Consider the following 72,089-nt stretch of genomic DNA (forward strand, 5'->3'; position numbering starts at 1 on the left):
TAAATAATACTTAATTACGCAAATGTATAGCAAATATGAACAATAAAGCCTTGGTCACACGCACCGAGCAGCGGAAGCGTGTACAACGCTTCCCAAAAACCCATCCGCTTAACCAATTTGTATGAAAGGGACCGAGGTAAATTGCGTCCCTGTAATTGACACAGATAAATTTTTATCCCGGAAAATCAAACAGATCCCACGGGATCTTTAAAAACCTAAATCCACGCGGATTAAGTCGCGGGCATCCTCTAGTTTGCTATAATCCGCTGAAAAAAGTAAAACTGTATGGTACAACACGCGTTTTATTTACCCAGACCTGAGCCAGACTTTTACGTATAACAGAATATATGCTTTTTCGTATTTATTTAAATATTATTTAAACAGATTGTTACCAAAAATATGTGCGCATTGAATGGGTAATAAACTTTTGTCTTTTTTTGGTATAAAAGGCGAATTAGAAAAGATATGTCATATTTTACTGCCGGACCCGAATCTGTAACCCACACCATGAAGACCTTCTTGGCGGATTCCTTAGCACTCCTGGTGAGAAGTGATTTTTTTCTATAACTATCTTCCTACTCTGGGTTCCGTAATTGAAAGGTGCCAACGGGCCCCTATTACTAAGCCTCCGCTGTCCATCCGTCCGTCCATCTGTCCGTCTGTCGGTCAGCGGCTGTATCTCTTGAACCGTTTATTTTTATTTATTTTCATTTGTAATCCCCGACCCAAAAAGAGGGAGGGGTGTTATAAGTTTGACGTGTGTATCTGTGTGTCTGTGTATCTGTCTGCTCCTAAACTAATGAACCGATTTTAATTATTTTTTTGTTTGAAAGGTGGCTTGATCGAGAGTGTTCTTAGCTATAATCCAAGAAAATCGGTTCAACCGTTTGAAAGTTATCAGCTCTTTTCTAGTTACTGTAACCGTCACTAAATGTCGGGGGTGTTATAAATTTTTAATTTACACTTGTTCATGTAGCAAAATTGTAGTTTCACAAAGTTATAGTTTAATAAATTAAGTTACATTGGAAATGCTTATCTCTAAACAGAGATTTCTTCCAGCTTCCCATTCAAGGTTGTGAGTAAGGCGCATTAATACGTGGAATAAATAGGTCTTACGAGACTAGAATTATTATAAAATGAATAATACAAGAGTCCTTAGTTAACGATTATATTTTATAGCTAGAGAGTTGAAACTTTCACACAAAGTGTATTTTTGTTGCCGCTATAACAAAAAATAGTAAAAATTTCAAAATGGCCGCCATGAAAATCTCTACATAGTATAAAATAAAACCGACTTCAAAAACCACAAACACTAAAATGTTAAAATAATTTTGTGTAGGTACACGTGTAATGTACCTAGGTATGAAAACCATGCCCGCGACTTCGTCCGCGTGGATTTAGTATTTAAAGATCCGTGGGAACTGTTTGATTTTCCGGGATAAGAGTTGCCATTGTCAATTATAGGGACGCAAGCTACCTCAGTACCAAATTTCATACTAATCGGTTTTTTTTTCTCTCTCGTCTGGCTTTACAAAGATTAGCCATTGTAGTTATTTGTAACAAGTTAGTTAAACTATGTATGGACCCCGTCTGTGCCGGCGCTCGCCGACACACGCACGGCACCCCCTTAGAGCGCTTTCCAGTCAGTTTTAACAAAAAAACACTCCAAAAAGGCAAAGCACGCCCGCCAGCTAACACCAACACAGACGAAGTCCTACTAATCAGTTAAACAGATGGGTCTTTAGGAATCCTGCGGGAACTCTTTGATTTTTCGGAATAAAAAGTAGCCTATGCCCATCCTCGGGATATAAGCTAACTCTATACCGAATTTCGTCAGAATCGGTTAAACTGTTGGGCAGTGAAAAGGGAGCAGACAGACAGACAGACACAATTTCGCATTTATAATATTAGTATGGATCAAGTAGATAAGTAGGTATTATTGTTTACAGAAAATTTAATAACATGGTTGTTTTTTTTTTGATTACAGAGCATTTTGGCCGCAGAGGCGAATCCATGTAAGTTTAACAATTATTATGTACAACCTAGATATAAATAGGTACCTAATATTTTTATAACCAACTGATTTGTTTTTTTTTCAGTACTGGGGCTCGGTGGTTCACCCAAAGGTAAATATCTATCTACTCAATACTTAAAATCTGTAGATTTATAATTCTGCCATCTTCTTTCTTTCTTTCTTTCTTTCTAAAAATAAAAATTCGGCGTATTACAATCTTAAGAACTTGTTTAACTTTAAACTGGTATTGTAATTTGCAGATTGCGACAAAAAGGAAACAGGAACTGGTGGAATTGGCGGTCTTCTTGGCGGTCTTCTTGGCGGCAAAGGCGGCGGTCTTCTTGGTGGTGTGGTTAACAAAGCTACCGGTCTTACTGGTGGTCATGGCGGTGGAAAATCTGGCAAAGGCGGCGGTCTTATTAATGGAGTGGTCAACAAAGCTACCGATCTTACTGGTGGTGTTGTTGGTGGAGTGTTAAATAAAGCTACTGGTCTTGCTGGTGGTCTTGGTGGTGGAAAAGGTGGCAAAAGCGGTGGTCTTATTAATGGAGTGGTCAACAAAACTACCGGTCTTACTGGTGGACTTGGCGGTGGAAAAGCTGGCAAAGGCGGTGATCTTATTAATGGAGTGGTCAACAAAGGTACTGGTGTTGCTGGTGGTCTTGGTGGTGTAAAAGCTGGCAAAGATGGCGGTCTTGTTGGTGGAGTGATAAATAAAGTAACTGGTCTCGTCGGTGGGAAAACTGGCAAATGTGACAAATGTTCCAAAGCGGGTAATGATGGTGGTCTTAGCGGAGTCAACGCTGGCAAAAATGGCGGTCTTTTTAATGGAGTGATTGACAAAGCTACTAGCGTCGCTGGCAAAGATGGCGGTCTTGTTGATGGAGTGGTTAACAAAGCTACTGGCGTTGCTGGTGGTCTTGGCGGTGGAAAAGCTGGCAAAGAGGGCGGCCTTGTTGGTGGAGTGGTTAATACCGTTACAAGTCTCGTTAGTGATCTTGTCGGTGGAAAAACTGGCAAAGGCGGTGGCAAATGTAACAAATGTGCTAAAGCTGGCAGTGTTGCTGGCAAAGATGGCGGTCTTGTTAATGGAGTGATTAGCAAAGCCACTGGCGTTGCTGGTGGTCTTACCGGTGAAAAGGCTGGCAAAGGCGCTGGTCTTGCTGGTCAAGATGGCGATGATATTGTTGATGAAGAAATTGGACAAGGCACTGGGCATGTAAATCAAGATGGCGATGCTGAAGTAACTGGTCAAGACACCGGTCTTGCTGGTCAAGATGGTGATATTGTTGGTGACGAAATTGACCAACCTTGGTCTGGCACTGAAGATATTGGTGGCAATGATGAAGAAATTCTTGATGGCCAGTCTGATGGGCCTATTGAGACAGATGAAAGCAATTATCCATTACAAGATGAAGAAATCGGCAATGGTGTCAATTCTGCACCTACTAAGTGTGCTTTTTCCAAATAGATTTACCTAAGGCCGCAATCACACCTGTAAGTTTTACTCACGTAAGTAGCTTACATGATTAACTCACGACAAAACTAATATGTAAACACCCTTATAAGTGTCATTTACCTTAGTGAATTTGTTGTCAACTATATTATTTAGATATAATAAGTAATATACGCTTTAGTTTTAAGTTTTTGGTACAAAATAAATAAAATTAACCCAAAAAGTTCAATAAAATTACCAGGCTTTTTTTTATTTTTCACTCTTCTGCTTTTGTTTTTTTTTTGGATAATTACTTCTTAAATATAAATAAAATTCTTTTTATGTACCTATACCTACTGCACTTGTTTTATTTAAAAAAAACCCTCTTCTTCTTTGACATAATATCTTCTACATTGCAACTGGAAAAAAAATCAAAAGAAAAATAAAACCGACTTCAAAAACCACAAGCACTAAGAAGTAATAAATAATTATTGTTTAGTTACACGTGTAATGTACCTAGGTATGAAGTCGAGCGAGCATAATATAACAAAATTAGAAATCCAAATGTGAAGCTCGGCCGAATTCATTACCTAGGTACATTACACGTGTAACTAAACAAAATTTTTTTATTACTTTTTAGTGCTTGTGGTTTTTGAAGTCGGTTTTATTTTTCTTTTGAAAATTTTTTATTTCACAATTTTTAGTGGCTCCACTGTAATATAATATGCTATGTCCAGTTAAAACCCTACTGTTTACTAAGCTATTACACTGATCGCGAGCAATTTGCTCTTATCCATTGAGGAGTTCTGTTCTCCATCTCCGAAGACATTCATCAGATCTTCACCAAATTTATACGGGACCACCTGCACAGTATACCCTTTCAAACAAAAAAAAAAATTGGTTGCCTGTAAAGTCGGCTTACTGACGATAGTTGAACGTGACAACAAAGGCCGATTGTGCTTCTTTGTCGCTCGTTCCGCGCTCTCGCTTGCACTTCAAGCCTTACATGGAACGCCTCAGAGCGAGGTAACGCCGCATGAGTCATGTTTTTTCGTGCGTGCAGCCGGCTCTATCGAATTATAAGACGTTGTCACGTCAAAAAACATTTTCCAAATCGGGCCAGGGGTCTTTGAGTAATCGGGGAACGACGAATTGAAGACCTCTTCCTTTTTTGAAGTCGGTTAAAACCCTTCTCAATCTGAGAGGAGACCCGTTCTCTGTAGTGGGCCGTGATGATGACGATGAAGGATATGGAACAGGGATAGTATAGGCATCATGCATAACTGAGTGAGAAGGCTCCTGCGGTAGTGGAGCGGTGCGGGAGGGTGACGTCCCAAGTTGACGAATCACTGTACCCTCAATACGATATTTTTTTTTTTTTTTTTTTTAATTCGAATATTTTTAAGGGGGGGTTTTTTTTTCTTTAAATCTGGCTTTACTCTGATTAGCCAATGTCAAAGTGATATTTTCAAGTTATTGAATTTATACGCCCGCCGACATACACGCGGCGCCCCTTTGGAGCGCTTCCCAGTCAGTTCCACCACCAAAAAACACCAACTAACACAAAAACCAGCCACTCTTAACAAAAAAAAACACTCCAAACAAGCACAGCACGCGCGCCAGCAAACGCCATCACAGACGAAGTCCGGGGCTTTTATAGGTACGATATTTTACTTCTCACCAATTTTGATAGTATTCGAGAGTCGAAACAAAATAACATCAAAATAAAATAAACCTAACGGCCCTTGATTTAAAGTCAAAAGTTCAGTACCATTGATTATAATTTCGCAACGTTTCCGCTTGGAGCGCTGGCTATAAATGTGCAAACTTGAGCATTAAAACAAGGTGATTAAGGACCATTTTACTTTAACGCTAAAGTGTTTCGTCTCTCAAATACTCTCGCGTGACGTCATCACACCCCTCCCGCAAGAACCTACTCAGTTATGCGTTATACATATACAATATAAATTGTAAATAAAGACTAGATTCAAATCAATTTTAAACAAGTTTATTTTTTCCTTTTTAGAAATAAATAAATCACGTCATTTTTATTTTCCGAAAAGTCCTCCGGACCTGCCACCTATGGACAAAAAAAGAAAAATTAAAACAATGTATTTAACTTTAAAACAAGTGTAAATCAAAAATTTATAACACCCCCGACAAGTGAAGGTTACAGTAACTAGAAAAAAGCTGATAACTTTTAAACGGTTGAACCGATTTTTTTGGATTATAGCTAAGAACACTCTCGATCAAGCCACTTTTCAAACAAAAAAAAACTAAATTAAAATTGGTTCATTCGTTTAAGCGCTACGATGCCACAGATAGATACACAGATACACACATCAAACTTATAACACCCCTCTTTTTGAGTCGGGGGTTAAAAATATGTTGGTATAAAGCATGACTTCTTTATAGGTATATGTTTTATATATAATCTAACAAAATTTCGCAATAAATTATGGACTTGCCTTTACACAGGTTCAAAAAATCTATTAAAACTATGCTCCTGAGAAAAGCATATTATACTATCGAAGATTATGAAAATGATAAAACAGCGTGGATTTGACCTGCAATTCGCTCCAGCAATACGCGGGACTAACATACATAGTTTCCCTAACTGTAAATAACTACAAACTTGACATTGGCTTATCTTTTTAAAGCCAGACGAGAAAAAAAAACCAGCTAAGTGCGAGTCAGACTCGCGCACTGAGGGTTCCGTACTCGGGTATTTTCCCAACATTTTGCACGATAAATCAAAAACTGTTACACATAAAAATAAATAGAAATCTGTTTTAGGATGTACAGGTAAATCCCTTTCGTATTATGATACCCTACTCGGTATAGTTATCTTATTTTGAAAATTGAAACACATTTTAATTTTTTTTTAAATGATGTAACCACAAATTCGCGGTTTTCAGATTTATTCCTGTACTTGTGCTATAAGACCTACCTACCTACCAAATTTCATGATTCTAGGTCAACGGGAAGTACCCTATAGGTTTCTTGACAGACAGACAGGCAGACAGACAACAAAGTGATCCTATAAGGGTTCCGTATTTTCTTTTGAGGTACCTACCTAAAAAAAACATGACATCTGAACAGTTCACACGTGGTAGGTAGATGTAGAATGGTTTTTTCTCGTTGTCACGCTGACCCAGTGCGGATTGGCAGACTTCACACAACTTTGAGAACATTATGGAGAACTCGATACATGACTCTCACGATGTTTTCTTTGACCGTTCTAGCAAGTGATATTTATTACAAGTGTAAATTAAAAAATTTATGACACCCCCGACAAGTGAAGGTTACAGTAACTAGAAAAGAGCTGATAACTTTCAAACGGCTGAACCGATTTTCTTGGATTATAGCTAAGAACACTCTCGATTAAGCCATCTTTCAAAGAAAAAAAAACTAAATTAAAATCGGTTCATTAGTTTAGGACCTACGAGGCCACAGACAGATACACAGATACACACGTCAAACTTATAACACCCCCCTTTTTGGGTCGGGGGTTAAAAACGCACAACTCTGAAAAGCTAGAGATGCGTGCCCGGGATAAAACCCCCCGTCTACTGAATAGAAGGTCAACGTATTAACAACTAGACTGTCACCAGTCTGCTAAAAATAGTCATGAAAAAAAAATTCAAAAGAAAATAAAATCGACTTCAAAAATCTAATAGGTACATATAGCGTATAAACTCATAGAGCATAATAAAAAAAAAATTAGAAATCCAAGATTGAAGCTCGCCCGACTTCATACCACGTAACATTACACGTGTAGCTAAACAAAAATTATTTTTACTTTTTAGTGTTTGTGGTTTTTGAAGTTGGGTTTTTTTTTTTTTTTATTTTACAATTTTTAGTGTCCCCAATGTAATATGCTATGCCCAGTTAAAACCCTACTGTTTACTAAGCTATTACACTGATCGCGAGCAATTTACTCTTATCCATTGAAGAGTTCTGTTCTCCATCTCGGAAGATATTCATCAGATCTTTACCAAATTTATATGGGACCACCCTTTCAAACAAAAAAATAATTCTAAATCGGTCCAGGAGTCTTCGAGTAATCAGGGAACATACATTAAAAAAAAAAAGATTCCGACGAATTGAGAACCTTCTCGTTTTTTGAAGTCGGTTAAAAATGAAAAAAAAATTCTTACCAAAGCTTCCGAACATATTTCCAAAAGGAAAGCCGTTGGCTTGAGAAGCACCACCGGTTCCAGCTGAGGCTCCGTAACCTCCGTTGGCAAGGCGACCAAAACTGTTGGCAGCAGCACCAAGAACATCAGAAGTCGCACCGAGCGTAGCACCAGTAATACCAGCAGCAGTACCGATCGCACCTCTAGTGATACCACCAACAGTACCAAGCGCACCACCAGCAAGATTAGTGGCAGTATTGAAAAGGCCACCCACGAGACCAGTTATAGGGTCGGCTATATTATTGGCTGCAGCAGCACCGGGTAAACCATTGGTTACCACACCGGCACCGGGTAAACCATTGGTTACCCCACCGGTACCGGGTAAACCGTTAGTTACCCCAGCAGCACCGGGTAAACCGTTAGTTACCCCAGCAGCACCGGGCAAATTGTTAGTTACCCCAGCAGCACCGGGTAAACCGTTAGTTACACCAGCAGCACCGGGTAAACCTTTAGTTACACCAGCAGCACCGGGTAAACCGTTAGTTACCCCAGCAGCACCGGGTAAACCATTAGTTACACCAGTAGCACCGGGTAAACTGTTAGTTACCCCAGCAGCACCGGGTAAACTATTAGTTACCCCAGCAGCACCGGGTAAACCACTGGCGGAACCAGTAACAGCCGGTGCTATTCCTCCAAGCGCACCATCATTTGCTGAAAAAAATCCCAGAAGTTTTAAAATTATCCTAGAGTATTTAAAACTATCTATTAAATTTATTATTTTATGAAATTGTGGCCGCACTTTGGATGTATTTTTACCCGACTGCGGCAAAGCCAAAAGGAAGGGTAGTGATTTTAGCAGTCTATGTATGTATGTATGTGTGTGTGTACATATACGATACATATTCTGTGTATGTTTTTATCTTCTTCCACTTTTTATCCCGGAAAATCAAAGAGTTCTTACGGGATTTCATAAATTCGAACTCCACGCGAGCGAAGCCGCGGGCATCCTCTAGTACACACTAACTCTATCCCACACTTTTTGTTTCTCAGAAAATAAGGAAGGTCTGGTGGCCGAGGGATCTTGCTCTGTCGTACAAACACGTATGAATTTGCACAAATAATCCCAACCTCCCGAATAACACGCGAGCACGCAGATCGGATGCTACCTAGTTTGTCATCAGAAACACAGAATTATCTTAAGCCGGCTCCACACTCCAACGTGAAGTCGCGCCGTAATTTCACGCCGTGAATTTGCCGTGAATGTATGCCGTGATCCACGCGTGAACTGTGTCCCTCCACACTCGCAAATCTTCACAGTCTTGTTCGTGACTATGAACGGAACCCTTTGTCGCGGACCAAAAACCGACACTGATCGGGAAAGGGGAACGCGAAGGCGTGAACAACATCTACACTCGTGTTTCGCAGTTGTTGCGGGCTTTCGCGGCCGTTCGCGCCGCGATTGTAGAGCCCACTTTAGGAATATCACTAAAATTTCATCGTGTTTATTATTAACAGGCCTCTATCCGTCACTCGTTTCATACAATCGTAGTTCCAATTTCATTTGAATACTAAGCAACCAAAGTCCATGAAATTTTGCAGACATATTCTAGAAACTAATATCTATGTCTGTGGTTTTCCAGATTTCTGTTAAAATATTCGGTTTCAAAGTTACGCGGTCTTAAAAATTTACATACAAATCTTTGAGCCCCTGTAATTTTAAAACTACATATTTTTAGAAAAGTCTAAAACACCACAGACACAGATATTACTTTCTGGAATACGTCTGCAAAATTTCATGGACTTTGGTTGCTTAGTATTCAAATGAAATTGGAACTACGATTGTATGAAACGAGTGGAAACGAGTGACGGAGAGAGCCCTCTTAGGTGATGTAACTTACGTCGCGGATATGCCTCTGTCACCGTAAGGCTCTGAAAAAAACATTTACTTTATTATTACAGCAAAAAAATATCCATACTAATACTCTGACTAATTTCTTAAACTAGACACTTTCAAGTTAAGATTTTTACATGAATCTGGAGATGATAGGCATTGGTGCCATTAGAATGTCACAAGCCTACTTTGTTGTTATTAGCTTTGAAATTGCAAAAAACCAATTTAAGCCTTCTACTTCATGAAGCCCTCGGCAACCTGGGCGGTCTACTCGGCTTCTGGAGCGAGCTTGGATGGCTGGAGTGAAGACTTCGGCGGCGAGGGGCAACGCACGCACAACAGGCGGAAACGTTTAAGTGCGGAAACCAGCCCAGAGAGAAGAAAGAAAGAAAGAAAACCAAATTAAATTTGAATTTCGCGGGCAGACCCGTTGCTTGCACCTTAAGTGCGGAAATCAGAGAAAAAATTGGTTGTCTGTAAAGTCGGTTTACTGACGATAGTTGAACGTGACAACAAAGGCCCATTGTGCTTCTTTGTCGCTCGTTCCGCGCTCTCGCTTGCACTTCAAGCCTTACATGGAACGCCTCAGAGCGAGGTAACGCCGCATGAGTCATGTTTTTTCGTGCGTGCAGCCGGCTCTATCGTTCTATAAGACGTTGTCACGTCAAAAAGAAGATCATTATTTCTTACCAAGAGCGTCAAGCAAGCAGCCAGTAGGAACTTCATGTTGCTGTTGTGGGTATTACTGTAATAATTCGTTAGTAATGACGTTTTTTTATTCGATTTCCATATTTATACTGAACAATAACAATAGTTTGGAACAATCTGTTTAAATATTGCTGTTTAAACATTAAACAGTGGAGGATCGTACGTAGTCTTGTTATTAGGACACGGTCGCACTAGGTCGCATTGGAATGCGGCGCCAGGTAACCTGTCAGTGTGCCTGGGTGCTGCTGGTCCTTTTTGGAGTTGTAGCGGTCGCCACATTCGCAAGAAGACGTCGCTTCTAAACTCAATCAGTCAACAACGCTCGATACACAAACCCCAGCTGATAACTCACGACCCACGGCCTAGATGACAGCACGGGTAATTGGAAACTCAAGGAGAAACACGCAACAATTGCAACAACAGCGTATTTCTTATCCTTGATTGACGGCATTCCCAATAATTTTATTTATCTACCAAATTAGAATATTTTCTTTTTGCTGTCGACAACGCACGACCACGGCATTTGTATTGAATCTTACTCAAAACGATGAAGACGATGATAGCACTAAGCACCTATCTTGTTTCTTTCTTTTTAGTTTATTTTACTTGTACCAAGTCAGGTTCAAGTTGTCTCATTTTTCCGTAGTCGGGTTATAGTTTTTTCGACTTTTTTTTATTTGAAACTTCTCCGTTGTCTATGATGCGACGACTAACCGAGGTCTCGTGAATGGCCAATAAGTAGCGCTGTATCACATCACACTATTACACTAATATTATAAAGGCGAAAGTTTGTATGCGTGTGAGTGTGTGTGTGTGTGTGTGTGTGTATGTATGTTTGTTACTCCTTCACGCAAAAACTACTGGACGGATTTGGCTGAAATTTGGAGTGGAGATAGATAATATCCTGGATTAGCACATAGGCTACTTTTTATCCCGGAAAATCAAAGAGTTCCCACGGGATTTCGATAAACCTAAATCCAGGCGGACGAAGTCGCGGGCGTCATCTAGTACCTAATATGTGATGAAACTTACATCGCGGATATATGCCTCTGTGACCATAAGGCTCTGAAAAAAAAAAAACTGAAAATATGTCTTGGGTTCGATTCCTGGTTTTTCCAAGGATTGAAAAAAATATTGAGTACTAGAGGATGCCCGCGACTTCGTCCGCGTGGATTTAGATTTTTATAGATCCCATGGGAACTGTTTGATTTTCCGAGATAAAAAGGTGCCTATTGCGATTACAGGGATGCAAGCTACTTCGGTACCAAATTTCATACAAATCGGTTAAGTGGACGGGTCTTTAGGAATCCCGCGGGAACTCTTTGATTTTCCGGGATAAAAAGTAGCCTATGTCCGTCCCCGGGATATAAGCTAACCCTGTACCAAATTTCGTCAGAATCGGTTACACTGTTGGGCCGTGAAAAGGTAGCAGACAGACAGATAGACAGACAGACCCATTTTCGCATTTATAATATTAGTATGGATAGCAAAAGATCCATAGATAAACCAAGTACTCAGCATAGTCGCTCGCGCGAGAATCGGCGTGCGACATGCGAGTAACGCGTCCACACTACGTCTCTGCCTCCGTTCCTCGCTCCTTCCCATGCCACACGGGCAGTGTGTGGACGCGGGGTAAGAGATTGAATTAGCGGATGTCTACGTCTTAAATAGCTATCTGTATGCCCATTCCGATCCGTCCAGTAGTTTGTGGTGTGTGTGGAGGTGTTTGAAATCTGTGTGCAATTGCTTGTATACAGTATGGCATAATATTGTAAATTGAATATGTACTTGAAAAGAGCAACCGCCGAGTTTCTTGCTGGTTCGTCTCGGTAGGAACGGCATTCCGAACCAGTGGTAAATTTATTTGACGATTCAAAATCACTTGTAAAAGTTTAATTGAATAAAAACATTTTGAATTTTTTGAATTTTGTGTAGTCAACGCGGATGAAGATGCGGACTTAAGCTAGTTTACAAATATGTAGATTCATTACTAGCTGATGCCCGCGACTTCGTTCGCGTGGATGTAGGTTTTTTAAAATTCCCGTGGGAACTCTTTGATTTTCCGGGATAAAAAGTAGCCTATGTGCTAATCCAGGGTAAGTATAATCTATCTTCACTCTAAATTTCAGCCCAATCCGTCCAGTAGTTTTTGCGTAAAGGAGTAACAAACATACACACACACACACACACAAACATACAAACTTTCTCCTTTATAATATTAGTGTGATTTCTCACCGTGAATGCTAAACAAGCTGTCAGTAGGAATTTTCATGTTGTTAGCATTTGTATTACATTAATGACGTTTTTTTATTCGATTTCCATATTTATACTGAGCAATAACAATAGTTTGGAACAATCTGTTTAAATATTACTGTTTAAACACTGAACAGTGAAGATAAAGGTTAGTAGTATCCTAGGTACGAGTTAGAAACGTGGAGGCAAATCGCTTCGTACGTGTCCGTCGAATTTCGACGACGTACGAAATCACAAGTGTAAATTAATAATTTATAACACCCCCGACAAGTGAAGGTTACTGTAACTAGAAAAGAACTGATAACTTTCAAACGGTTGAATCGATTGTCTTCGATTATAGCTAAGAACACTCTCGATCAAGCCATCTTTTAAACAAAAACAAACTAAATTAAAATCGGTTCATTAGTTTAGGAGCTACGATGCCACAGATAGATACACACGTCAAACTTATAACATCCTTCTTTTTCATCCTTCCTCATCCAGCCACTTCCCGGCAGCCGCTTTATATCGTCGGTCCATCGTGCTGGAGGGCGTCCCACACTACGCTTGCTTATACGCGGTCTCCACTCAAGGACTTTCCGGCTCCAACGGCCATCGCCTCTACGACAGGCATGGCCTGCCCACTGCCACTTCAGCTTGCTAATAGTATGGGCTATGTCAGTGACCTTGGTTCTCCTGCGGATCTCCTTATTTCAGATCTTATCCCTCAGGGAAACTCCTAACATAGCCCGCTCCTTAGCATGTCACAGGATAGGTAAAGGTGAAATAAGTAGTTTTCGAAAAAATAGTCTTTATTTTAGACATTCGATATTTACCTAAAACTAAGTAGGTATAATGAAAAACTGTGTAAATAAACAACAATCCACTTGAATTTTTTTTATTTTCCACGAATATTGTTGGATTCTCCCAAACTGCCCCCTACAAAAGAAAAAAGATTTGTAAATACAAAAAAAAAAAATATTTAGTGCGCTCCAGGGGGATGGCGAAAAGGAATTAAAGATCAACTTTTTAAGAGGGGGTCTCTCCGTCACTTACAAACGTAGTTCGTCTCTCAACCAATCATACTTACTCTTAGTTATTAATAATAATTGGTTTATTGAAAACTGCCATACCCCTTCCAGGTTAGCCCGCTTCAATCTTAGACTGCATCATCACTTACCACCAGGCGAGACTGCAGTCAAGGGCTAACTTGTATCTGAGTTAATCAAAGGGATTCCTTTTTAAACCCCGACCCAAAAAGAGGGGTGTTATAAGTTTGACGTGTGTATCTGTGTATAAATAAATAAATAAATAAATATACTTTTATTCGGGACTATAAGCTAGGCGCAAACACAGTACATGGAATGAAAATAGATAAAACATAAATACTAATAAATTAAACTTAAAAACCTAAATATTTATCTAAAACATAACTTACTGAGCTTTCCATGCATTTCGGCCGAGACGACCACCGCTATTTCGTAGTTCTAATAAATAATAGACTTGTACTGCAAAGGCACGGTGATCCTCTGAGCCGAATTGCATGGAATTTCAACGAATCTTATGTATCTGTCTGTGGCATCGTAGCGCCTAAACGAATGAACCGATTTTAATTTAGTTTTTTTTTTGTTTGAAAGGTGGCTTGATCGAGAGTGTTCTTAGCTATCATCCAATAAAATCGGTTCAGCCGTTTGAAAGTTATCAGCTCTTTTCAAGTTACTGTAACCTTCACTTGTCGGGGGTGTTATAAATTTTTAATTTACACTTGTTTCTCTAGAACTAGGGGATATTAAGAAAAACTCACCAAGTCCCAAACTTACCAGCAATATTAGTAGGACTCCCAAGAACGTCACTAACGACACCTTCAACAGCATTAGTCAGGCCACCAACAGCACTAGTGATACTACCCAAAGTAACAACAACACCATTAGTGGCTCCAGCAGCAACACTTGCAGTGGCACTAGTGAGACCACCAACATCACTAGCAAGAGTATAATTGGTCAGGCCACCAATATCACTAGTAACGCGACCCACAAGATTATCAGCACCATAGGTAAGGCCACTAATAGAATTACCAAGAGTAGCACCAGCGTTGCCAACTGTTGAATAGAAGCAGCCATTATACTTTATGAAAGTTTTTTGAACATTATAGGACTGCGGCAAAGCCAAAATGATGGGTTATGATTTTAGCAGTCTATGTATGTATGTATGTATGTTTGTAATACCACTAAAAGAATTACCGAGAGCATAACGCTGGTTGTTATCAACGATTGAATATGGAGAAACTTAATTCTTTTTATTTCTTTGTTGTGTTAGTTATGAAAGAAATAAGGGCATAAGAAAGAATGTGTCTCACTTACGTTGAGGGTAAGCCATGGCTGCCATAAGGCTCTGTAAAAAAAAACCATTAAAATGAAACATTATAACTCAAAATTTAAAAAACCCCCGATACAAAAACCTCTATAAGAAAACTAGAAAAGAGCTGATAACTTTCAAACGGCTGAACCGATTTTCTTGGATTATAGCTAAGAACACTCTCGATCAAGCCACCTATCAAACAAAAGAAGCTAAATTAAAATCGGTTCATTAGTTTAGGAGCTACGTGCCACAGACAGATACACACATCAAATTTATAACACCCCTCTTTTTGGAAGGTGACTGACTGACTGATCTAACAACGCACAGCTCAAACTACTGGACAGAGCAGATTGAAATAGGTATAGCTATTATCACGTAGCTACATCCGCTAAGAAAGGATTTTTTTGAACTCAACCCCTAAGGGGGTAAAGTAGGGGTTCGAAAGTGTTGTCCGCTTGGACGAAGTGAAAAAAATTAAAATATGTTTCAATTTTCAAAGTAAGATAACTATACCAATAGTGGGGTTATCATATGAAAGGGTTTTACCTGTACATTCTAAAACAGATTTTTATTTATAGTTTTTGATTTATCGTGCAAAATGTTGGAAAAAATACCCGAGTACGGAACCCTCAGTGCGCGAGTCTGACTCGCACTTGGCCGGTTTTTTTATTCAGATACAAGTTAGCCTTTGACTGCAATCTCACCTGGTGGCAAGTGATGATACAGTCTAAGATGGAAGCGGGCTAACCTGGACGGGGTATGACAGTTTTTATTAAACCCATACCTTTGGTTTCTACACGGCATCGTACCGGAGAGCTTAAACGCTTGGCGGCACGGCTTTGCCCGTAGGGTGGTAACTAGCCACGGCCGAAGCCTCCACAAGACAACAAGTGTAAATTAAAAATTTATAACACCCCCGACAAGTGAAGGTTACAGTAATAACTAGAAAAGAGCTGATAACTTTCAAACGGCTGAACCGATTTTCTTGAATTATAGCTAAGAACACTCTCGATCAAGCCACCTTTCAAACAAAAAAAACTAAATTAAAATCGGTTCATTAGTTTAGGAGCTACGATGCCACAGACAGATACACAGATACACACGTCAAACTTATAACACTCATAACTTTTTGGGTCGGGGGTTAATAAAATGATATCTCACCAAAAGTGTTATACAAGCTGTCAGGAAGCACTTCATGTTGTTATTTCAATAATATGTTACTTTATTGACGTGTTTCATTTTATTTCCGCTTTTATACTAAAGTTAACAAAAGCTTGAAACAATCTGTTTAAATATTAGTAAACCTTGGATAACCAACCATCCATGCAACCATCGATGTACGCAACACGCTGAGTCCCGCGATTTCGTCCGCGTGGACTCCCTCGGGATCTCTTTAATTTTCCGGGATAAAAAGTAGCCTATGTCACCCTCCACCAGGTCTCCACCTAGATATCCATGTAAAAAAACCGGCCAAGTGCGAGTCAGACTCGCGCGCTGAGGGTTCCGTGCTCTGGTATTTTTTCCAACATTTTGCACGATAAATCAAAAACTATTACATTAAAATAAAATATAAAAATCTGTTTTAGAATGTACCGGTAAAGCCCTTTCATATGATACCCCACTTGGTATAGTTATCTCACTTTAAAAATTGAAACACATTTTAATTTTTTTTAATGATGTAACCACAAATTCGCGGTTTTCAGATTTATTCCTGTACTTGTGCTGTATAAGACCTACCTACCTGCCAAATTTCATGATTTTAGGTCAACGGGAAGTACCCTATAGGTTTCTTGACAGACACGACGGATGGACGGACGGACGGACGGACGAACGGATAAATGGATTTACCTATGTCAATATCCGGGATGCAAGCTACTTCTGCACCATTCAAATAAATCGGTTAAACGGATGGGCCTTCAAGAACCCCATGGGAACACTTTGATTTTTTAATTTTCTGCGATAAAAACCAGGATGTAAGTTAAAATCGGTTAAGCTACTGGGCTGTGAAAAACTAGCAGACAGACAGACAGACACACTTTCTTATTTATAATTCTATATTCTTATTTATAATATTAGTATGGATGTGAATTATCAACATTTTGCTCTTCAGTATGACCTTGTAGATATTATAGGTATGACCCAAAATTAATGCTTGATTAAATTATAGTAGTGTCCTGTTGTACTGGGATCGGTCGGTTATCAGTTATCACTGACAGGTATATTGTAGCCAATAGACCTGATATAGTGCTAGTTGACCGGTCAGCGTGTCGAGCAATGATATCCATACTAATATTATAAATACCAAAGTGTGTCTGTCTGTCTGTCTGCTACCTTTTCACGGCCCAACAGCGACGTATGGTACAGAGTTAGCTTATGTCCCGGGGACGGACATAGGCTATTTTTTATCCCGGAAAATCAAAGAGTTCCCATGGGATTCTCAAAAACCCATCCGTTTAACTGATTTGTATGAAAGGTACTGAGGTAGCTTGCGTCTCTGTAATTGACATAGGCAACTTTTTATCCCGGAAATCCAACAGTTCCCACGGGATCTTTAAAAACCTAAATCCATGCGGACGAAGTCGCGGGCATCCTCTAGTAGTAAATAAAGTGTCACATGTGACCAAATATAGGTCTCCCACTCAGCATAATTCTGCAGCAACCTGCAGGGCTGGTTTTCAGTAGGACTTAAAAAGTGAAATCACAGACTACGAGGTAGGTACTTATACTAATCCATATCCATATTAATATTATAAACTAGCTGTGCCCGCGACTTCGTTCGCGTGGAATAGTGACTTTTCGGGGCGCGAGGCGTGTAGTACGTACTCTGTACGTTAAAAATGTTCGCCGTGATTCTTTAAATTGACATAACTTTTTTATTTATGAACCGATTGACATGTAATAAACACTAAATGTTAAGTGAAGCTTACTACAATATATTAGTGAAAACCGTATCTAAATCGAATAAGCCGTTTCTTATATTAGCGTGCACAAACACACAGACAAACAGACAAAAAAAATTAATTACAATTGCGGGTTCGGCATCGATAGGTATAATAACAACCCCTGCTACTTTTTTTTTTATATATTTCCATTGTACAGACACCACTTTTCTACAATTTTATTATATGTATAGATAGATGAAAATTGTTATCCTTGGCGAATCCTTGTCACACTGTACATAAATATAAATATGTATAGTACAATATTAAGACAGACATAAATATTAAGGATCAGAATATTAATGTTTCAAGCTTTGGAATTGGATCAACAATTTCTTCAGCGTTTATTAAAGGGTAATAAAGTAAAGTAATTTTTTAATTCAATTTTATTTATTTGCCGATGCAGGTTTACATTCATGACAGTACATTATTGGTGCAGCTGTACCATGCCAGACTGGCATGCAAATACATTTGTCTCAAGCATTCTAAAATATAAAATAACTCAAAATTTAAAAACCCCCGACACAAAAACCACTATAAGAAAACTAGAAAAGAGCTGTTAACTTTCAAGCAGCTGACCGATTTTCTTGGATGATAGCTAAGAACACTCTCGATCAAGCCTCCTTTCAAACAAAAAAAAACTAAATTAAAATCGGTTCATTCATTTAGGAGCTACGATGCCACAGACAGATACACAGATACACACGTCAAACTTATAACACTCCTCTTTTTGGGTCGGGGGTTAGTTACTTAAAAATAAAAGTAATAATTTTCGGTTGATTGAAATTTGGAATTCATACAATTTTGAATAGTCCTAAAAATATTACACAGTAGATTTAAGAGGGTTCATCAGCCCTGAATCAATTTTAAGCAATTTTGACCCTTTATATTTTGTTAATCTAGGGATTAATCTAGGGATTAACAAAATATACTGAAAAACTTATTTATGCTACATTGTAGAAAGTATTCTGTTTTATTAAATTGGAAGACAACATTTTGCAATTTATTGATAGTTTTCTTCTTATTGCCTATGATACCAAAGACGATTATTGAACTTTGGGGTTTCTTATAATCTTTGACGCTCGCCACATCAAAAGTTACTTGTTCAATTTACAAAAAGAGATATATTTATTAAAGTAACAATCCTGAACTACTAAAATAGAAGACAAAAGTTTTTGATTTGGTTTTTTTTTATATGATAAAAATCAAAACGAAAAAGTTAGAATTTAACAAAATTACTGACATATAAAACTGTCATTTTGGTGGATTATATTTCTTCACTTACAAATAAAATTAAGTATTCATAAAAATAGAAGATATTTGCAATATAAAGAAAGAAAAAAATCTAAATTTAATTATTAATTGTTTCAATAAAATATAAGCTTGAAACACACTACAAAAACTGCGCGACCATGGAGTACCAAAAACTAGGAAACTATTACTAGCCGAGGCCTCGCCGAGAAAGGAAATATCGTTTTTTTTTTTTCAGTATAAATAAGTTTTTAACTAAATGCAAGGATTAACAAACTTTAAGGGGTCAAAATTGCAAAATTTTGATTCAGGGCTAATGAATCCTCTTAACACAATTATTGACCAGTTGACCACGTACCTAACCGCGGTTCGTTAGCTTATCTCGAGGCGAGGCGATTACAATATGCCGCCAACGATATAGCCCAAACCACCTAAAAGACCACCACCCACAGTGTTAAGAACACCACCAACCTGAGTAGTAGTTTCATTAATAGAGCCACCCGCAGTGTTTTGGTTGACACCAGTGCCACCAGAATTAGCATTAACAGGGCCACCCGTAGAATTCACAACGCCAATAGTGACATTAGAATCGCCACCTCCAGTGTTTAAAACTACACCACTGGCACCAGAGTTAGCATTAATAGGGCCACCCGTAGAATTTACAACATCAGCAAAGAGATTAAAACCGTCACCCGCAACGTTTTGAACGATACCAGTGGCAGCAGAATTAGCATTAATAGGGCCACCCGTAGAATTTACAACGCCAACAGTGACATTAGAACTGTTACCCGCAGCGTTCTGAACTACAACAGTGGCACCAGAATTAGCATTAATAGGGCCACCCGTAGAATTCACATCGCCAACAGTGACATTAGAACCGTTACCCGCAGCGTTTTGAATGACACTAATGGCACCGGAAGCAGCATTAATAGAGCCACCCGTTGAATTTACAACGCCAACAGTGATATTAGAACCGTTACCCGCAGCGTTTTGAATGCCACTAATGGCAGCAGAAGTAGCATTAATAGGGCCACCCGTAGAATTTACAATGCCAACAGTGACATTAGAACTGTTACCCGCAGCGTTCTGAACTACAACAGTGGCACCAGAATTAGCATTAATAGGGCCACCCGTAGAATTTACATCGCCAACAGTGACATTAGAACTGTTACCCGCAGCGTTCTGAACTACAACAGTGGCACCAGAATTAGCATTAATAGAGCCACCCGTTGAATTTACAACGCCAACAGTGATATTAGAACCGTTACCCGCAGCGTTTTGAATGCCACTAATGGCAGCAGAAGTAGCATTAATAGGGCCACCCGTAGAATTTACAACGCCAACAGTGACATTAGAACTGTTACCCGCAGCGTTCTGAACTACAACAGTGGCACCAGAATTAGCATTAATAGGGCCACCCGTAGAATTTACATCGCCAACAGTGACATTAGAACTGTTACCCGCAGCGTTCTGAACTACAACAGTGGCACCAGAATTAGCATTAATAGGGCCACCCGTAGAATTTACAACGTCAACAATGACATTAGAACCGTTACCCGCAACATTTTGAACGACACCAGTGGCAGTAGAAGTCGCATTAATAGGGCCACCCGTAGAATTTACAACGTCAACAATGACATTAGAACCGTTACCCGCAGCGTTTTGAATGTCACTAATGGCAGCAGAAGTCGCATTAATAGGGCCACCCGTAGAATTTACAACGCCAACAGTGACATTGGAACCGTCACCCGCAGCGTTTTGAATGACACTAGTGGCACCAGAAGCAGCATAAATAGGGCCACCCGTAGAATTTACAACGCCAACAGTGATCGTGTTGACTCCAGCTGTTGAAGAGAAGCAGGTGTGAGTTTGCAAAATTCCTGAAACTACTGTAAGAAGATAAATGATTTTAAGCTTATTTCGTGCGAAACATACGGCGACCCGATGAGAGATGGACAATGCAGTGAATAGGGAAGACGGTCATTTCTAACACTCGGTACCTTTCATACAAATCAGTTGAGCGGATGGGTTTTTTGGAATTCCTTGGGAACTCTTTGATTTTCCGGGATAAAAAGTAGCCTATGTCCGTCCCGGGATATAAGCTAACTAAGTACCAAACGTCAGAATCGGTTAAACTGTTGGGCCGTGAAAAGGTAGCAGACAGACAGACAGACAGACAGACACACTTTCGCATTTATAATATTAGTATGGAGAATTTAAGATCAGAAACGTTTGAAGCGGGGAAATAATTTTTAATATTTTTTAATACAATATTTAAACATGAAGTTCAGTGCGTACTTACCTTGAGGATAAGCTTTGACCCCGATAAGGCTCTGTAAAATAAAATAAAAAATATTTTTTACTTTTTAGTGTTTGTGCTTTTTGAAGTCAGTTTTATTTTTCTTTTGAAAATTTTGACTTTAATGCTCAAGTATTAGAGGCGCCGGGGTAACCTAACCCGAAGGTATAACTGGTAATGTGTGGCACAGCTTTCAAAAATAAACGTTATTTCTTCGCGTTTCTTTTCCTATATGACTTACGTTGTGGCCCATGATCCCAGTGTCGCCTAACGTTATAGAGAGAGAGTCAACGAGGGCCAGACTTCGTTATTTTATAAAAAACCAAAAACACTAAAAAGTAGAAAATAATTTTTGTTTAGTTACACGTGTAATGTACCTAGGTATGAAGTCGGGCGAGCATAATAAAACAAAATTAGAAATCCAAGTGTGAAGCACCCCCGATTTCATACATAGTTACATTACACGTAACAAAAAATATTTTTTACTTTTTAGTGTTTGTGGTTTTTAAAGTCGGTTTTATTTTTCTTTTGAAAATTTTTTATTTCACAATTTTTAGTGGCCCCACTGTACTACATAATGCTATGCCCAGTTAAACCCTACTGTTTACTAAGCTATTACACTGATCGCGAGCAATTTGCTCTTATCCATTGAGGAGTTAATGTTCTCCATCTCGGAAGATATTCATCAGATCTTCACCAAATTTATATGGGACCACCTGCACAGTATACCCTTTCAAACAAAAAAATAATTCCAAATCAGTCCAGGAGTCTTTGAGTAATCGGTGAACATACATTAAAAATAAAAAAAAGATCCCGACGAATTGAGAACCTCCTCCTTTTTTGGAAGTCGGTTAAAAAGCTGAAAGTTTCTCTGCGTATTGCCCCAACACAGGGAGGAACGATCAGCGACTATAAAGTTTGGATCATGGTGGCTTTGAGAGATAACAGGTAAAAAACCAGCCGAGTGCCAGTTAGACTCGCGCACCGATGGTTCCGTACGTATTATTTCCAACATTTTGCACGATAAATCAAAAACGATTATGCACAAAAATAAATAAAATTTGGTTTTAGAATGTAGAGGTAAATATATACATATCTATGGGTAAATATGATGACCCTTTCATATGATGCCCCACTTGGTATAGTTATCTTACTTAATTTACTTGCTTTAAAAATTGACAATAAATTCAAAATTCAAAACATTATTTGTTCAATTAGACTTTTACAAGTTCTTTTGAATCGTCAAAAGCATCTACCATAAGTACTTTATTTATTCATGAACACATTTTAATTTTTTTTTTTTTTGTGATGCTTTGTGTGATGATTTGTGGTTTTCGGATTTTTTCCTTTACTTGGGCTACTAGACTTACCACCTACCTGCCAAATTTCATGATTCTAGGTCTACGGGAAGTACCCTATAGGTTATCTTGACAGACGACGGACGGACGAACAGACAGACAGACAGACAGACAACAAAGTGATCCTATTAGGGTTCCGTTTTTCCTTATGCAAAAGTGTATCGTTTTCGAGTCATTAATTTTTCTTTTTTTCTTTATTTCTAGCTAAAAAATTTGTAAAAGAAAGAAACAATGTATTTCATCATATTTTTTAACCCCCCACCCAAAAAGAGGGGTGTTATAAGTTGGACGTGTGTATCTGTGTATCTGTCTGTGGCATCGTAGCTCCTAAACTAATGAAACGATTTTAATTTAGCTTCTTTTGTTTGAAAGGTGGCTTGATCGAGAGTGTTCTTAGCTATAATCAAAGAAAATCAGTTCAGCCGTTTGAAAGTTATCAGCTCTTTTCTAGTTACTGTAACCTTCACTTGTCGGGGGTGTTATAAATTTTTAATTTACACTTGTTATTACCTACATATAGTAAACAAGAACCAACTTCAGTTCAGGTTCCAAGGAATATTTGATTTGTTGAAAACTAGAGGATGCCCGCGACTTCGTCCGCGTGGATTTAGATTTTTATTTTTTATAGATCCCGTGGGAACTGTTTGATTTTCCGGGATAAAAATTATAAATTTTTAATTGGCACACAGTAATTCTCACCAGTACTAAACAAGTTGCCTGAAGAAAGTCCATGGTATTGTAATTTGTATTACCTACTGCAATTGCGATAATTTTTTTCCGCTTTTATATTGGACATGATAAAAGTTTTACCAACTCTAATTAGGTACAATTAAAAATTATCCAGTTTCAAATTTTAATTTATTTTTTGTGATGCAACCACAAATTTACGGTTTTCGGATTTTTTCCATTTTTTGTTCTATAAAACCTACCTATCTGCCAAATTTCATGATTCTAGGTCAATGGGAAGTACCCTATAGGTTTTCTTGACAGACACGACGGACGGACAGATGATACGGACGGACACACGGACAGACAGACAACAATGTGATCCCATGAGGGTTCCGTTTTTCCTTTTAACGAAGTCGCGGGTATCAGCTAGTCTATACTAAAATTATAACGAGGTAAAGTTTGTAAGTTTGTTTGTAGGCGCTAATCTCAGAAACTACGGAACCGATTTTGAAAATTCTTTCACCAGTAGAAAGCTACATTATTCCCGAGAGACAATAAGTTAAAATTTTCAAAAAAATTAGAGATCCCTATGAAAATTGTAACTAACTACCCGTGCGAAGCTGGGGCGGGTGGCTAATAAAGTAATTACAGAAATTCTGAATTACTCTTTTGAAATGATTTACATCACTTGTTTTCCCTTTAAACAAAGTTAAAAAATAACAAGTGTAAATTAAAATTTAAAACACCCCCGAAAAGTGAAGGTTACAGTAACTAGAAAAGAGCTGATAACTTTCAAACGGCTGAACCGATTTTCTTGGACTATTCCGCGCCTACGATCCAAAGTATCTGAGTTTTCCAAAACATCATTTCAAATAAATAATTATGTCCATCTCGATAGCTTGATATTTATTTATTTATGAACCTAACGGTTAGTTAAGAAAACTAGAAAAGAGCTGATAACTTTTAAACGGCTGAACCGATTTTTTGGATTATTAAGAACACTCTCGATCAAGCCAAGCCATCTTTCAAACAAAAAAAAACTAAATTAAAATCGGTTCATTCGTTTAGGGGCTACGATGCCGCAGACAGATACACAGATACACACGTCAAACTTATTACACCCCTCTTTTTGAGTCGGGGGCTAATAACATACAGGCAAAATATATTCCGAATTGGTTTGGGACTGGTGCGTTCACCCCACGCAGCTATCACTCCAATATCTTCAAAGGTGTACGAAATAATCCTGTCCTGTTAACAAAACCTGTTATTGTTTTCTAATTAGCTTGAGTTAAGCCAATCTTATCGTTTAACCTCTACAGAGGTAACCCAATTGGCAGGGTTAACCCTTGCAGCGGTTAACCGTAAAGTTGCCGTCAAACTACGGAAATATAATCCATACTAATATTATGAATGCGAATGTGTGTCTGTCTGTCTGTCTGTCTGTCCGTCTGGTACGCTTTCACGGGTCAACCGCTGAACCGATTTTAATGAAAATTTGTACAGGCTTAGGATACATTCCGGGGAAGGAAATAGGCTACTTTTTATCCCGGAAAAACAAACAGTTCCCATGGGATTTCCAAAAACCCATCCGCTTAACCGATTTGTATGAAATTTGGTACCGAGGTAGGTTGCGTACCTGTAATTGACATAGGCAACTTTTTATCCCGGAAAATCAAACAGTTCTCACGGGAACTTTAAAAACCTAAATCCACGCGAACGAAGTCGCGGGCATCCTCTAGTATAATGTAATATAATATTACATCTAAGTGTGAACAGTGACATCTAAAAGTAGGGTGAGCGATATTTATGTATTATACTAGCCGATACCCGCGACTTCGCCCGCGTGGATTTAGGTTTTTTGAAATCCCGTGGGAACTCTTTGATTTTCCGGGATTAAAAGTAGCCTATGTGCTAAATCAGGATATTATCTATCTCCATTCCAAATTTCAGTCAAATCCGTCCAGTAGTTTTTGCGTGAAGGAGTAACAAATATATATACACACACACACACACACACACACACACACACACACACACACACACACACACACACACACACACACACACACACACACACACACATACAAACTTTCGCCTTTATAATATTAGTGTGATTATATTTCCGTAGTTTGAAGGCAACTTGACAAAGGTTAACCCAAATATAGTAGGTAGGTATTTTAGAAATACTATCGAAAACCCCTGTCAAGGGGTAACCAGAGCAGTGCATGCTTTAATCAGAACATGTTTTTTTAAGGAATATTAGTCGTGCTAATCATTACTAGTACTCCCCTTTCCCCTCCAATTAAGCGTAAAGCTTGTGCCAGGAGTGAGTACGACGACAGTGCAACGGGTGGGGTTGAACCGCCGACCTTTCGGAATTCAGTCCGCTCCTCAACCGTTGAGCTATCGAGGCTCTATCTTGAAAAGTTAGACACAGTTTTACGAACTGTATGTTAAAACTGTGAGTTAAAGGTGCGTGTATGGATCGAACTCCCAACCCTTCTAGCATCAGTTTTCCCCTCCACTTTAATATATTATGAGTAGGTAGGTTTAACCTTTAACTCAATCAAGGCAACCCCGGTCCATCGTGGGAACCGCCGGTTAAATAACCCTTCCGAGCTCGGTTAGGTAAAACGGCTGTTTAAGGGCTGCAAACCTTGGTTAGGTGATCGTGAAGTTTTAAAAGACGGCGAACTCTACCCCCTTAAAAAAAAAACTCTACCACCATCACTTGCCAGCTGGTCTGATTGCAACTAGTCAATAAATCCATAGTAATATTATGAATGCGAAAGTGTGTCTGTCTGTCTGTCTGTCTGACTGTCTGCTACCTTTTCACGGTCCAAAAAATTCAACGATTCTGACGAAATTCGGTACAGGGTTAGCTTATATCCTGGGGACGGACATAGGCTACTTTTTATCCTGGAAAATCAAAGAGCTCCCACGGGATTCCCAAAAACCAACCCGCTTAAGCGATTTGTATGAAATTTGGTACCGAGGTAACTTACGTCCCTGTAATTGACATAGGCAACTTTTTATCCCGGAAAATCAAACAGTTCCCACGGGATCTTTGAAAACCTAAATCCACGCGGACGAAGTCGCGGGCATCCTCTAGTTGAAAATAAACAACTTGGCTATTACCACGGCCTTTGTTCGTGTGATATTTTTCTGTCCTGAATTCTGTGGCTAGGACGGTTAAGGTGAAATAAATAGTTTTAGAAGAAATAGTTTTTATTTCAGGCATTAAGAAACAAAGCTGCTTATAATAAATTGTTATAAAAAAAATTACTGTGATATTAAAAACATTCCACATAATCTATGTTAGAACTTTAAAAGCCAGCTTAAATGACCTTCCATTAGGGTTCCGTAACCGAAGGATGCCAACGGGATCCTATTTCTAAGCCTCCGCTATCCATCCGTCCGTCTGTCAACGGGCTGTATCTCGTGAACTGTAATGTAGAGAGTTGAAATCACAGAATGTCTATTTCTATTGCAGCTATAACAACAATAATAAAAAATTCAAAATGGCTGCTACAAAAAAAATGAAAAGTAATATATTTTCTTATACGATGGTACGGAACCCTTTGTATGCGAGTCCGACTCGCGCTTGACCGATTGTTTATTTTCCAAGATCGGCTCCTCCCAAACCTATGAATTAAAGAAAAAACATTACAGCGTTGTATATAGGTACACTTTAAAGGTTATACATATATTTAAATTCCTTTTGATGCAAGCTTCCCTCTGAATTACATCCATACTTAATATTATAAATGCGAAAGTGTGTCTTTTGGTCTGTCTGTCTGTCGCTCTGTCGGTCTGTCTGTCTGCTACCTTTTCACGGCCCAACAGTTTAACCGATTCTGACGAAATTTTTTACAGGGTTAGCTTAGGTATATCCTGGGGACGGACATAGGATAGGACTATTCATCCCGGAAAATCAAAGAGTTCCCGCGGGATTCCTAAAGACCAATCCACTTAACCGATTTGTATGAAATTTGGTACCGCAGTAGATTGCGTCCCTGTAATTAACATAAGCAACTTTTTATCCCGGAAAATCAAACAGTTCCCACGGGATCCTTAAAAACCTAAATCCACGCAGACGAAGTCGCGGGCATCCTCTAGTTTTCTATAATTCCTCGCATATTCACGATTATGGGAGGAATTAATTAAAAAAACATAAAGCGTTCTGGGCACCCTGCCTCGTTACAATGATTTGGATGACATATTTCTTGTTTTGTAATTTTTGTATTTAAGCATTTATAGTATTTGTGAATATAATGTGATTAGTACATATAGAGTGGTTATAATATGTACTTAAATGGAGTGAGCATTCTGTACTTAGAACTTTTAAATATCGTAATGTTAAGGGCCGGCGCACATATGGCGGAGCGCAGCGCAGAGCATGCCCGCGAAGTTTTCTAATAGCGTGACACGTCATTACGTGAATTTCTACCAGAGAATGTGCGAGCACGCGCGGGACTGTGCGCGGATGCGCGAGTATCCGTACGGATGCACAATTGATTTTAGATATTATTTATAGATGATATTTAGAGGACAATGTCGATAATATTTTGAATGTGAAAAATGCTCTGCGCTGCGTTCCGCCATACTATGTGCGCCGGCCCTTAGAGTGCAACTACCGTTGTTGTAGAAAAAAAACATAGAAATAAAAAGAATTAAAACATCTTTACCAGTTTCGCCAGCAACATTAGTAGCATCGTTGACGATTGTAGGGATTCCACTGCTTATTCCAGTAATCGGTTCAAGAGTGTCAGTAACAAGGTTAAGAGCGCCGCCAACTACACCGTTAGTAGCAATGTTGACCGCGCTACCAGCGATACCAGTAGTAGCATCAACAACGCCACCCCCAGTAGCAACAACATCATTGACTGCGGTGCCAACAGACTGAACAGTGCGGTCCACGAGCCCACCGGCAGTACTCAAAACTCCATTAGTGACCAGAGTACCAGCACCAACAAGAACGCCGTTAGCAAGACGATTGACACTAGCGAGATTGTTGGCAGCGAGCTTGTTAACACCGTTGACGAGACCACTAGCCACACCAGTGGTCTGACCGATGAAACCTGTTGAATATAACAAGATACAGTTAAAAACTTAAACCCGACTGCGATCATCTTAATAAAAGCTGAAATATTAGAGTAAATTTTTTTTCTGTCGCTAATGTTGTTATACGTTTATATTCATGAAGTCAGAATTTTCTCTTCTTTCACGTAAAACGTGGACGTATGCGTAACCCGGTGCGTTAGGGATTTACACGCGTCACTACGTGTCACGTGTAAGAAATTGGTGTGAATCGGCCGTAACAGGGCTCTCTCCGTCACTCGTTTCATACAATCGTAGTTCCAATTTCATTTGAATATTAAGCAACCAAAGTCCATGAAATTTTGCAGACATATTCTAGACACTAATATCTGTGCCTGTGGTGTTTTAGATTTTTCTAAAAATATGTAGTTTTAAAATTACAGGGGCTCAAAGATTTGTATGTGAATTTTTAAGACCGCGTAACTTTGAAACCGAATATTTTAACAGAAATCTGGTAAACCACAGACATAGATATTAGTTTCTAGAATATGTCTGCAAAATTTCATGGACTTTGGTTGCTTAATATTCAAATGAAATTGGAACTACGATTGTATGAAACGAGTGACGGAGAGAGCCCTCTTAAGCTGTGGGGACTCGGGGACTATCGATGGTGAATGTAAAATAATATATTACTCTTACCTTGAGGGAAAGCCTCGACCGCCATACTAAGGCTCTGTAAAAAACATTTTATTTTTATTTATTAACTTAAAAAATCAGCCTGGCTGTCCAGCGCGGAAATGCAGCCAGTATTCTTGGCACCATTCCACGCGGGCATGATTTGTATAGTAATTAGATAAGGCTAGCTTTAAGTTTTATTGTAATACCCTATAATGTCTATTGTAATGTATGCCTAGATGATGCCCGCGACTTCGTCCGCGTGGATTTAAGTTTTTTGAAATCCCGTGGGAACTCTTTGATTTTCCGGGATAAAAAGTAGCCTAGGAGCTAATCCTGGATATTATCTATCTCCATTCCAAATTTCAGCCAAATCCGTCCAGTAGTTTTTGCGTGAAGGAGTAACAAACATACACACACACACACACACACACACACATACACAAACTTTCACCTTTATAATATTAAGTGTGATTTTCTCCAAAAAAAAAACTTAAAAAATATACAGAGAGTTTTCGTTACATTCAGCGCCACAAAAACCACAGTTGATTTTACCGGGCACTGAGATAATTTATTACAGTTAACTCATTAAAGTTATATGTAAGTACTACATGATGCCCGCGACTTCGTCCGCGTGGATTTAGTTTTTTTTAAATCCCGTGGGAATTCTTTGCTTTTCCGGGATAAAAAGTTGCCTATGTCAATTTCCCGGACGTAAACTTGCTTTGTACTAAATCCATACTTCCATACTTAATATTATAAATGCGAAAGTATGTCTGTCTGTCTGTCTGCTATCTTTTTACGGCCCAACCGATGATACAGAGTTAGCTTACATCCCGGAGATGGGCATAGGCTACTTTTTATCCCGGAAAATCGAGGAGTTCCTACGGGATTCTGAAAGGCTCATCTGTTTATCCGATTTATATGGAATTTGGTACAGAGGCACTTTTTATCCCGGAAATGCAAAGAGTTCCCACGGGATTTTAAAAACCTAAATCCACGCGGACGAAGTCGCGGGTATCAACTAGTAGGTAATATTTCAATTCTATTGAGTATTTGTGAAAATCATTTGTGAAAATGATGAAGATTATGAAGTATTATAGGTATGAATAACAAATTATGAACTAACTAGATCGATAGGCTAAACTGTTCATGCGGCTAATTGGCACGGGCTCCAAAAATGTTATAATACAGGCTGTTTGGTAATTAACTAATCACACTAATATTATAAAGGAGAAAGTTTGTATGTGTGTGTGTGTGTGTGTGTGTGTGTGTGTGTATGTTTGTTACTCCTTCACGCTAAAACTACTGGACGGATTGGGCTGAAATTTAGAATGGAGATAGATTATACCCTGGATTAGCACATAGGCTACTTTTTATCCCGGAAAATCAAAGAGTTCCCACGGGAATTTTAAAAAAACTACATCCACGCGAACGAAGTCGCGGGTATCAGCTAGTTAGTATATAAAGACGACACGTACCCATGCTACTTTGATCTGATAAATACAATGCTGAAGTATAATGTGCTGATAAGTATAATGACAAAATAAAATTATAAAAAATTTCGTACAAAATTTAAAAAAAATTCATGTCAAAGTTTTCATGACCCTAACGTGCCCTAACTCACTGAGATCGTTAGCCATCTTTAGATAGGCCAAGGCCAACTATCTCAGTGAGTTAGGGCACGTTAGGACCATGAAAACTTGGACATAAATAAAATTAAAATTTTGTATGGAAATTTTTATAATTTTACTAGCTGATGCCCGCGACTTCGTTCGCGTGGATGTAGGTTTTTTAAAATTCCCGTGGGAACTCTTTGATTTTCCGGGATAAAAAGTAGCCTATGTGCTAATCCAGGGTATAATCTATCTCCATTCTAAATTTCAGCCCAATCCGTCCAGTAGTTTTTGCGTGAAGGAGTAACAAACATACACACACACACACACACACACACACACACACACACACACACATACAAACTTTCTCCTTTATAATAGTAGTGTGATATTAGTGTGATTTTGTGATCATACTTCGGCATTGTATTTATCAGATCAAAGTAGCATGCGTACGTTTCGTCATTATGTACTAATTATCAAACACCCTGTATAACTAAATTTACTCTTATATATATTATGTAATAAATATATATTGTTTAACTTCTTTTGAAGTCGGTTTTTTTTTGAAAATTTTATGATGTAAGACATGAATGCAAATAAAGAATAGAGAATATCCAAATTCACAAATTATTATTATACTAGATTCCGCGACCGCGGCTTCGTCCGCGTGGATTTAGGTTTTTTGAAATCCCGTGGGAACTTTTTGATTTTCCGGGATAAAAAGTAGCCTATGTGCTAATCCTGGATATTATCTATCTTCATTCCAAATTTCAGCCAAATCCGTCCAGTAGTTTTTGCGTGAAGGAGTAACAAACATACACACACACACACACACACACACACACACATACAAACTTTCACCTTTATAATATTAGTGTGATTATAATATTTTTATCCATCAATCTTGCGTAAAACATTTTATTTAGAAGGAGATCATAAAGTTTTCACTATATTTGGTGTGTTTTTTAACCCCCGACCCAAAAAGAGGGGTGTTATAAGTTTGACGTGTGTATCTGTGTATCTGTTTGTGGCATCGTAGCTCCTAAACTAATGAACCAATTTTAATTTTTTTTTTTGCATGAAAGGTGGCTTGATCGAGAGTGTTCTTAGCTATAATCCAAGAAAATCGGTTCAGCCCTTTGAAAGTTATGAGCTCTTTTCTAGTTACTGTAACCTTCACTTGTCCGGGGGTGTTATAAATTTTTAATTTACACTTGTTATATAATAATTATAATAAAATCAGTAATTCTCACCAGTACTAAGCAAGCTGCCCGAAGAAAGTCCATGGTTTTGTAATTTGTACCTATTGCCTATTGAAATTACTTTAATTTTTTTCCGCTTTTATATTGAACATGACAAAAGCTTGAAACAACCTGTATAAATATAACTGTTTATACATTAGATCACCGCATACGCAGTTGTGAAATATAGTGTGGGCAAAATAAGTAAATACCAGCCAAGTGCGAGTCAGACTCGCGCACCGAGGGTTCCGTACTCGGGTATTTTTTCCGACATTTTGCACGATAAAGTCGAAAAACGATTATGCATAAAGATAAACAAAAATCTGTTTTGGTATAGTTGTCTTACTTCGAAAATTAATATACTAATTATTTGTTCATGAAACTGCAGTGAACACATTTTTTTTGTGATGAAAATTCACGGTTTGCGGATTTTTTCCTTTAAGACCTACTAACCTGCCAAATTTAATGATTCTAGGTCAACGGGAAGTACCTTATTTTCTTGACTGATACGACAGACGGACAAACAGACAGACAGATGGACGGACAGACAGACAGACAACAAAGTGATCCTATAAGGGATCCGGTATTCCTTTTGAGGTACGGAACCCTAAAAATCCATGGCTATCACCACGACCTTTGTTCGTGTTATATTTTTCTATCTGAATTCTGTGGTTAAAGGTGCCCACGCAATCGAACTGAACTGCAGCGGAGCTGCGCGTCGCGTCAGCGCCCCGCGCGATATTCTCTCCAGCCGCGACGCGCGGCAGAGACGTACACGCGTCGTGGCTGGAGAGAATATCGCGCAGTTCCGCTGCAGTTCAGTTCGAGTGCGTGGGCACCTTAAGGACAGGTGAAGGTGAAATAAATAGTTTTAGAAGAAATAATTTTTATTTCAGGCACTAAGAAACACAGCTGCTTATAATAAATTGTTATAAAAAAATTACTGTGATCGGATCGACTAAATCTTTACGGGATTTCTGAAAACCTAAATCCACGCGGGCGAAGCTGCGGGTATCAGCTATGAAGTTGTATAATATGTTCTGTGGCAACTTTGTACCAATCTCTCTCTCTCTGTTGCTACGTCCGAATAAAAGGCTGTCTGTTTCAGAAAGTTTTACTATATTTAAATATTCTAATAGTTAGTATCTAGTTCTCAATTTCCAAATAGTTTCAGTTTATATCAAAGGTTCTAGTGTTTCCACGAAAACCACCGTTTCTTCCAGTATAAAAAGTGCCAGTAGCAAGGTTAAGAGCGCCACCAACTATACCAGTAGTAGCAAGGTTGACGACGCTACCAGTGATACCAGTAGTAGCATCAACAACGCCACCCCCAGTAGCAACAACATCATTGACTGCGGTGCCAACAGACTGAACAGTGCGGTCCACGAGCCCACCGGCAGTACTCAAAACTCCATTTGTGACCAGAGTACCAGCACCGATAAGAACGCCGTTAGCAAGCCGATTAACACGAAGGAGGTTGGCGTTAGCGAACTGATTAGCGGCGTTGACGGCGCTACCAGCTGCATTGGTGATACCACCGAAGAAACCAGTAGCGTCCCCGACTCCTGTTGAATAAAAGCAGACGTTTTTTAGGTCTCAAAAGGTGTTTTCTTTGGTATCCTTAGTAAAATTAGTTCTTTTTGTTTCTAAAAATAATAATGTGTTCATTTGTATTTGCTTAGTAAAGTAAATACAAGTGTAAATTAAAAATTTATAACACCCCCGACGATCCAAAGTACCTATTTGAGTTTTCCAAAACATCATTTTCAAAATAAATAATTATGTATGTAGGCCAACGTCCATCTTGACAGCTTGACATTTGTCTATTGACATAATATTATGAAACTAACGGTTATCTAACCTTCTTTTCTACAAGAAAACTAGAAAAGAGCTGATAACTCTTAAACGGCTGAACCAATTTTTTTAGATTATAGCTAAGAACACTCTCGATCAAGCCACCTTTCCAACAAAAAAAACTAAATTAAAATCGGTTCATTCGTTTAGGCGCTACGATGCCACAGACAGATACACAGATACACAGATACACACGTCAAACTTATAACACCCCTCTTTTTGGGTCGGGGGTTAAAAATAAAATAAAATAGCCATTTATTCTACTACCTTGTTTCCTAGTCGTCAAAGTATCTAAGGATTTTTTGTTTTATTATTATATGCTTAGTAAAGTAGGTAGGTTTAAATAAATACTAGCTGACGGCCGCGACTTCGTTCGCGTCATAGATATAAAATATATTATTTGGATATATATATATCTGTGGTCCGCGTGTTGATTTCTTGGGATATAAAGTAGCCTATGTGCTAATCCAGGATATCATCTATGAAAAAAAATGAAAAATATCTTTATTTACACTTAACATTGCCTTAAAATAAACAACGATAACAACTGCGTTAGTTAGGTACAAACTGTGTTGCAGTTGTTAACGCCCACCTCCAGATTAACAAAATTAGGTAGTAAAGACAAGATAAATAAATAGATATATATATAACATTAAATATATATATATGTGTAACAATCTTAAAAATCAATGAATATTGTGTTAAGTTAATATGCATGTGTGTGTGTGTGTGTGTGTGTGTGTGTGTGTGTGTGTGTGTGTGTGTGTGTGTGTGCGTGTGTGTGTGTGTGTGTGTGTGTTTGTTTGTATGTGCATGCGAGTGTGAATGGATTATTTCAAAGTTACGATGTCTTCCGTGTCCCTATAAGAGAGTGATTTAAGCCATTGAGATATAAGTATTTTACAGGTTCGTTGATTAGCAGAGTAAATATTTAAGTGATAATTTACTTTGTTGTATATTATTGGGCTAGCATAGCAAAAATGTTTACTTGCTAGTTCAGTTCTGCAAGATTTGATCTGGCATACCTTATCGGATCTTCTTTTACGATGGTCTAACGTAGAATCATAGTGCATTTGTTTGTGTTTTCGTAAAATTACTTGGAGTATGTAGATCTGTCGTACCGTTAGAACATCGCATAAACCATACAACTATCTCCATTCCAAACAGCCAAATCCGTCCTGTAGTTTTTGCGTGAAGGAGTAACAAACATACACACACACACACACTTTCGCCTTTATAATATTAGTGTGATTTAGTACAGTTTTATTATAAGTATAGATAAAAGTGTATGGATAGTTAATGAAAATATAGTAGTAATTGTTATGTACATAATATTAAGAGCGCCACCTCGCCAACAAACTGGCCCACCAGTTTGGCGTGTACAAAAATGTAAGAGCCCTGTAAAATTAATTTGAATTAAAAAAAAGGACAATATGGCAGGGCAAGGGCAGGGCAATTTCGTTGTCTGTCCGTCTTTGTATCTGTCTGTATGTTTGTCTGTATGTTGTCAAGAAAAAGGAATCAAAACCTACATGATTCTAGATACTAGTACCTACTTCCCGTTGACCTAGAATCATGAAATTAGGCAGGTAGCTACTAGCTATACCCCACTTAAGAGGGCTCTCTCCGTCACTCGTTTCATACAATCGTAGTTCCAATTTCATTTGAATACTAGCCGATGCCCGCGACTTCGCCCGCGTGGATTTAGGTTTTTTGAAATCCCGTGGGAACTCTTTGATTTTCCGGGATAAAAAGTAGCCTATGTGCTAATCCAGGATATTATCTATCTCCATTCCAAATTTCAGCCAAATCCGTCCAGTAGTTTTTGCGTGAAGGAGTAACAAACATACACACACACACACACACACACACACATACAAACTTTCGCCTTTATAATATTAGTGTGATTAAGCAACCAAGGTCCATGAAATTTTGCAGACATATTCTAGAAACTAATATCTATGTCTGTGGTTTTACAGATTTCTGTTAAAATATTCGGTTTCAAAGTTACGCGGTCTTAAAAATTTTCATACAAACCTTTGAGCCCCTGTAATTTTAAAACTACATATTTTTAGAAAAATCTAAAACACCACAGACACAGAAATTAGTTTCTAGAATATGTCTGCAAAATTTCATGGACTTTGGTTGCTTAATATTCAAATGAAATTGGAACTACGATTGTATGAAACGAGTGACGGAGAGAGCCCTGTTAAAGAAAGTGTTCAGGTAAGTGCAACATAGTGTAATCAAATGTATTATAGAAGCAGGCGTTGTTTTGCGGAAGTCCATGATATACAAGGATGATATAAAAGCTTAATTTGCTATAATCCGCCAAACCAACGCAATCTGTATGGTACGCAGCACCACACAAATTCCAACACCACTCGACGTTTCGTCCCGACACCGGAGCATCCTCAGGAGATGTAGACCTCACAATGTCTAATTGCAAAGCCCCAGCGTCATACTAATTTTAACAGCTTCTTTCAGCTTAAGCAGCTATAGAGCACGATCTTTCAAATAGCTCTCTATTGGAGATAGTCAGGTTAGCCCGTTTTCACTTTAGACTGCTTCATCACTTACCACCAGGTGAGATTTCAGTCAAGGTCTAACTTGTTATTAATCAAAAAAACGGCCAAGTGCGAGTCAGACTCGCGCACCGAGGGTTCCGTACTCGGGTTTAGTATAAACTGCCATACGACTGTCAGGTTAGCCCGTTTTCACTTTAGACTGCTTCATCACTTACCACCAGGTGAGATTTCAGTCAAGGTCTAACTTGTTATTAATCAAAAAAACGGCCAAGTGCGAGACAGACTCGCGCACCGAGGGTTCCGTACTCGGCTAATTTTTCCGACATTTTGCACGATAAATCAATAACTATTATGCACAAAAATAAAGAAAAATCTGTTTTAGAATGTACAGGTAAAGTCCTTTCATATGATAGGCCACTTGGTATATTAATCTTACTTTGAAATTTAACCACAAATTTACGGTTTTCAGATTTTCCCCTTAGGCACCATAAAGGTTTTTTTGACAGACACAACGGACGGACAGATAGACAGACAGACAACAAAGTGATTCTATAATTGTTACCTTCCCAAATACCCTATTTCATTAGACGAAAGTGCGAGGGTTCCGTACTCGCGTATTTTTCAGACATTTTGCACGATAAATCAAAAACTATTATGCATAAAAATTGATAATAAGAGGGCTCTCTCCGTCACTCGTTTCATACAATCGTAGTTCCAATTTCATTTGAATATTAAGCAACCAAAGTCCATGAAATTTTGCGGACATATTCTAGAAACTAATTTCTGTGTCTGTGGTGTTTTAGATTTTTCTAAAAATATGTAGTTTTAAAATTACAGGGGCTCAAAGATTTGTATGAAAATTTTTAAGACCGCGTAACTTTGAAACCGAATATTTTAACAGAAATCTGGAAAACCACAGACATAGATATTAGTTTCTAGAATATGTCTGCAAAATTTCATAGACTTTGGTTGCCTAATATTCAAATGAAATTGGAACTACGATTGTATGAAACGAGTGACAGAGAGAGCCCTCTTATTATCAATTTTTATGCATAATAGTTTTTGATTTATCGTGCAAAATGTCTGAAAAATACGCGAGTACGGAACCCTCGCACTTTCGTCTAATGAAATAGGGTACAAGTGTAAATTTAAAATTTATAACACCCCCGACAAGTGAAGGTTACAGTAACTAGAAAAAAGCTGATAACTTTCAAACGGCTGAACTGATTTTCTTGGATTATAGCTAAGAACACTCTCGATCAAGCCACTTTGCAAACAAAAAAAACTAAATTAAAATCGATTCATTCGTTTAGGTGCTACGATGCCACAGACAGATACACAGATACACACGTCAAACTTATAACATCCCTCTTTTTGGGTCGGGCGTTAAAAACGGAGCTCTATTAATGTCACTCTGCTTTATGTTTGTCTGTTCGTCCGTCCACAAAAAAAACTTATTAAAAAATAAAAATTCAAAAATATGATCTTGAAATAAGGTCATTTGAAGGTGCATCTTACATTTGTCTCAACATAATATATTTAAACAGCATTATTGATTCAACCACATCCGTATTTTATCACTACAACCCCCCCTGGTCCAGTGGTAAGCGTGTAGAGGCATGCAGCCTCTTTTAAGACCGGCAGCTGCGAAGAAAGCAACACACTTTGCAGCTGTCACTTAGAGAACACAATTTGAATTCGGAACGATTCGAATATCCTGCTGGCCTGGACGAACCCCGGGCGGCGGATTCAACCAATTCACTTCAGATCATCAAGACCGCAACACCTCGGTCTAGCATCAAGCTCCGGCCCTCGTTTTCCTACCACAGTTTTAATTATAACCAAGGCATATATTGTAAACTAGCCGATGCCCGCGACTTCGCCCGCGTGGATTTCGATTTTTTTAGATCCCATGGGAACTCTTTGATTTTCCGGGATAAAAAGTAGCCTATGTCCTTCCCCGGAATGTATTCCAAGTCTGTACCAAATTTCATTAAAATCGGTTCAGCGGTTGGGCCATGAAAACGTAGCAGACAGACAGACAGACAGACACACTTTCGCATTTATAATATTAGTGTGGATAATAATTGTTCATGTAATACAACGTAATAATTGTAGCGGCATTTCATTTATCAGTTATCCTACGCTGCATGGCTGCTACAAGCGCTGTGGTCTTATTAGTGGGAGGTCCCGCGTTCGATTCCCGGTAGGGTTTCGGAATTCCTAAATTTCTGGTCTGGTCTGGTGGCAGGCTTCGGCTGTGGCTAGTTACCACCCTACTAGCAAAGCCGTGCCGCCAAGAAAGAAAAAACGTTTATTTTTGAAAGCTGTGCCACACATTATCAGTTATACCTACGGGTTAGGTTACCTGGCGCCTCTAATACAACATGAGCATTAAGGGTCTTATACGCTAAACATGCTCACGAATTACCATTGTTTAACGTATTAAACAGAAATATTTTGAGAAACAAAAAATAGTGTAGCAAGTTTAAAAGGTTGATCTTCTTTGAGAGCCTTTCGGATTTGACGAAAATACCTTATTTATCCAAAGAAAAATTGAAACACATTGCTAAAATCACGAAAAATCAACCAAAACGCCTTGTAAAGTTCCCGTAAATATGATTTGTCTACTGCAGTAAACACGAAACAAAAATTCTTTTTACAAATGAAAGCAATTGAAGTATTATTGGCCTATCTTATTTTAGACTTTTGTGCTTTCATTATTTAATGAAAAACATTCAAGCGCTCCAAGTATTTCCACAAAAATTCTCCATACAAAATCGTATGGGGATTTGCGATACAAAATCTCACTGATATAACAAGAAGCGCACGAGCCGAATTTTCACTCTGCCGACGGCCTTCGAAGGGGGACTACGCTTCTCGCCGCCAGCTTTACTTTTACGCGGGAATCGTGAACTTCAAATCGTACACGCAAAAACAACAAGTAAAATATAGCAAGTTTAAAAAAAGTAGATTTAAGTCGATTAAATTAATTATTTGCTGAGACATATTTTGGCATTTAGTTATCAGTTGGTTTTTAGGATTCCGTCAAAAAACGGTTTCGTTATCTGTAAAATTTGCTATAATTTTAAAAACCCAAAATGGCCGCCGCTCCAATTTGTCATTTTCACACTATGGGTGTCGTTTTCAGCTTTTTAGGGGTGACAAAGAACGAATAGGTATCATATTATTTTTGAAATCCAAAATGGCCGCCGAAATTTTTTTACATTATGGGCCTCATATTCAAGGTTTTCGGGGTGTCTAAAAACGGATATGCTATTATTCTTTAAATCCAAGATGGTTCTTTAAATCCAAGATGGCTATTGCACTAATTTGTTACTTTCAAAGTCAAAGTCAAAATCATTTATTTAAAGTAGGTACAATTGTACTCCTTTTGATGGTCGAAATTGTTAAATTTGTACGATATAGTGGTGATAATTAATTACGTAACTTAAAACTAAAGCTACGAGGGTTCCAAACGCGCCCAAGTCTGAGAAGAGCCCACAACAAACTCAGCCTTTCGCATTATAGGTTACATTTCAAGGTTATCGGGGTGGTTGAGAACGAATATGGTATTATTTTTGAAATTAACATTAAATTATTAATTTCAAAACAAAATTGAGTTTTATTACAAAATCATCAGCAATATAAAAAACAGAGTGCAATTTACAACAGCACTCGGAGTTCCATGTTGTGAGTCGTGACGATAAAGGTCGTACTATTTTGCTGCCACTTTTTTCTATATATCTTACGTCTTTATTATAGTTAGGTAATTACTATCTATGCTTGCTCACTCCTGATTTTTTTACAAAAAAAAAATTATTATTATACTTATTACTTGCAAAACCTCAAAATTTCGTCCGCGTGGGTTGTATCCATTTGTGTCGGAGTCTCACTGCGCATGACGTAAGCTCGCTAGTGGCTGGATACTTGCCTACTTCGACGTAGATACCTACGACCGAAATCGGCCGGCAGCGAATAGCCCCGTTAAAGTCAAAAGACCTCAAGCAGAAAAAGCGCAGGAATTAACCAAGGAACCAAGCGATTTAGCGTTCCGGTACGCGTATTTCCGTTTCCGTGTTCATTCCCCCTCTCCCCGTCCTCCACTTACCGAGGCGACACGTTATAAACGTTTTACTAATGTCAGTTTATGCAATATTAAAAAATTCCTAAAAAAAAAGTTCCGGCAAAGGGAGTGAGGGGGGATGACTTACCCTCCACCCCCTCCTCCCCCCTCCCCCCACCTACCCCCTATCGAGGCGGCACGTTTCAAAGATTACCCTTTTTTTTTTTTGTTGACGCTGGGGAATGCATTTACGCATCCCCCCCGGAAGCTAGCCAGCCAGCCATAAGGCAGCCAGCCAGCTGAGGGAGGGTATGTGGGACTCGCCGGCCGAGAGGCGACCGGAATACCCACTAAACCCCAGCGGCGCTACTGCGCGTCGCCTGGCGACTGGGTCACGGGAACGCCGAAGCAAACAACCGCGACCCAGCCAGCGACGTCTGCCGAGGCAGACCCTCCACCGGGGACCTGCTCGCTAGGTCACCCCACCGCACCAGTTATACCTACGGGTTAGGTTACCTGGCGCCTCTAATACAACATGAGCATTAATGTCAAAAGACCTCAAGCAGAAAAAGTGCAGGAATTAACCAAGGAACAAAGCGATTAAGCGTTCCGGTACGATGCCCTGTAGAAACCAAAGGGGTACCTATGGGTTTAATAAAAACTCCCATACCCCTTCCAGGCTAGCCCGCTTCCAAGAGACTGCATCATCACTTACCATCCGGTGAGATTGCAGTCAAGTGCTAACGTGTACCTATCAGAAAAAAAATGTAATAATAGCGTATAAGTTTTGCACCGAAATGCGTCAAGGGAAATGTCAATATGTATTTTTAAACAATATACTTATTATTTATGTGAATAAATAATATTCCGTATAATAATGCAATAATTTATGTATTTTCGAATTTTGGACAGTTTTTAATCGACTCAAAAAAAAACGATTTTATTTTTAGAGTTCCGTACCCGAAAGGTACCGACGGAACCCTAATATTAAACCTCTACTGTATCTGTAATGTCAGTAGGCTATATCTCATGGACCGTACCAGAGTGAACTAGTAAGGGAACTTTCGGTTTCGTCCTGAATCGACGATATGTCAAATACAAGTGTAAATTAAACAAGTGTAAATTAAAAATTTATAACACCCCCGACGATCCAAAGTATTTGAGTTTTCCAAAACATCATTTTCAAATAAATAATTATGTATTTAGGCAACGTCCATCTTGACAGCTTGACATTAATTGTCAATTGACATAATATTAAAAACCTAACGGTTATCTAACCTTCTTTTCTACAAGAAAACTAGAAAAGAGCTGATAACTCTTAAACGGCTGAACCAATTTTTTTGGATTATAGCTAAGAACACTCTCGATCAAGCCACCTTTCAAACAAAAAAAACTAAATTAAAATCGGTTCATTCGTTTAGGCGCTACGATGCCACAGACAGATACACAGATACACAGATACACAGATACACAGACACACAGATACACAGATACATACGTCAAACTTATAACACCCCTCTTTTTGGGTCGGGGGTTAAAAATAACACCCCCGACAAGTGAAGGTTACAGTACGGTTACTCCTTAAAATCGGTTCGATTTTAATTAATTTTTTTTTTTGTTTGAAAGGTGGCTTGATCGAGAGTGTTCTTAGTCAAGGGGTGTTATAAATTTTATATTTACACTTGTTAAATCTTTATTTAAAGTGGTTTGAACAAAAACACAAAGAGAACATAATATGTCTCTCCTGTAGAATTATTAAACCGTGTACAAAATTATCTTTAAAATCGTGTAGTCCCGTTGGCCCCATTAGCCGTGTCCCCATTCAAGGGGAATTAAAATTTATTACACCCCCAACAAGTGAAGGTTACAGTAACTAGAAAAGAGCTGATAACTTTCAAACCTGAACCGATTTGCTTGGATTATAGCTAAGAACACTCTCGATCAAGCCACCTTGCAAACAAAAAAACTAAATTAAAATCGGTTCATTAGTTTAGGAGCTACGATGCCACAGACAGATACACAGATACACACGTCAAACTAATAACACCCCTCTTTTTGGGTCGGGGGTTAAAAACCCCTTTGAGTGCGGAACTCTGCTCAACGGAGCAAACAGACCTTCAAAATATGATGCAGCTGGGAACAATCTGTACAAATAATAACCCGTCGTATTTGCATATTTGCATTGTTATACACCATTGTTCAAAATTGGTATAAAATGGGCAGTGCAATGGGTATCACCACAACCGGAACCGCATCGCCCCCGCTGCAACATGAAGTTCTTCTTCGCCACCTCTCTGGCACTTCTGGTAAGCAGTAATCATCTTTTTACACGCAAGTGTAAATTCAAAATTTATAACACCCCCAACAAGTGAAGGTTATAGTTACTAGAAAAGAGCTGATTACTTTCAAACGGCTGAACCGATTGACCGAGCTAAGAACACTCTCGATCAAGCCACCTTTCAAACAAAAAAAAACTAAATTAAAATCGGTTCATTAGTTTAGGACACAGGTTTAGGAGCTACGATGCCACAGACAGATACACAGATACACACGTCAAACTTATAACACCCCTCTTTTTGGGTCGGGGATTAAAAAACCAGCCAAGTGCGAGTCAGACTGGCGCACCGAGGGTTCCGTACTCGGGTAATTTTCCGACATTTTGAACGATAAATCAAAAACTATCATGCATATATAAATAAAAATCTGTTTTAGAATATACAGGTAAAGCCCTTTCATATGATACTCCACTTGGTATACCTAGTTATCTTACTTTGAAAATTTAAAACTAGATCTCGTTCAAACCTATTTTCGGTGGAAGTTTGCATAGTAATGTACATCTTATATATTTTTTAGTTTTATCGTTCTCTTATTTTAGAAGTTATAGGGAGGGGGAGGGGGGCACATTTTACCACTTTGGAAGTGTCTCTCTCGCGCAAACTATTCAGTTTAGAAAAAAATGATAAGAAAAACCTCAATATCATTTTGAAGACCTATCCAAAGATACCCCACCCCACACGTATGGGTTTGATGAAAAAAAATATAATTTAAGTTTCAGTTGTAAGTATGGGGAACCCCCAAAATGTATTGTTTTTTTTTCTATTTTTGTGTGAAAATCTTAATACGGTTCACAGAATACATCTACTTACCAAGTTTTAACAGTATAGTTCTTATAGTTTCGGAAAAAAGTGGCTGTGACATACGACAGACAGACAGACAGACATGACGAATCTATAAGGGTTCAGTTTTTTGCCATTTGGCTACGGAACCCTAATAAAATAAATGGTTGCAACTAGTAACAGTGTAACTCGATGGGAAAAAACCGGTCAAGTGCGAATCAGACACTCGCGCACCGAGGATTCCGTACTCGGGTATTTTTTCCGACATTTTGTACAATAAATTAAAAACTCATATGCATAAAAATAATTAAAATTCTATTTTAGAATGTACAGGTAATATGATACCCCACTTGATAGTTATTTTACTTAAAAAATTGAAAATGCTTATTAAATTATTTTTTTATGAACACATTTTTTTTGTGATGTGACCACAAATTCACGGTTTCGGATTTTTCTTTTACTTGTGTTATTTATAAGACCTACCTACCTGCCAAACTTCATAATTTTAGGTCAACGAGAAGTACCCTATAAGTTTTCTTGACAGACGACTGACGGATAGACGGGCAGGCGGACAAACAGACAGATAGACAGACAGACAGACAGTGACGGATTAAGACTACTTGGTGCCCTAAGCAATCCATGCCTGTGGGCCCCCATATCCGTATGTCAACTAGAATCGGTCTATAAACCTTTACCGCCTAAAACATTAGTTTTTTGTAAAATAAGATGATGAGATGTAACGTACTTTAGAAGTGGAGTAGTTAGGTGCGACAACAATAAAAACCAAAGCATAATTTATTTATTTATTGAAATGCGCCTTGCGGCTTTCGGGGGCATTCGAATTGTCGAATGCACAAGCGGGCAGCGAGTGGGCAAGCGGGAGTGGGGTTATAACTTTAAATCGGACTCTATGTCAACTTAAAACGCGTGAATTTTCAAATTAGTCCTAGAAACTCTTTTTGGTGTGGTTTTTGGTGAGGTGAGTGAGACGTGATGCCCTAAGGGCGGATTTTTTTTGTGCTTCTTCTGGTGCCCCCTCAGACGTGATGCCCTAGGCAATTGCTTAATTTGATTAAGGGTTAATCCGTCACTGCAGACAGATAACAAAGTGATCCTATAAGGGTCCTGTTTTTCCTTTGTTATTTATTTTTCTCATAATAGTTATTGATTTATCGTGCAAAATGTGAAAAAAATAACCGAGTACGGAACCCTCGGTGCGCGAGTCTGACTCGCACTTGGCTGATTTTTTTGTAAGTTTAGTTACGCGATACTACGTGTATGAGTTGCCAGTGTGGGGTTACAAAATATGAGGAGTCTACTCTTCGTATTTCATACCGGTGTGCCAATTAGTACGGCAAAAAATATTATTATACAATTGTAATAGACTAATCACACTAATATTATAAAGGCGAAAGTTTGTATGTGTGTGTGTGTGTGTGTGTGTGTGTGTGTGTGTGTGTATGTTTGTTACTCTTTCACGCAAAAACTACTGAACGGATTTGGCTGAAATTTGGAATGAAGATAATATCCTGGATTAGCACATAGGCTACTTTTTATCCCGGAAAATCAAAGAGTTCGCACGGGATTTCGAAAAACCTAAATCCACGCGGACGAAGTCGCGGGCATCATCTAGTACACAATATATTCAGTACCTAATATTTTTTTTTAACTATAAATAAATAATTAAACCGACTTCAATTACCGTAAACACTTATGGTTATTATTAAGTCGGTTTTTATTTTATTTTTTGGAACTCTTGTATTAAATAATTATGATGTTACTAGCTGATACCCGCGACTTCGTTCGCGTGGATGTAGGTTTTTTGAAATTCCCGTGGGAACTATTTAATTTTCCGGGATAAAAAGTAGCCTATGTGCTAATCCAGGGTATAATCTATCTCCATTCTAAATTTCAGCCCAATCCGTTCAGTAGTTTTTGCGTGAAGGAGTAACAAACATACACACACACACACACACATATTTAAAAACTTTCTCCTTTATAATACTAGTGTGATTATATTTTGTGATGTTATTATTTATTAATTAGGCATATTCTAAATGTTTTTTTCAGAGCCTTATGGCAGCACATGCCTACCCTACATGTAAGTATATCATTTTTAATATAGATTTATAAATGACTAGCTGATACCCGCGACTTCGTTCGCGTGGATGTAGGTTTTTTGAAATTCCCGTGGGAACTTTGATTTTCCGGGATAAAAAGTAGCCTATGTGCTAATCCAGGGTATATAATCTATCTCCATTCTACATTTCAGCCCAATCCGTCCAGTAGTTTTTGCGTGAAGGAGTCACAAACATACACACACACACACATACTCACACATACAAACTTTCGCCTTTATAATATTAGTGTGATTACCTATAAATATGTTTTTATTATGATAATTCATAGTTTTACATAGGGAAATTATACAAGACACATGATTAAATTATATAGAAAAGTACAAAGACTATACTTACAGATCAAAAAAACTGGCCAAGTGCGAGTCATTTGTCTGGTTTAGCGGATTATAGCAAACTAGCTGATGCCCGCGACTTCATCAGCGTGGATTTAGGTTTTTTGAAATCCCGTGGAAACTCTTTGATTTTCCGGGTAAAAAGTAGCCAATGTGCTAATCCAGGATATTATCTATGTCCATTCCACAGACAAATCCGTTCAGTACTATTTGCGTGAAAGAGTAACAAACATACGCACACACACACACATACACATACACACACACACAAACTTTCTGCTTTATAATATTAGTGTGAAGTGTGATTAAGCTTTTGGTTTCTTGTATAAAATACTAGTTAATTTTCGATGTAAGCCCTCAGTCGGCTTGATTTCTCCTGACACCTTGAATACTTATCTTAATACTAAGAAAAAGAAAGAAAGAAAGAAAATTTTTTTTATTTGATCACTACATCACATCACAATACAATATATCTTAAAACTATGAATGAACATCTACATCATCTACTAGAGGATGCCCGCGGCTCCGCCCGCGTGGATTTCGGTTTTATTTAAATCCTGTAGGAACTCTTTGATTTTCCGGGATAAAAAGTAGCATCCTTCCCCGGGATGCACCCCAAGTCTGTACAAAATTTCATTAAAATCGGTTCAGCGGTTGGGCCGTGAAAACGTAGCAGACAGACAGACAGACAGACAGACAGACAGACAGACAGACACACTTTCGCATTTATAATATTAGTATGGATTTTATCAAATTAACACAAAACAATTAGGTATATTAAACTATACATACAAACCTTCCTCTTGTATCACTCTAACTATTGGTGAAAATCCCTTGCGTAGTTTAAGAGATCTACGCGCTCATACATACAGCCAGCGCGACGCGACTTTTTTTAAGAGGGCTCTCTCCGTCACTCGTTTCATACAAACGTAGTTCCAATTTCATTTGAATATTAAGCAACCAAAGTCCATGAAATTTTGCAGACATATTCTAGAAACTAATATCTATGTCTGTGGTTTTCCAGATTTCTGTTAAAATATTCAGTTTCAAAGTTACGCGGTCTTAAAAATTTACATACAAATCTTTGAGCCCCTGTAATTTTAAAACCACATATTTTTAGAAAAATCTAAAACACCATAGACACAGATATTAGTTTCTAGAATATGTCTGCAAAATTTCATGGACGTTGGTTGCTTAATATTCAAATGAAAGTGGAACTACGATTGTATGAAACGAGTGACGGAGAGAGCCCTGTTAACCGACTTCAAAAAAGGAGGAGGTTCTAAATTCGACGGAATCTTTTTTTTTAATTATTATTTGACTAGCGACCCGCCCCGGCTTCGCACGGGTGGACATTTATTTTTTCTATTTTCCGGGATAAAATATAGCCTATACGGATTCGGAAGAATCCCTCTAAGTAATGGTAAAAGAAATTTTGAAATCGGTCCAGTAGTTTTTGAGTCTATTCAATACAAACATACAAAAATACAAAGGTTTCCTCTTTATAATATTAGTATAGGTATGTTCCCCGATTGCTCGAAAAGCTCAGTTTTTATTAATGTGATATTAAATCTGTTTCGTTCTTCTTGCCAATTCGAATCCATAACCGAAAATGTTCTTTCTGTTTTGTTTGTTTGATTAAAAAAAAAAAGAATTGTGAAAATCGTTCCGACGGAGTTATGGAGTAAAATCGATAAAAAGGTTAATTCCCGTATCCCGAAGAATCGCTAATTTTTTCGGGATAAAAACTACCATATATTATAATATCAACCCGGAGTATCAGCTACCACTATACCTTTCATTCAAATCTATTCAGTGGTTTTCGCGTGATGCGCGTACAGACAGACAGACAAACAGACAGACAGACAAAAATTCCAAAAAAATTGCTTTGGGGTCTATATCGATAATAATGTTTTCTCCGATTAAAATTTTCAAAATATATTAAACTAGAGGATGCCCGCGACTCAGTTCGCGTGGATTTAGGTTTTTAAAGATCCCTGATCTATTTTATTTTCCGGGATAAAAAGTTGCCTATGCCATTTACAGGGACGCAAGCTACCTCGGAATACGGCTATCTTACGGCTTATACGGCCCGTGGGAACTCTTTGATTTTCCGGATAAAAAGTAGCCTATGTCCTAGCCTTTGTCCGACCCCGGGACATAAGCTAACCCTGTACCAAATTTCGTTAGAATCGGTTCAACCGTTGGGTCGTGAAAAGGTAGCAGACAGACAGACAGTTCCACTTTCGCATTTATAATATTAGTATGGACTAGCTGATGCCCGCAGCTTCGCCCGCGTGGATTGGTCAGATCCCCTGCAGCATCAGGATTGAGGAGTTGGACTCCAAATTTTTTATGAAACAATGTCGCAAAGTTCCTCTATCGATTAAAAAAAAAAATGACGCAAATCGGTTCAGAAATCTCGGAGATTTCGGTGTACATAGGTAGAAAAACACAACTCCCTTTTTAAAAGTCGGTTAAAAAGTAGCCTATTTTACGCCCTGGTCAATCCTCTACTTGCCTGTGAAAGTCCCGTCAAAATCGGTTCAGCCGTTCCAAAGATTAGCCTTTTCAAACAGACAGACAGACAGACAGACAGACAGACAGACAAAAATTTTAAAAACGTGTGATTCAGTTATGGTATCGTTCAAATAACCATATGAGCTTAATATGAGGTAGTTATTTCGAAATTACAGACAGACACTCCAATTTTATTTATTAGTACAGATTAGTATAGATATGGTATAATAAAGTAGGTATATAAAGTAAATAAAGTAAAAGTATGGATTTAGAGAAATCGTTCAGTTAGTTTTATTATATGTATAAGATTATGTATGTATAGATTTAAGGTGGTTCGCACTTTTGACATGATAGCTGTTGACCCATAAAGTTACAAGTGTAAATTAAAAATTTATAACACCCCCGACAAGTGAAGGTTACAGTAACTAGAAAAGAGCTGATAACTTTCAAACGGCTGAACCGATTTTCTTCGATTATAGCTAAGAACACTCTCGATCAAGCCACCGTTTAAACAAAAAAACTAAATTAAAATCGGTTCATTAGTTTAGGAGCTACGATGCCACAGACATATACACAGATACACACGTCAAACTTATAACACCCCTCTTTTTTGATCGGGGGTTAAAAATGGCGCGTGAGAATTCATTTTGTACGGACATAATAACTTTTACTAATGCTACCTACTACTTAACTCATTGACAGATAAGCAGATAAATTAGATACAGATGGATTGGTATAATCATTAATTTCGGCCGTAAATAGTTTTTTTTACACATTAATAATAATTTATATTAATCCTTTGCAGATGATACCGGCGCTGAAAACAGTATCCCCGAAAACTATGGATACGAAGATACCCCTGCGACCCCTATAACCGGTGGTAGCCCTGCGACCCCTGTAACCGGTGGTAGCCCTGCGACCCCTGTAACCGGTGGTAGCCCTGCGACCCCTGTAACCGGTGGTAGCCCTGCGACCCCTGTAACCGGTGGTAGCCCTGCGACCCCTGTAACCGGTGGTAGCCCTGCGACCCCTGTAACTGGTGGAGCTGGAAATGATGGTGGTCTACTTGGCGCACTTGGCCAAGTACTTGGCGGCGGTAACGGTGGAACGACTGGAAGTGGTGGTTTGATAGGCGGAACTGGCAGTCTAATTAACGGTGGTAGCCCTGCGACCCCTATAACCGGTGGTAGCCCTGCGACCCCTGTAACCGGTGGTAGCCCTGCGACCCCTGTAACCGGTGGTAGCCCTGCGTACCCTGTAACCGGCGGTAGCCCTGCGACACCTGTAACCGGAGGTAACCCTGCGACCCCTGTAACCGGTGGAGCTGGAAATGATGGTGGTCTACTTGGTGCACTTGGCCAAGTACTTGGCGGCGGTAACGGTGGAACGACTGGAAGTGGTGGTTTGATAGGCGGAACTGGCAGTCTAATTAACGGTGGTGACCCTACGACCCCTGTAACCGGTGGAGCTGGAAATGGTGGTGGTCTACTTGGCGCACTTGGCCAAGTACTTGGCGGCGGTAACGGTGGAACGACTGGAAGTGGTGGTTTGATAGGCGGAACTGGCAGTCTAATTAACGGTGGTGACCCTACGACCCCTGTAACCGGTGGAGCTGGAAATGATGGTGGTCTACTTGGTGCACTTGGCCAAATACTTGGCGGCGGTAACGGTGGAACGACTGGAAGTGGTGGTTTGATAGGCGGAACTGGCAGTCTAATTAACGGTGGTGACCCTACGACCCCTGTAACCGGTGGAGCTGGAAATGGTGGTGGTCTACTTGGCGCACTTGGCCAAGTACTTGGCGGCGGTAATGGTGGAACGATTGGAAATGGTGGTTTAACAGGCGGAATTGAAGGCTTACTTGGCTCACTTGGCGGTAACAGAGGAACGACTGGAAGTGGTGGACTACTTGGCGGGCTACTTGGTGGGACACCGAACAGCCGTGCACCATCAGCAGCCACCAGTTGGATACGAGGGTAGTATAAATATATTAAATATATATCTTATAAATCAGGGATGTTACGGAACCGGTAATATCGGAAATTAATTCAGAAGCGGAGAATTTAATTTGATTTGTCGGAATCGGAACCGAAATCGGAGGCGGAGGCGGAAGAAAAATGTTCGAAGAAAATAAAATCAAACACGTCACTAATCATCAGTTATATTCTTCCTATACCATCAGTTCAAAAAATATACAGGTAGGGGGTACTTGGGTATTAAAATTAAAAAAATTATTGAATCTTAAATCTATTTTAAAATCTTAAACAGTACTATTATATACCTTATCCACGGAATGAAGTAAATAGGGCTCTCTCTATTACACAAAAACAGAGAAAGCGTTATAGCAACTTTATTCTGTGTATAAGTTAATATAGCACTCTCTCTATTTATTACGTACCCATACAAATGATAGAGCCTCAATAGCTCAACGGTTGAGGAGCGGACTGAATTCCGAAAGGTCGGCGGTTCAAACCCCACCCGTTGCACTATTGTCGAACCTACACCTAACACAGCTTTGCACTTAGTTGGAGGGGAAAGGGCAATATTAGTCATGATTAGCATGGCTAATAATCTTTAAAAAAAAAAAAACAGAGAGAGCACTACATAAACACTCCACGGACTGTATAAAACTGTGATGGTAGTCAAGTTGAGCTGCATCAGCACCGTTAAAACTTCCGATTAAAAATCGGAACTGAAATCGGAATTGAAGGTGCCAAATCAATCGATAGTTCCAAACTTTCGGAATCGTAACCTCCGTAACATCTCTATTATAAAAACTAGTAAAACTAGTACTATAATCAATAGCAATAGGATTGATTATGGTCATAGTACACATATCAACTCGAAAAAGGATCCTAACCGTATCGCCTTTCGCCTTACCATCAACCAGGCGTCAACCTAATACAAAAGCAGATCAGCAGCTCTGGTACGTCGACTCGGCTATAACGGGTAAGCGACGCCGTGCTTACAGCGCACAAACTCCATACAGGCAAGCGTGGACGAAGAGACGTGTGGAGACGCTTCTCACTCACACCAAGACATCGATCAACAGACCTCAATACGAACCTAAGCCAGTCGCCACTCACGACGCTCTCACACTAGATGGCAGCACCAGTACGTTACAGCTGAAGTACAAAAAGAACACGCAAATCTGAATCGCGCTAACGGAGCGTTTAGGAATCTGCACTATATATAAAAGTTTCAAGATACAACCGTCGTCGGCCCAGCTACGGAATAAAACACCCCTCGATGGGAAACCCTTTGATAAGGTCGAGCTTGCACACCGCTCTCTTACAGACCTATAGAAAGACGCATCTCACCGCGGTTCGTGAGCTTGTCCCGAGGCGAGACGATTACGATACGATTCCGATTAGTATGCGTTGCAGTAAGGAGTTTCATACAAAGAATACTGGATGGCTCGAGTTGACACGATGACGATCCGTTTCCAAGTTGATATGTGTGCTAAGACCTACTCGTAATTCCTACTTGAAGCAAAACCTATCTTCTATCCCACTTCAACTGCCGAGCAAGAGCGAGAGATCACGCCCACTGGGGTCCGATCTCTCGCTCTAATTGGTAAGTCAAAGTGAGAGAGCGATAAGTTGATATTTGTTTCAAGTAAGTATTAGAAGTAATTCTCCATTATATTCTCACCATGAGGGTTTTTTTAAACCTCAGCTAAGAAGAAGGTTATATTGTTTTAACTTTAATACAGCAGTGTTTTGTTATTGTTGTTAATTTTATTTGTTGAATAATTTAAATGGCTTTTGTTGACTTTTGTTGGTTTTTTATATTATATGTAAATAAATGTTTTCCCGTATTCGTTTTCATTTGGTTTTTTTTCTATTATGTAGGTACCTACATTCCCAAATATCTGAAGATAAACCTTAGAAAAAGTACCTATTTTCCGGGATAAAAATTAGCCCATCTCACTCTCCAGCTCTCGCATAAATCAATTGAAGAACAAACCAACAAACTAACACATTTTTGCATACATAAATAGGTAGGCAATAGGTATAGATGCTTAACCACGATCACATCTGATAGGAAGTGATTACTTATGTAGCCTAAGATGAGACGCGTAATATTAGGTGTCTTTATTTGGGCACTCGTGTTTTTAACCCCCGACCCAAAAAGAGGGGTGTTATAAGTTTGACGTGTGTATCTGTGTATCTGTGTGCCTGTGTATCTGTGTATCTGTGTATCTGTGTATCTGTGTATCTGTCTGTGGCATCGTAGCGCCTAAACGAATGAACCGATTTTAATTTACTTTTTTTTGTTTGAAAGGTGGCTTGATCGAGAGTGTTCTTAGCTATAATCCAAAAAAATTGGTTCAACCGTTTAAAAGTTATCAGCTATTTTCTAGTTTTCTTGTAGAAAAGAAGGTTAGATAACCCTTAGGTTCATAATATTTAAGTGTCAATTGACAAATGTCAATCTGTCAAGATGGACGTTGCCTAGATATCATCGATGTATATATATGGATAGGCCCTTTGAAGAAAAAAAATGCGCTCACAAGTTAAAGAGAATTGACAAAAGTCTCTGCAGCACGCATCAGTCGGCCGCACACGCTTTATCGTATCGCACGTGTTTTTGACTGTCGAAAATGCCGTCATGTGCGGTCAAATCTTGCAAAAACCGTACGGAAATCCATCAAAAAAAAGATGGAATAACATTTCACTCGTAAGTATATCGTTTTCTCATTTAATTTAACGTATAAGCTGGGTATATTTTTAATTTTGCTATGATTAAATATTTGCCGCAAAAATATCGTACAATTGGAATACAGAAAGAATGGAGTCGTGTTATTTTTTTTGAAGTAAAACTTTTATTCGCGTATGACAGACTACTTATGACCATTCCATTTTTACCATTTGAGGGAAACCTCAATCTCACGGGAAATCAGCAATTCTACGCAAAGTCCCGGGCAACAGCTAGTTCAATCATCGAAAAAACACGCTAGATATTATGTATTTTTACTCCTGTAATACCTATAAATAAATACATTATATTTTTAAATTTTGTTTTATTTTAATTTAAGTGATTCAATTATGGCAATAGAAATGATTAAAAAAACTGGCCAAGTGCACGCACCGAGGGTTCCGTACTACAGAAGTTTTTTTGGTTATGGTTTATATTATATGGTTATATTATTACATATTATTTGTGAAAATTCTATGTTAGATTCATTACATGCTCATATCTGCACTAATAATATTTTAAACGCAAAAAAAAATTGACGAAATATTGCACAAAACAGCTCCATTCCATCCTTGTTCTTTTTAATAATAGAGAGTTGACGCTCGCGTCAAATTCACTGACGAGTTCAATGACGTAATATTTATTTTTTTATAGGCTCATTTTTGTAAACGGATTTATATGGGAATGACATATCCTTATACATCGATGCTAGATATACATAATTATTTATTTGAAAATGATTTGTCGGGGGTGTTGAAATTTTTTAATTTACACTTGTAAACATACGACGATCATTTCGAAGACCCCCCTAGGCGCAGTGGCAAGTGCTGTGGTGTTATTAGTGGGAGGTCCCGGGTTCGATTCCCGGCAGCGGTTTGGTCTGGCTAGTTACCACCCTACCAGCAAAGCCGTGTCCAAGCGATTAAGGGGTTCGGTTAGAAACCAAAGGGTTTAATAAAAACTGCCATATCCCTTCCAGGTTAGCCCGCTTCCATCTTAGACTGCATCATCACTTACCACCAGGTGAGATTGCAGTCAAGGGGTAACTTGTACCTAACCTACCTTATTCCAAGCTTAGTATGAGGAATGATGGCGCAAAGCGTTTCGTGCGTGTAGATGGAATGTCGACGACATAAAGATGGGAACTGGTCTGGCATTTTGTGGAAAGCAAATTAAAGTCCCGGATACTCTATAAACAGTCTATATTATCAAAAGGCAATTAATTACAATAAAATATAAACGAGTTCAATGGCAGACATTTTGACAGAGAGCAAATCATTGCAATAGAGGCGCCACAGACATAAAAGGGGTTGCCAGTTAATTCTTCAGGTTGAGCCTAGCTTTTCTACACATTTTGTGGTAAAGAGGGGACATTAGTGAAAAGCTCCTAAGCATGCAAGCCGAAATACATCCTGTAAAGCCCTCGATCCCGATAGGCGGAGATTCTGAAGTTTCACCAAAAGTGGTGAATTTTCACATATGAGTAGGCCTGCCATATATTTTACGGGTTACACTGTATTTCAGAGCATGATAGAATAGAATACATTTTATTCAAATAAAGTTTTACAAGTGCTTCTGAATCGTCAAAATAATTCACCACTGGTTCGGAATGCCGTTCCTACCGAGAAGAACCAGCAAGAAACTCGGCGGTTGCTCTTTTCAATTGTTCAATCTATATCTATACTACTAATAAATAAAATTGGAGTGTCTGTCTGTAATTTCGAAATAACTACCACATATTAAGGTCATATGGTTATTTGAACGATACCATAACTGAATCACACGTTTTTAAAATTTTTGTCTGTCTGTCTGTCTGTCTGTCTGTCTGTCTGTCTGTCTGTTTGAAAAGGCTAATCTTCGGAACGGCTGAACCGATTTTAACGGGATTTTCACATACAAGTAGAGGATTGACCAGGGTGTAACATAGGCTACTTTTTTAACCGACTTTCAAGAAGGGAGTTGTGTTTTTCTACCTATATACACCGAAATCTCCGAGATTTCTGAACCGATTTGCGTCATTTCTTTTTTAATCGATAGAGGAACTTTGCGACATTGTTTCATAAAAAATTTGGATTCCAACTCCTCAATCCTGATGCTGCAAGGGATCTGACCAATCCACGCGGGCGAAGCTGCGGGCATCAGCTAGTTTACAATAATATTTCATAGTATGCAAGCAATTGCAGCCCTGCGCATTGCTGGAGTGAGTCAAATCCATGGTTTTTTAGGGTTCCGTACCTCAAAAGGAAAAACGGAACCCTTATAGGATCACTTTGCTGTGTGTCTGTTTGTCTGTCTGTCCATCTGTCCGTCCGTCATGTCTGTCAAGAAAACCTATAGGGTACCCGCTGACCTAGTTTCATGAAATTTGGCAGGTAGTTAAGTCTTATAGCACAAGTACAGGAATAAATCTGAAAACCGCGAATTTGTGGTTACATCATTTAAAATTTTTTTAAATGTGTTTCAATTTTCAAAGTAAGATTACTGTACCAAGTGGGGTATCATATGAAAGGGCTTTACTTGTACATTCTAAAACAGATTTTTATTTACTTTTATGTAATTTTATTTAGTTTTTGATTTATCGTGCAAAATGTCGGAAAAAAGATCCGAGTACGGAACCCTCGGTGCGTGAGTCTGACTTGGCCGGTTTTTTATTTCTAATACATGCTAAAGTTACTGGATAATGATACACTATGATTGATTGATTACACTATTATACAATGAACCTGCAAAAATTGCAAAATTGCAATTAGACATTGTGAGGTCTACATCTCCTGAGGATGCTCCGGTGTCGGGGCGAAACGCGCGTCGAGTGGTGTTGGAATTTGTGTGGTGCTGCGTGCCATACAGATTTCGTTGGTTTGGCGGATTATAGCAAATTAAGCTTTTATATCATCCTTGTATATGACGCTGGGCATCAATTAGGTATGCTGCCGTCCTAACAAAGAGAGCAATAACTAGGTTTCGACTACTTTCGAGATATTCGCGGTTATGATTAGCTACTTACAAATCGTAATATTACATATTGCAGTTTTGATAACCAACAGAACCGAAACTACTGAAGATACAAAAAAGACGTCTAAGGCGAAAACATAGAGCTCATTTTCCTGATTATGGATATGGTCTTAAGTCAATTTGCCCAAAAACTCGACTTATTGCACTCTTTGTTAGGACGGCAGCATGGGGGTTCCTCTCAAAAAGTTCTCAGTAAGTATTTGCCACGATGCAGCCGAAGCTGAAACAGCATTACACTACAGACCTGTAATAGGTTTCAAGGACAGGTCGGACTCACTGCGGGAATATCCACAGGCCTTAACCCGACCTTAGTATATGGATGTTGTATATGGATGTTATTGATATTGGGTAACCACTGCAAGGTGGTTAAGTATTCCAACGAATGTCAGAATACAACCAGAACAGCAGCATTACCTGCCCTCTGTGGTCGTTTTGCTATTAAAGCACATTAGAATCATCTCAGCAAAGGATTCACAAAGCGCCTAAGACCCTAGCTCTCCTCACTTAGGATTCACAAAGCATCAAAGGCATTAGGGTTCTCACTCGCATAAGTTTCTTCCAACGCGCTCTGTTATATGTCAGATAGTTAATACCATCGCAAGCCATCTGAAGCAAAGATCACCGAACATCCGGAGGACACGCGGTTCTCCCCGCCTGAGCAGCCACGTCGTCAACAGTTCAAACATAAATCGCTATTAGACATTAGGAAGTATCGCCCCTATATAACAAATATATCTGTGTAATTAAAGTGTCTTCTATTCGAGTGTTTGCTTAGAAAGTATTCCTTTCCAAGCACCAACTTGGTCCGTGTCTCAAATCAGTATTCTTTCATATAAACTTTATGTATCGCCCCAGCACGAAAGTTAAACAAATTAATTATCTCCGCGCATTACGTCGTTCGCGCAGACACCGCCCGCCGACGCAAATGCACGCAGTCCCGCTCCGCGGGGCATCGGTACGTCGTTCACGTATTGATGTTACGGGCAACGTGATTAATTGGGCATTATTAATAAGGACCAGCCATTATTAATAATGCCCAAGAGCGATGGGCAAAGTGATTAATTTATCACTTTGACCGGCCATTATTAATAATTCCCGACGGCCCGTGGTCCATGTAATAAATCAGTGTTTGAGATAGCTTGAATTTATCACTTGGACCGGGCTGTATGAATAATTCCCTACTTGTAGCCGGGCAATGTGATAAATTGGACCGCGGCCGTTGGCAGGGGCGCGTACGTGCGGGGGGAGGGCCTTAGGTTAGGTTAGCTAAGGTTAGGTTAGCTAAGGTTAGGTTAGGTTAGCTCCTCTTCCATTGGCAGAGGAAGCTCGAGTCACCCACTGCTGGTCATAAGATTATCGAAGCTATCCATCCCATCCTCGAGGATTGGACGAAGAGGAAGCATGGAGCACTCACGTTCCACCTTGTACAGGTTCTTACGGAGCACGGGTGCTTTGGAAGATACCTGTGCAGGGTGGCGCGAAGAGAGCCCACAGAGGAAAGCCACCAGTGCGGTAGTGTCTCAGACACGGCACAACATACGCTGGTAGAGTGCCAGGCGTGGACGAAGCCTCGCCAGTCACTGGTGGATATTATGGGGCAGGAGCTCACATTTCCCGCCGTGATTAAATCCATGGTGGACAGTGACAGAGCCTGGCAAGCGATGGTCTCCTTCAGCGAGGAAGTAATGACGCAGAAGGAGGCAGCGGAGCGGCTGAGAGAGGAAGCCGAAAGCTCTCATCCCATGCGCTGTAAGAGAATCGGGCGCAGGCGAGCTGCACACGACCGTCGCTTGCCCCCTTGAGTAGGGCCTCCGGGTAATAGACACGGGGAGTCTGTTACCCGCGGGAGAGTAGGTCCTCGAGTTGGAAGGCAAGCCCTTGTTTCCAGCGAGCCTTAAACGGTGTTGGAGCCCCTTTTAGTCCCAGAGCTGTGCCTGCCTTGGCGGGCACCGTTAGCCGGGTCGCAGTTCAAAACGCTCGTGTCCCTGTGCCCAGCAACAACGATTGAGACGGTAAGCCGTGGGGTTTTAGTCGTTAAGAGTCCGACATAACCACCTCGCCTCGCCGAGCACGGTGGTATCCATGAGGATTTTCCCACGTATAAAAAAAAAAGCTTAGGTTAGGTTAGGTTCTTTCATTTAATTAACAAAAACACTACAGTTCACCTATTTTATTACTTTGCCCAAGACAGGGTGGGCATTATTCATAATGGCCGGGAAAAGTGATTAATTATGCTGTTTTAATCACATTGCCCAATTAAGTCGGGCATTATTAATACAGACCGGCCCTTATTAATAGTGCCCGGACTTATCAAATTGCCCGTAACATTGATTTTGTCTCTGCTCCGATAGTTACGACGCCCGCGCACACATCGCTCGCCAACGCAATGACCGCAGTCGATCGCGTCGCTGCATCACCAACGTGCCAACCGGTGTTTGCCTCTTTTCGAAGATACGGACGGCCCACAAACGTCTAAAGGAATTAATTTTATGTTCGTATGTATAAGTACATCTCTATTAATATTCACTGACCTGATTTTGATAAATTTGAAGCAAGAATTTTAGTACTATTTTTGTATAATTTTATAACACTTTGGTGAGAATCTAGGGTCGTTACAACTTCTAACCCTCCGTCCACACACTGCTCGCGACGCCGGTCGCCGCCGCACTAGGTCGCTTGCCTTAGCAACGCCATGGACGTCGAAACTGTGGCAGCGTGCGCGCTATTGCATACTTACCGACAAAATAGGGAGCGATGGGCGTGAACGAGGAACAGACTGCGCCATCACTTACCACCGGGTAAGATTGCAGTCAAGGGCTCACTTGTATCTGAATAAAAAAACCGGCCAAGTGCGAGTCAGATTCGCGCACCGAGGGTTCCGTACTCGCGTATTTTTTCAGACATTTTGCACGATAAATCAAAAACTATTTAATTTTATGTTTATTCAGAAAGTAATAATACAGATTTTCACAAATGTTAAAAATACTTAAATATAAAATTTATAAAACAAAAATATCATCCAAATCACTGTAACGAGGCAGGGTGCCCAGGACGCTGGCTGCGTTACCTCGTTGAATGGCCAGACTAATATGCTGACCAAGGTAACTGCCAGATTTCCGGTCACCCGTGGACTCCACAAGACGGGATGACAGGTCCTTAAAAAAGGATCTGGCATCCTCGCCCCACGAACCCATGGTCTCCACTCCAAAAGGCACAAATATGAAATTATTTTCTATATTTTCATATTTGCGCCTTTTGGCCCTTTCTGCCTTAGTGATTAATCAAAAACTATTATGCATAAAAATTGATAATAATAATCTGTTGATGATACTCCACTTGGTATAGTTATCTTATTTTGAAAATTGAAACACATTGTAATTATTTTTCTGTGATTAACCACAAATTCCCGGTTTTCGGACTTATTCCTTTACTTATGCTATAAGACCTATCTACCTGCCAAATTTAATGATTCTCGGTCAACGGGAAGTACCCTATAGGTTTCTTGACAGACAGACAGACAACAAAGTGATCCTATAAGGGTTCCGTTTTTCCCTTTGAGGTACGGAACCCCTAAAAATGTTCTCAAAGGTGTGTTCTGAAGTCTGTCAATCCGCACTTGTCCAGCGTGGTAGACTATACGGCTAAACCCTTTCATATTCTGAGAGTAGACCTGTGCTTAGTAGTGACACGGCGGATTTGGTGTTAATGTCAACTGTACATACTTGCTCAATGAATCATATTGACATTTTCATACTATTTAATCAGGTTGCATCATTTTGTTTTCTTAGTCGAAGAGATGATTGGATTTTTTGAGGTGGTGCTTTTTTATTCAGACTCTTCATTGTGACCACCTGGTGGTAAGTGGTATGGAGTCCAAGATTAACGTGGTTAGTGCCAGCTGCGAAAAAAACCCGGCCAAGTGCGAGTCAGACTCGCGCACCGAGGGTTTCATACTACAATGGTATTTTTTCGAAGGGAAACAGTCCGAAAAAAATTAAAATGTGTTCATGAACAAGTAATATTTGGTAAGTATTTTCAATTTTCCATATAAGATAACTAACTATACCAAGTTGGATATCATATGGAAGGGCTTTTACCCGTACATTCTAAAACAGATTTTTATTTATTTTTATGTATAATAGTTTTTGATTTGTCGTGCAAAATGTCGGAGAAAATACCCGAGTACGGAACCCTCAGTGCGCGAGTCTGACTCGCACTTGGCCGGTTTTTATGGTATCTTATCAGTAATCATCAGTACTATCACCTGTCTTTGTTTGCGCTAGCGTTCTGGTTACACCCTATATTAGGGTTCCGTTGGCAACTTTTCGGGAACGGAACCCGAAAAAGATAATCCGCAAGCTCCCGCACTATTATTTCGGTATATAAAAAGACAATAAATGCCACTTTACATACTATCGGAACCGAGTGTGCAGCATCATGAACATCTTACTTGTAGCTTCTTTAACACTCTTGGTAAGATTATAAATTATTTTCTTTGCATTGTTTTTCATGGTATTTTTAACCGCCGACCCAAAAAGAGGGGTGTTATAAGTTTGACGTGTGTATCTGTGTACTTGTCTGTGGCATCGTAGCTCCTAAACTAATGAACCGATTTTAATTTAGTTTTTTTTTTTGTTTGAAAGGAGCGTTCTTACCTATAATCCAGGAAAATTTGAAAGTTATCAGCTCTTTTCTAGTTACTGTAACCTTCACTTGTCGGGGATATTATAAATTTTTAATTTACACTTGTATTTTCTTCCTTCTAATTCGTAGGTTAGAGGAAATAGGTATTTGGGAAGGTACTAAACATTTTTAGGGTTCCGTACCTGATAAGAAAAAACGGAACCCTTATAGGATCATTTTGTTGTCTGTCTGTCTGTCCGTCTATCTGTCTGTCGTGTCTGTCAAGAAAACCTATAGGGTACTTCCCGTTGACCTAGAATCATGTGGCAGGCAGGAAATATTAAATTATATGGCGTTCCTTAGGGGAGAGTCAAAGGTCCGACAGCTCATATAAACTGTACACATATAAGTTCCTTTGTAACATTTAAATACAGAAACCAGCCCAGAAGAAGAAAGAAGAAACACAGTTCTTTTGTACATTGTGAAAAATCAATAAGGATATTTCCTACTTACTTATGTCAAAATTAAATTATTCCGGGACAAAAAGTAGCCTTTGTTTTTTTTTAAATCCCGTGGGAACTCTTTGATTTTCCGTGACAAAAAGTATCCTTTGTTTTTTCCCTAGGTCGTGAAAACGTGACAGACAGACCGACACACTTTCTTATTACAGCTATTCATAGCCAAAGTTCATGATCTCAAAAACATCGTTAGTGAAAATTCTCAAAAAAAAAAAATGCTTTTTCCTTAAAATAATAATTGATCATTTGTTTTTTTTTACAGAGCTTCATTGCTTCGGAGGCCAATCCATGTAAGTTTATTTGAAACAGAACAAACCTATATCCATACTTAATACTTAATATTATAAATGCGAAAGTGTGTCTGTCTGTCTGTCTGCTACGTTTTCACGGCTCAACCGCTGAACCGATTTTAAGGTACAGAGTTAGTTTACGCCCCGGAACACTTTTTATCCCGGAAAAGAAAAGAGTTCCCAGGTGTTTGTTTGTTGATTTATTAGGTTGCTAGTTTGTCCATCAATCCCGACGTAAAGGTGCCCACGCACTCGAACTGAACTGCAGCGGAACTGCGCGTCGCGTCAGCGCCCCGCACGATATTCTCTCCAGCCGCGCGTCGCGGCTGGAGAGAATATCGTGCGGGGCGCTGACGCGACGCGCAGTTCCGCTGCAGTTCAGTTCGAGTGCGTGGGCACCTTAACAGAGGAATGGAGAGACGTGATTTTTGCATGGGTATAGTTATAGACCCAGAGGCTACTTTTTTTCTTGGAAAATCAAAGAGTTTCCACGGGATTTTTGAAAATCTGGAATCACGCGGGCAAATTCGCGGGCATCGGCTAGTTATTAACAATTATTATTAAACAAATTGTTACAAGTAGGTACAGGTGCAGTGTGTAAAAACTAAAGACACACATTAAGAGGGCTCTCTCCGTCACTCGTTTCATACAATCGTAGTTCTAATTTCATTTGAATATTAAGCAAACAAAGTCCATGAAATTTTGCAGACATATTCTAGAAACTAATATCTATGTCTGTGGTTTTCCAGATTTCTGTTAAAATATTCGGTTTCAAAGTTACGCGGTCTTAAAAACTTTCATACAAATCTTTGAGCCCCTGTAATTTTAAAACTAGGTACATATTTTTAGAAAAATCTAAAACACCACAGACATAAATAGTAGTTTCTAGAATATGTCTGCAAAATTTCATGGACTTTGGTTGCTTAATATTCAAATGAAATTGGAACTACGATTGTATAAAACGAGTGACGGAGAGAGCCCTCTTAAACAACTGTTACAAGTAGGTACAGGTGCAGTGTGTAAAAACTAAAGACACACATTAAGTCAAGGTTATGATATACCAATACAAAATTGCATGAAACAGTTGCCTAGACTACAAGATAGTGTCTGAATTGTTACATTAACAGGGCTCTCTCCGTCACTTACTCCATACAATCGTAGTCCCAATTTCATTTGAATATTAAGCAACCAAAGTCCATGAAATTTTGCAGACATATTCTAGAAACTAATTTCTGTGCCTGTGGTGTTTTAAATTTTTCTAAAAATATGAAACCGAATATTTTAACGGAAATCTGGAAAACCACAGGCATAGATATTAGTTCTTGGAACGTTTCTACAAAATTATGATTGGTTAGTATTCCAATGAGAGACGAACTAGGTTTGTATAGAGCGAGTGACGGAGAGACCACTCTAAATATCTAAATACTAGCTGATGCCCGCAGCTTCGCCCGCGTGGATTGGTCAGATCCCCTGCAGCATCAGGATTGAGGAGTTGGAATCCAAATTTTTTATGAAACAATTTCGCAAAGTTCCTCTATCAGAAATCTCAGAGATTTCGGTGTACATAGGTAGAAAAACACAACTCCCTTTTTAAAAGTCGGTTAAAAAAGTAGCCTATGTTACACCCTGGTCAATCCTCTACTTGTCTGTGAAAATCCCGTCAAAATCCGTTCAGCCGTTCCAAAGATTAGCCTTTTCAAACAGACAGACAGACAGACAGACAGACAGACAAAAATTTTAAAAACGTGTGATTCAGTGTTGGTATCGTTCAAATAACCCTATGAGCTTAATATGAGGTAGTTATTTCGAAATTACAGACAGACACTCCAATTTTATTTATTAGTATAGATTGTATCTTTTTATGATTTGAAAAGAGCAACTGCTGAGTTTCTTGCCGAATCATCGCAGTAGTGTCTGTTTTCCGTCAGTCACGGGCGTAGCATAATATGAGACACTAGTTTCATCCGTGAAAATATGTTCTGAAGTAGTTAGAACTATTTGTATGGCAGCTCACGCACTAGCTCCGACTTCATCCGTGAGAATACCTCGGATGACCATCGGATGCAAATCGGACTTTTAAGTCCTTTAGAAAGGAAGAAAGAAAAAGTGTTTATTTGGTGCCACAGAAAGCACACACGCTTTTTGACCCCCGACCCAAAAAGAGGGGTGTTATAAGTTTGACGCGTGTATCTGTGTATAGCTATTATAGCTAAGAACACTCTCGATCAAGCCACATTCCAGACGAAAAAAAACTAAATCAAAATCGGTTTAGGAGCTACGATGCCACAGAGAAACACACAGATACACACGTCAAACTTATAACACCCCTCTTTTTGGGTCGGGAGTTAATAACCCATAACTGAGTAGGTTCTTGCGGTAGTGGAGTGGTGCGGGAGGGGTGTGATGACGTCACGCGAGAGCTCAGTGATTCGTCAAAAATAATTAGTTCGATCTGTCCCCTCGTCGCGTGTAGGGGGACAGATCGAACTATTTATTCCTATCTGTCCCCTCGGGGGAACAGATCAGGGGGACAGATAGGAACAATTCAACTTGTGACGTCACCCTCCCGCACCGCACCACTACCGCAGGAGCCTACTCAGTTATGCGCTATACCTGTAATAATTAATTGTGACTTTTCTCATTACAGTGCTAGGAATTGGAAGACGTGAGTATTAATTACACTATTTACTGCAAGGAACCAAAAGCTTAGTCAAAGTCAAAAGTCAAAGTCAAAATCATTTATTCAAAGTAGGTACAATTGTACTCCTTTTGATGGTCGAAATTGTTAAACTGATTTGCTATAATCCGCCAACCAACGAAATCTGTATGGTGCAACATGCACCGCCCGCCCTCCCACTGATAAACATGCAGGAAAAGCCAGCCACCAAGCAAGCCACACGCACCACCACCACGCAGCACCACACGAATCCCAACACCACTCGACGCGCGTTTCGCCCCGACACCGAAGCATCCTCAGGAGATGTAGACCTTACAATGCCTAATTGCAAAGTAATGATTGATTGGCTGGCTTTTCCTGCGTGTTTATCAGTGGGAGGGCGGGCGGTGCAGGTCACATGCTGCATGTTGCACCATACAGATTCCGTTGGCATGACCGTACAAAAAAAAAATTACAATTTGCGGCGTTTGAAATAGGTTTTTTAAAGGATTTTTTAATACGTTACAGCTGGTGGACTTCTTGGAACAGGTCTTTTAAGCGGAGGTCATAGCAATGGACGCAACTCTGGTAACGTCGGTCGTATCAATGGCCATGGTTACTATGGTGGCATCCCCAGCACTGCCAGTAGCGACCACCGTGATGTCACCAGTAACAGTCGCTATGTTAACAACAACGGCGTAACTGAAACAAAAGGGAATAATAATGGTGATAGCGCTCGTAACAGCGGATATAGTAGCCAGAGCCAGAATACGCAGAACAAAGGAGATGGTCAAAATAAGCACGGTGTCAACGGTGCTGTTGCTGGAAACAGCAAGAGTGATAAGAGCAGAGATACAACTGGCAATAGTAACAATGGTGTCAGTGACGCTAGTAGTAACGACGCTAATAGTAAAACTAGTAGTAATAGTGAAATTAATCGCAATTTGAACAAGAACAGCGGAGTTGGTCAAAATAGGCGTGGCAACAACGGCGGCGTTGTTGGAAACAATGGCAAGGATAACAAGAGCAGTGGTGCTGCACGTAACACACGCTACAATAGTAACTATGGCGACAGTGAGCATAGTACTCAAGACGCTAGTACTAGTACTGATAGTGAAAGCGATTGGGACAACTACAGCGAAATTGATAACAACGGTAGCGTTGCTGGAAACGATGACAAGAGTAACAAGAACAGTGGTGCTGCACGCAATGACAATAGTAACTATGGCGACAGTGAGCATAGTACTCAAGACGCTAGTACTAGTACTGATAGTGAAAGCGATTGGGACAACTACAGCGAAATTGATAACAACGGTAGCGTTGCTGGAAACGATGACAAGAGTAACAAGAACAGTGGTGCTGCACGCAATGACAATAGTAACTATGGCGACAGTGAGCATAGTACTCAAGACGCTAGTACTAGTACTGATAGTGAAAGCGATTGGGACAACTACAGCGAAATTGATAACAACGGTAGCGTTGCTGGAAACGATGACAAGAGTAACAAGAACAGTGGTGCTGCACGCAATGACAATAGTAACTATGGCGACAGTGAGCATAGTACTCAAGACGCTAGTACTAGTACTGATAGTGAAAGCGATTGGGACAACTACAGCGAAATTGATAACAACGGTAGCGTTGCTGGAAACGATGACAAGAGTAACAAGAACAGTGGTGCTGCACGCAATGACAATAGTAACTATGGCGACAGTGAGCATAGTACTCAAGACGCTAGTACTAGTACTGATAGTGAAAGCGATTGGGACAACTACAGCGAAATTGATAACAACGGTAGCGTTGCTGGAAACGATGACAAGAGTAACAAGAACAGTGGTGCTGCACGCAATGACAATAGTAACTATGGCGACAGTGAGCATAGTACTCAAGACGCTAGTACTAGTACTGATAGTGAAAGCGATTGGGACAACTACAGCGAAATTGATAACAACGGTGACGTTGCTGAATACAATGCCAATATTGCCGACAGTGGTGGAAATTATAACAATGGCTATGATAACGAAGGTGGTAGTGCAGTGAACGATGATGACAGGGGTGGAAATGATGGCAATGGCTATGATAACGGAGGTGGTACTGCTGTGAACGATGATAACAGGGGTGAAAATGATAACAATGTTTATCATAACAACGATGGCGCCGCAACAAACAATGACAACAGCTGTGGAAATGGTAACTGTTTCAGCAATTTTATTCTTGACCCAACGGAACTAAAAGGATACAGGTGGGGACCGTAAATCCCCGCTCAGGAGTCAGGTCGCTGGGTTATAATTGAATCTTAAAGTACCCTTGGAAGTTATATCGTATGTTTTTTTTTTTATTGAAAATATTACAATAAAACTTAAAGCTAGCCTTATCTAATTACTATACAAATCATGCCCGCGTGGAATGGTGCCAAGAATACTGGCTGCATTTCCGCGTTGGACAGCCAGGCTGATCCGTTGCGCAAAAAATGAGCCAGCCCTTCTGTCACCCGATGAGGCTATTAAACGCGGTGAAATGTCTCGTAAAAATTTCTTTGCACTAAGACTCCATGGCCCCAGGGTCTCCACGGCAAACGGAACAAAAATGTAACTCTCAATAAGAGAGGCATACTTGCGCCGCTTGCCGTTTTCAGCCATTTCTGCTGCGGCTCCCGGTCTTGATACTGTCTCCCTGATATATATCGTATGTTATTATAATCATAATCTTAGTCATAATGCCGAGTTCAATAATTATGGCTACCCAAACGATATCAGCAATGGTCATATCACTGACTATGACTGGTAGTCGTTTTCCAGGATATAATAATGACTCAATAATCTTCATACTATGTTAATTTTCAACGGCGACTCGATAGGTTTTTTTTTTTATTAAATACTAACTGACCCGACAGGCTTCCTATCCAAATCAAAATCCGAATTCTCTCTAACGTGAATTTCAGGGTTTTCCTGATAACTTTTCCGTGACTATAAACAAAACAAAAAAGAAAGTACAATTTTATAAGTTACACTGATGTACCCAGCAGAAATCTCATTTTTGAATGACACGAAAATTTCTCAGCCAATCACAACGGGCATTCATCTGCTATTGGTTCTTGCCCACGCTGTTATGTACGCGCGAATTATGAGCGAGATAGCACGAGTCTCTGTTGTTCTTGTGTTTGAAATCTTTTTTTTTTCTCTCTCGTCTGGCTTTACACTGATTAGCCAATGTCAAGTTTGTAGTTATTTACAAGTTAGGGAAATAATATGTATAAGTATGGACTTCGTCTGTGCCGGCGCCCGCCGACATACACGCGGCGCCCCTTCAGAGCGCTTCCCAGTCAGTTCCACCACCAATAAACACCAGCAGAACACAAAAGCCGGCCACTTCTCACAAAAAACCACTCCAAAAAAGCACCGCACGCGCGCCAGCTAACGCCACCACAAACGAAGTCTGTTTAAAATCTACTTTTGCGGATTAAAACTAATTTTGCGGATTTGACTTATAAAATCACCTACGCGAAGATAAACAAAGGTACATATATATAAATTAAATGTTTTTATGATTCATGTTTACCTGGTGTTTTTATTTCATACCACAATTCATAACCTTCACAATGTATTTTTTTTCTCTCTCGTCTGGCTTTACAAAGATTAGCCAATGTCAAGTTTGTAGTTATTTGTAACAAGTTAGTTAAACTATACAGGTGTGGACCCCGTCTGTGCCGGCGCTCGCCGACACACGCACGGCACCCCCTTAGAGCGCTTTCCAGTCAGTTTTAACAAAAAAAACACTCCAAAAAGGCAGAGCACGCCCGCCAGCTAACACCAACACAGACAAAGTCTTCACAATGTTTTAGATTAGCTTTTACTCGACTTCAACAGCGTTTTTAGAGTTGCGTACCTCAAAAGGAAAAACGGATCCCTTTGTATTATAAGTGATAGGATCACTTCACACACTGTCTGTCTGTCTGCCTGTCTGTTCGTCCGTCCATCCGTCGTATCTGTCAAGAAAACCTTTATGGTACTTCCCGTTGAGCTAGAATCGTGAAATTTGGCAGGTAGGTCTTACAGCACAAGTAAAGGAATAAATCTGAAAAGCGTGAATTTGTGGTTACATCATTTTTTTTTTAAATGTATTTCAATTTTCAAAGTAAGATATCTATACCGAGTGGGGTATCTTATGAAAAGGCTTTACCTGTACATTTTAAAACAGATTTTTCTTTATTTTTATGCATAATAGTTATTGATTTATCGTGCAAAATGTTGGAAAAATACCCAAGTACGCACTTGGCAGGTTTTTTTTTTTCAGATAATGTGTAGAGTGTGCTCTGGAGCTTCACAACCTTGTTCCAAGGCTTCACCGTTCTTCTTGTCCTGGAAAATCAAAAGTTCCCACGGAATTTATAAAAACCTAAATCCACGCGGGCGAAGCTGCGGGCATCATCTAATCTATACATACAATAAAATTGTAGAAAAGTGGTGTCTGTACAATGGAAATATATAAAAAAAAAGTAGCAGGGGTTGTTATTATATAATAGTTATTGATTTATCGTTCAAAATGTCGGAAAAATTAGCCGAGTACTGAACCCTCGGTGCGCGAGTCTGACTCGCACTTGGCCGGTTTTTTTTTTAAATTAATAAGTAGATATCTTTAGAGAGCTATTTGAAAGATCGTGTTCTACAGCTGCTCAAGCTGAAAGAAGCTGTAGCTGTAGAAGAAGTATGACGCTGGGCGTCAATTATGTATGGGGGTTCCTCTCAAAAAGTTCTCAGTAAGTATTTGCCAACTTTTTTCACCCCTGTGCCTCGGATACTACGTAAAACCGTCGATCCTTTCATAACTAGGTATGTTATTATAGGGATTTTAACGTGGCAAACTAATATTATGGAAAGTCCTTGAGTGGAGACCGCGTATAAGCAAGCGTAGTGTGGGACGCCCTCCAGCACGATGGACCGATGATATAAAGCGGCTGGCGGGAAGTGGCTGGATGAGGAAGGCTGAGGACCGGGTGTGGTGGCGCTCTATAGGGAAGGCCTATGTCCAACAGTGGATGTCCACTGGCTGATGATGATGATGATCATGAAGCTAATATTAAAAGACAGGTTAACAATTTATTATTATAATAACAATTATTATTTATCCTTTATTAAATTTTCCAATACGCAAGTAAAGAATATGGACAACTACTGTATTAGATAAAGAGCCTGTGCTCGATTACTAGAATGTGATCAAATCAAATCAATTTTATTTTTAACCCCTGACCCAAAAAGAAGGGTGTTATAAGTTTGACGTGTGTATCTGTCTGTGGCATCGTAGCTCCTAAACTAATGAAACGATTTTAATTTAGTTTTTTTTTGTTTGAAAGATGGCTTAATCGAGAGTGGTCTTAGCTATACCTAATCCAAGAAAATCGGTTCAGTCGTTTGGAAGTTATCAGCTCTTTTCTAGTTACTGTAACCTTCACTTATAAATTTTTAATTTACACTTGTGCCAAATTGTGGGTATACATAATACAAGGAACCAAAACCAGACAAATCCTTATGGTACCACGCAGCACCACACAGATCCCAAATTAAAAGGCTCCTTGTATCATGAACTTCCGCAAAGTCTCGATAGCTCAAAGGTTGAGGAGCGGATTGAAATCCGAAAGGTTGGCGGTTCAAACCCCACCCGTTGCACTATAGTCGTACCCACTCCTGGCACAAGCTTTACGCTTAATTGGAGGGAAAGGGGAGTATTAGTCATGATTAGCATGGCTAATATTCTTTAAAAAAAAAGTAACGCCTTTTTCTATGCAAATTGTGGGTAAATCATAGATAGTACATTACTAGCTGACGCCCGCGACTTCGTCCACGTGGATTTAGGTTTTTCGAAATCCCTTGGGAACTCTTTGGTTTTCCGGGATAAAAAGTAGCTTATGTGCTAATCCAGGATATTATCTATCTCAATTCCGAATTTCAGCCAAATCCGTCCAGTAGTTTTTGCGTGAAGGAGTAACAAACACACACACACACACACACACACACACACACACATACACACACACACACACACACACACACACACACACACACACACACACACACACACACACACACACAAACTTTCGCCTTTATAATATTAGTGTGATGTGAAGTGTGATAAGGTTGAATTAGTTCACAATTTATTGCCACAGGTAGTGTGCAAAAATACGGTTTTTACCACACGATCACATATAATTCTATTATAATCAAAAATTAAATTATATAAAAAGATATTTGAAAAATGACAAAAAATCTGTGATGTTATGCTTGTCTTGAGGATAAATTATTTGGGTTTAATTATGGGGAATTATGAAACCCGCTGTAAGGACTTTGGGTTTCTCTTTCTGGGTTCAATGGATTAATAACGGAAGACACCAGGAAATCGTCCATCAGAACCATTTGATCTTCGTTGATTGAAATTATTATTACGATTTCTGTTAGGAATGTTTCTGCCATTCATGTTATTGTTAAAATCATTAGGGGTTCTTCTAAAAGCATTTCTGTTGCTGATATTATTTGGTCTTCGCTGATTTCTATTCATTGGATTTATGTTATTATCACGATTGACGTTACGAGGGTTTCTGCTATCATTGTTGTTGTTGGGAGGGATTCTGCCATCATTGTTGTTATTGGGAGGGTTTCTGCCATCATTGTTGTTGTTGGGAGGGTTTCTGCCATCATTGTTGTTGTTGGGAGGGATTCTGCCATCATTGTTGTTATTGGGAGGGTTTCTGCCATCATTGTTGTTGTTTGGAGGGTTTCTGCCATCAATGTTGTTGTTGGGAGGGTTTCTGCCATCATTGTTGTTGTTTGGAGGGTTTCTGCTATCATTGTTGTTGTTGGGAGGGATTCTGCCATCATTGTTGTTGGGAGGGTTTCTGCCATCAATGTTGTTGTTGGGAGGGTTTCTGCCATCATTGTTGTTGTTAGGAGGGTTTCTGCTATCATTATTGTTGATGTCGTTGTTGTTACTATTTTCAGGGTTACTATTATTAGAGTTTCTGCCATCATTGTTTTCGTTATTATCATCAGGTGTTCTGCCATCATTATTACTGTCGCTATTGTTATCATTACCAGGGTTACTATTATTAAGGTTTCTACCATCATTGTTACCATTCCCAGGATTATTGGAGGTTACTCCACTATTGTTGTTATTGCTATTGTTGTCGTTGACGTTATCATCATCATCGTCAGTATCAATGTCATTAGAAGCACTGGCAGTAGCGTCTTCACCGACGGCAGCCGCAGCACTGCCATCGTCGCTTGACTCAGCTTTAGCAGCAGGTCCGTCGTTGCCGGAAGCTGCAGTGGCCGTCCCCGTGCCTGACGTGGCAGCAGCACCACTATTGCCCTTACTTGTAGCAGCAACTACATTGCTACCTGTCAAATAGAAATTAAATTACTACCTAGATGTTGTGGTTAAAGAATTTTATTCTCAAAAGAAATTATAAAAATTTCACTTAATGAGAAATTACAGTAATAAACTTAATATAAGCAAATTTTATCTTTCGGCACAGCGGTAAGAAACAACACAATCGTAAAATAGTAGCGGGTAAGGTAGTCTAATATCTTAATATCTAATAATGTACCCGGCAATGCTCTTACACATTGCCCGAGCCGATTCAGATATTTTTAATCACAAAATCTTTAAGTTTCTTTTTGAAAATGTTTATCTTACTAATATTTTTTATTTCTGTAGGTAATTTATTAAACATTTGTGCTCCTTCAAAAGTTATATTCTTTGTACCGTAGTTAGTGCGTGAACCTCCTTTTAAAGAGATATTATCAGCGTTACGCAAAGGTCGGCATCCCAGTTCCCTTTTAGTTTTAAATGATAATTCTAAATGAATTTTCTTTGATAT

At 39.3% G+C, this 72,089-nt stretch overlaps 4 protein-coding genes and 1 long non-coding RNA gene across 5 annotated transcripts; 2 read left to right on the top strand and 3 right to left on the bottom strand.

The window, feature by feature from the left end:
• Positions 1-5,485: 5,485 nt before the first annotated feature.
• On the bottom strand, positions 5,486-10,353 carry LOC123879318 (elastin-like). The gene is made up of 4 exons (XM_045926962.1): positions 10,170-10,353; positions 9,487-9,517; positions 7,610-8,299; positions 5,486-5,529 (listed from the first exon to the last, which is right to left on the bottom strand). The coding sequence occupies exons 1-4, from the start codon at positions 10,203-10,205 to the stop codon at positions 5,498-5,500; spliced, it is 789 nt and encodes a 262-aa protein (XP_045782918.1). The 5' UTR covers positions 10,206-10,353; the 3' UTR covers positions 5,486-5,497.
• Positions 10,354-10,378: 25 nt separating this feature from the next.
• Positions 10,379-15,981, bottom strand: LOC123879319. The gene is made up of 4 exons (XM_045926963.1): positions 15,939-15,981; positions 14,780-14,810; positions 14,240-14,518; positions 10,379-10,482 (listed from the first exon to the last, which is right to left on the bottom strand). The coding sequence occupies exons 1-4, from the start codon at positions 15,972-15,974 to the stop codon at positions 10,379-10,381; spliced, it is 450 nt and encodes a 149-aa protein (XP_045782919.1). The 5' UTR covers positions 15,975-15,981.
• A 3,382-nt stretch (positions 15,982-19,363) lies between these two features.
• LOC123879320 (AIDA-I autotransporter-like) lies at positions 19,364-21,519 on the bottom strand. The gene is made up of 3 exons (XM_045926964.1): positions 21,508-21,519; positions 21,270-21,300; positions 19,364-20,856 (listed from the first exon to the last, which is right to left on the bottom strand). Exons 1-3 carry the CDS (start codon positions 21,517-21,519, stop codon positions 19,364-19,366), a joined length of 1,536 nt encoding a protein of 511 aa, XP_045782920.1.
• Positions 21,520-25,753: 4,234 nt separating this feature from the next.
• On the top strand, positions 25,754-46,396 carry LOC123879599. The gene is made up of 3 exons (XR_006799039.1): positions 25,754-25,765; positions 38,549-38,559; positions 46,317-46,396. It is a non-coding gene; the product is annotated as an uncharacterized LOC123879599 (long non-coding RNA).
• Positions 46,397-60,565: 14,169 nt separating this feature from the next.
• On the top strand, positions 60,566-66,474 carry LOC123879321 (stress protein DDR48-like). The gene is made up of 4 exons (XM_045926966.1): positions 60,566-60,608; positions 61,539-61,566; positions 64,214-64,231; positions 64,751-66,474. The coding sequence occupies exons 1-4, from the start codon at positions 60,573-60,575 to the stop codon at positions 66,472-66,474; spliced, it is 1,806 nt and encodes a 601-aa protein (XP_045782922.1). The 5' UTR covers positions 60,566-60,572.
• The last annotated feature ends 5,615 nt before the right edge of the window (positions 66,475-72,089 follow it).

Source organism: Maniola jurtina, chromosome 28 (genome assembly GCF_905333055.1).
Source record: "Maniola jurtina chromosome 28, ilManJurt1.1, whole genome shotgun sequence".
NCBI lineage: Eukaryota > Metazoa > Arthropoda > Insecta > Lepidoptera > Nymphalidae > Maniola > Maniola jurtina.

Excerpts from the sequence above, each read along its gene's own strand:
- LOC123879320 (XM_045926964.1), bottom strand. Across the intron at positions 20,857-21,269 it reads GGTCAAAGCTTATCCTCAAG|TAGTTTCAGGAATTTTGCAA; the intron begins GTAAGTACGCAC and ends ATCTTCTTACAG.
- LOC123879318 (XM_045926962.1), bottom strand. The coding sequence starts at position 10,205 with ATGAAGTTCCTACTGGCTGCTTGCTTGACGCTCTTG. Across the intron at positions 9,518-10,169 it reads CTGCTTGCTTGACGCTCTTG|AGCCTTACGGTGACAGAGGC; the intron begins GTAAGAAATAAT and ends TGTTTTTTTCAG. Across the intron at positions 5,530-7,609 it reads AAATATGTTCGGAAGCTTTG|GTGGCAGGTCCGGAGGACTT; the intron begins GTAAGAATTTTT and ends TTTTGTCCATAG.
- LOC123879319 (XM_045926963.1), bottom strand. The coding sequence starts at position 15,974 with ATGAAGTGCTTCCTGACAGCTTGTATAACACTTTTG. Across the intron at positions 14,811-15,938 it reads CAGCTTGTATAACACTTTTG|AGCCTTATGGCAGCCATGGC; the intron begins GTGAGATATCAT and ends TTTTTTTTACAG. Across the intron at positions 10,483-14,239 it reads GAGTCCTACTAATATTGCTG|CGACGTCTTCTTGCGAATGT; the intron begins GTAAGTTTGGGA and ends TGAGTTTAGAAG.
- LOC123879321 (XM_045926966.1), top strand. The coding sequence starts at position 60,573 with ATGAACATCTTACTTGTAGCTTCTTTAACACTCTTG. Across the intron at positions 60,609-61,538 it reads TAGCTTCTTTAACACTCTTG|AGCTTCATTGCTTCGGAGGC; the intron begins GTAAGATTATAA and ends TTTTTTTTACAG.